We start from the raw sequence: 72089 nt of genomic DNA, 5'->3' as shown, positions 1-72089 counted from the left end.
GAACTATAACAACCTAGGCATGATAAAAACTTAGAAAACCTAAAGGGCTTAAATATGAACATAAACTAAAACTCCAAAACGCTGGGCCATGAGACCCAGGATCGTGACATGTGTACAGCACTGTCGGCCACTGTTTTATAAAAACTTCATTGTATTTAAATGACTTCCAACAAGAAAGCTTAATTTCTGCTAATTATCATAATTGATTAATTTTAATTCAGATTGGAACTAAGCCTGAACCAAGATATGAACCCCAAGTTGTCCTCCAATGCCTTCATCGGAGTTACTGTGTGTGAATGTAGTTTAGTTTGCACTTGTGTTTAGAAGTGGTTGCATGAGTGGGTGTGAATGGGTGAATGAGGCATGTTGCATAGAGCGCTTTGAGGAGAGTAGAAAGCGCTGTATAAGAACCAGTCCATTTACCATCAGGTAAACTTCAGATGTTCATGGTCTTCAGTTTTTAAGGTTATCTGCTATAAAAGGCCAGAACAGGAAAATCTCCTTCATGTTTTTCTGATTTATCCTGAGTTACTTTGACACAAAGGCCTCTGCTGTGATGTCACACCTCTGATGAAGTATCATTCTTCTTTTTATAGATAAATACAGCGCTTCCTCGCTGTTACGTGGTTCACATTTTGCGGCCTCGCTGTTTCGCAGATTTTGTTTGGTGCAATTCTGCATGCTTTTTTGTTTTTACAGTCATTGTGTTCTGCATGTTGATTGGCTGTAGACCATCGTCAATCTATCTCGTGCTGCGTCTCCTGTACTGTATGTTTGTAAGTTTTCTCCCCAACAAACACAATGTCGATGAAACGTCGGCACCTGCAGGTTCCTTTGGCTTCATTCTACAACACTGAACTTATTTTCCTACCAAGGTTTGAACTTTGAGTGTTTAAACAAGAGAAGGAAAGTGAAAATGTTCATGTCTGTCTGAGAAAAGTGCACAAAGTGTGTAGTGAGTGGTTTTAGAGCCTTAAACCATCTATAATAATTTAAAAATAAAAAATAAAGTTTGCTACTTTGCGGATTTCACCCATTGTGGGTTATTTTTAGAACGCAACTCCCTCGATAAACGAGGGACCACTGTATATTAAACATATAAAAATATGGACATGTACTCATAAATGATCAGAATTATAATATTTCTGACTGTCTGAGGCAGAATTTCCTCGATTCAAATGGAATCGAATTGATTCTAGACGATATCCAGCCTTTGGCTACGTCCACACGTACACGGGTATTTTTGAAAACGCAGATTTTTCTATGTGTTTGCACCTTTCGTCCACACGTAAACTGCGTTTTCAGTCACTGAAAACAGAGATTTTCAAAAACGCTTGCAAGGGTGGAGATTTTCAAAAAACGGAGAAAACGCAGCGTCAAAGGTGTGCGCCTATTTTGACGTCACACTGTGCGCCACGTTATTGTTTTGGTGAAATTAATTTCTACGATGGCAGACTTACACAAAATACTGTTACTGTTAACCCTCTGGGGTCTCCGGACGCGCTGGCGCATAAAAATCACATGACCAATTTAAGATGACACAGCTGCAGCGAGTCAGAGTCTCCATTTCAACTTGGGTCGAAAGTGCGGACTTCACACTACATACCAGTTTTTGAATTGTGTCGATGGGCCACGTAAAACCAGAGTTATGATTAAAAAATACACGCAATGTTTTTATTCTGAACAAAACAGCGGCGTTTACAGCGGGAAGAACGGGAAGAACGGCGTTTTCTACAGACAGCGCTAGCAAACACTCTCCGCTTACGAGCGAAAAAAGAAAAAGAAAAAGCACCACTTCCCTATTGGTGTTAGAGTTTACCATGTCAGCCAATCAACAAATTGATAAGGCAACATGTGACACTTGGTTGTTTGGGGAGAAGGGGAAGTTTTTAGGAGTGACACCCGCGATGGAAAGCAGGCGAGCAAAAGAAAGAGAGAGAGCGAGTTTTCATATGTGAGACATTAGTGACGTTCAGCGTGTTTGGAGGCTGTAGTTAGTGTGTTGTGTAGTTCTTGTCTTGTATTGTGTGTCAGTTAGACTGCTCAATTTCACACTTTCTCCAAACAAAGCCGTCACAGGCAGATTCCAGTGTAAACGCTGTTCCCACATGGAAAACTGGACGGATGCACCTCCTGCTGTCAGACCTGCAGGTTTAGGCCTGTGCTGTTCTCCTCCGTCTTATACTGAACACAAACTATTTTTTTGGACCGGCACAAATAATTTGTGTGCCTTCTTATTTGATGCAGCACAGCTGATTGTTCTGTAAATAGATTTAAATGGTTATATAAAAACGCCTGAGGCCTTGGCTGCATTTTTAGGTAAATAGTACCATATAACTTAGTTGTTTGCAAAACTTGTGCATAATTTTTTAGAAATGTACAATTTCTATTTGCATTTCAAGTTGTGAAAATGATTCGTTAAACATGTTTGTGGGTTTTACAGTAAAAAATAACTTTTTTCTACTCTGATTTTGAATTTTTTTGTCTGAATTTAGATCTTCTGTGCTAATATAGTATACCAAAATGAAAAAAATAACTTTTTTAATAAATAACTATTTTAAAAGGTGAAATATAGAGGTAAAAGTAGTCAAAAAACGGCCAAATATACCCTGGACCACAGAGGGTTAATTTTACTCTCGGCAGTGTTTAAAAGTTTACATATTCATTTATTCATTCATTCATTCATTTCAGGCACAACAAATACATATATTGAACGTAAAGTGCACAAAACAAAAAATTACCTGAAAAGGAGTGGGACGAAGAAAACTTATTAAATCCCACCCCTATACTCACTCATCAACAAAAAAACAATAAGCTTCCCACAGCTACGCCCATCGTTACAACCAAACAAACCATCAAACCATCAACAGCCCCGGGCACATGCAAGCATGTCAACGGCAGCTCACAAACAACAATTAGAACCATCATAACTAAATACAGAATATATAATAATTATAAATTGTGTTACCACAGGTAACAGGCAGTAATAATTACATAGTGACAAACACACATACATACATATATATCTACACACACGTACATACATACGCACACTTTTTCTTTTTTTTTGGAATCCATACCAGCAATGGTAAGAGGACAGACATTACAGAGCACACTAAAGCATCATTGAGTATACTGTGACCAGACCAACTGTTTGTAGAGGAATTTAAATCTATGAATATTTTTGCATTGTTTCAATTGTAAACTCAGACTGTTCCAGATTTTCACACCACATACAGACACACAAAAGCCTTTACGGGTTGTTCGAGTTCTGGGTAATTTGAATTCTCCAAAGCCTCTCACATTATAAACCTTTTCTCGAATTTCAAATCTAGTTTGTAAATTTGCCGGTAAAAGTTTAGTAAAAGCTTTATACAAAATTATGGATGTATTGTAATTAACCAGATCCTGGAATTTAAGTAACTTTGCCTGAAGAAAGAGTTTGTGAGTATGATCTAGATAACCAGCCTTGTGAATAATACGCAGTGCTCGTTTCTGTACTGTGACTAATGGATTAGTTGTATTTTTATATGTGTTTCCCCACACTTCCACACAATATGTAAGATATGGAAGAACCAGGGTACAGTACAGAGTACGAAGTGCATCTTTATCAAGGAATTGTTTCACTTTGTTCAAAACTGCGAGGCTTCTGGAAATTTTGGTTTTTATGTGTCTGACGTGGGGTTTCCATGAAATTTTGTTATCAATTATAACTCCCAAAAATTTGTTTTCACTCACATTATCAATTGGTACACCTTCAATGATAATTGGTAATTCTATATTATATTTTAAATTACCAAAAAACATTGCTTTAGTTTTATTTATATTTAATGATAATTTATTTATATCCATCCATTTTTTTTTATTAATTGTAGCTCCCTGTTTACGGTCATTACAAGATCAGTATAATCATCGCTACTGAAAAATATGTTGGTGTCATCTGCGAACAGTATGAGTTTAAGTACTTGAGAAACATCAAAAATATCATTTATGTATACATTGAAAAGTTTTGGTCCCAACACTGACCCTTGGGGAACACCACATGTAATACCAAGTTTCTCTGAGTGGTAATGCCCTATGCTAACATATTGTTCCCGACCCGTTAGGTAACTTTTTAACCAGTTACCAGCTTTCCCTCGAATACCATATCTTTCCAATTTATCCAGTAAAATTGAGTGATTGATTGTGTCGAAGGCCTTTTTGAGATCAACAAAAATACCAACTGCATATTTATTTTTATCCAGTGCATCAGTAATTTCTTCTACTGCCTCAATTATCGCCATTGAAGTGGTTCTTTGCGTTCTGAAACCATACTGACCAACATTTATTATTTGATGTTTTTCAAGGAATTTTTCTAATCTTGAATTAAAAAGTTTTTCTAGAACTTTTGAGAATTGAGGCAGTAGAGAAATAGGCCTATAATTGGTAAAACTGTGTTTGTCATTACTTTTATATAGTGGTATTACTTTCGCAATTTTCATTTTTTTTGGAAAACAACCGGACTGAAATGATAAATTACAGATATATGTTAAGGGACTAGCAATATTCAGAATAACCTGTTTAACTACAGACATATTTATGTCATGATAATCCATTGAAGACTTACTTTTACATTTTAATGTGATATTTATTACTTCTTGCTCATTTGTAGCTGAGAGGAACAGTGAAAAGGGATTTGATTTTATATTACTGATATTTTCATTTTTATGACACGGGATGTCTGCTGCTAGTTCAGGGCCAACATTTATGAAGAATTTATTGAACTCATCTACAACGTTACTCATGTTATTATTTTCACCATTTGTATCAATGAAACATTCAGGATATGATGTTCCAGAAGATCCTTGTTTAATTAAGTTGTTTAACACATCCCAAGTTCCTTTTATATTGTTTTTATTTTCATATAATCTTCTTCTATAATAAAGTTGTTTGCTCGTTCTTATAATATCAGTCAATTTATTTCTATATGCTTTATATCTTTGTTCCACTTCTTTTGTTTTTACTTTGATAAACTGTTTATACAGATTGTTTTTCTTTTTGCAAGCATTAATAATTCCTTTTGTGAGCCAAGGACTTTTTATCTTTTTTTTTCTTTGTCTTGTGTTCGTTTACAGGACAATGTTTATTGTACCACATAGTAAAAATATCTAGAAAATTATCATAAGCCTTGTCCACATCTGACTCTTCATACACCGAACTCCAATCTTGTTGTGCTAAATCGAAATTGAAGGCATGAATTGCTTCTTCATTTATTGTTCGCTTTGCTATCGTAATCTTGGTATCTATTTTTTTTAAATCACAGTCACACAAAGTAAAAACTGGTAAGTGGTCAGTTATGTCACAGACAAGCAGGTCCTGTCCCTCCACACAGGACTGCTTTCTGCTTCTACCATTTCCCACCCAGGCTTTACGTCTGGACGGGATAAAAAAAAAAAACCAAAAACAAAAAACCCACAAAAACAGAAAATCTCAGTTTTCAAAAATACCCGTGTACGTGTGGACGTAGCCTTAGTCAGCTGTGTTTCCATCTCCCTTACTGCCACTCTGTCTATTTAAGTGCTCCGTCTTCCTTCGTTTGGTGTCAGGTCATCTGTCTGCTTCCTGTTTCCTGGAGCTTATTTCACGTTTTCAACTATCAGTTTTTCCAGGCTCATGTTTAGGATTGTTCATGGTTTAGGTAATAAATGGTAAACTTAGTCCCTAAGGACCCCAAAGCTCTTTACACGTTCAGTCACCCACCCATTCAAACCCACAAAGATGTCATGCACATGCAAAAGCAGCCAATATCAAATAAAACTATACAGGTCAAATCTGTCAGCACAACCAGCTCGAGGAAGTTTTCACACTAAAAAACTGTGATAACTGTGAGCTGTGCATTAAAGTTACACAGTGTGGATGAGATACTGGAGCTTGTAGGCACATCGTGCATATTTACATGTTCCTGCTGATACAAGATATTAAAGGTTTTATCTGCTGGAAATACAAACACAAGCAAACATGGTGGAAAGACTATGAGGTGCTTCTGTTGAAGAAAGACACGTTATTTGTACCGTCGTCTTTCTTACAGTGTTTCATGTTTACTGAGTCAGAGCCAGGAGGAGACTCTGAACTGGATGCAGCTCTGGATCGATGCTTAATGGCTTCTAATGTAATATTCATGTCTGCTACATCCTGTTCAGGACTCAGAGTTAGAACATTTATAACCTTCCTCAATTTCAATGGCAAACAGAGGAAGCTGTGTCCTGTAATAACACTGAGTATTAGTCTGGCTGTTGCTTGGTGATAACACAATCAGCTGTCAGTGACCAGCAGGCCAAAGAAATGTTGGTAGTTTCCTGTTAGGCCCAGAGTTTGGTTCTCTTTACAGTCTAGTTAGTATTATTTTACTTAGATTTCTCTGTGTGTGTGTGTGTGTGTGTGTGTGTGTGTGTGTGTGTGTGTGTGTGTGTGTGTGTGTGTATATATATATACTTTCAACATTTTTATTTTTAAACTTTAGATATAAACAAAAAAAGAAAAATAACACTCACACTCTACTTTCACACACCAGACGCCACAACCACCAAGCTGCTGAAAGCCAGCTGGTGAGAGGAAGGATTTAATGTCCGACAATATTTTCACGGACCGGCCTTTAAGATGTCGCGGATAAATACGACAAATTAAAATGATCCGACCGAGACAGAAACTGGTGTTCTGTAAATATAATAATAAACACAAATTCACTGTGTAATTGTGTAACTTTATTAGCAGCGTCCTCCTGAAATGCGCCAACAACACTGAGAGTAACATCCTCCTCTCTGCCCCTTAATGCTCTCTGGTCACTATGGTAACAGGTAATCATTTCTTTCAAAATAAGACACGACTACAACACAGGGAAAGACCCGGGGAAACAGAGTTAACGATAAAAGCCATGAAAACCGTAAATTTCACACCCGAGCCTCAACTCTCCCGGCCCGGTACGGGTCCCTGACCCAGGGGTTGGGGACCGCTCTAATAGACCATAAGTCACTTTTTTTTAAGATGCCAGTTTAACCAGTCTTCACAGGGAGGGGCCGCTTTTCCCGCCAGTGTCTTAGCAAAACATTTTTTTAGAAGTAAGTTCAGTATATCTTTAGTCACATTTTAATGTTTGTTTGATAAGTTAACTTTTATTTTTCTGTTTGAATCGTTCTTATTCCGGACGCTTTATTAAGAATTTGAATAAACAAAGTCCAAACTGAACTAAACTAGAGGTTCTTTTTATTTTAGCTTTGATTCGGACTCCAGTCGAATCATCTGAAGCTTTATGACGAACGACGCTGTGCATGTTTTTGAATCGGTTCTTTCAAACTTCAGCTCATGAAAACTGGTTCCTGCATCTTTGCTGTGACTGATGACCTTCACTGCTTCACCTTTTCTGTCCACATAAATGTTCCAACATGTTTACTGTAAAATATTATGAGTGACAACATCAGATCATCAGGTTACTTCTGCATCTCCATAGTTCAGCTAATGTGGCGTTTGGTTTATTGGTGTAAACACACCAATAAACCAACAAAAGTAATTTGATTATTTACTCTCTGCTTTTTTATTCTACTCACATGTAAGACGGAACAAAACCAAAAAACACAGTTTTGAACCTGAACAGCAAATTTTAAACACCAAAGATCTTCGATATAATTATCTGTGTCCAGTAAAAGTGTATAATTAATGCTTCTGATCATCAGCCGTCCTCAGCACTTAAACTATGAACTTTTGAAAAGAAACGTCTGAACTGAAACTCCGAATATAAAATATTACAAACGGCTCAATTAAAGACAGAGTGTCGCGGTTACAGGTCCTCAAAGATTTTATTAAAACATTTTAAACCTGGACTGTCAGGCAGTTTGATGCTGTTGATCATCGACGTGATCCAACCAAACAGCCGTAAGTTTGTACACAGGCAAAGAAGTCCAACGTCCAAAACTTGAAAGTTTATGGTTCATTTATCCAGTTTGGCGAGCATTAAACAAAGATCCCCGCCCCAGTGCATGCTGGTCCTAAACCAGTCCCTTTATTTATAGAAAATGGTCCTGCGGTTCTTCCTGACTGACCGAACAAGATAAACAACAAACCAAAAACATGAAGAAAATTTTAACACAAATAAACTTTTAAATAACCCAAAAATATAAGTAAACCAACAACAAACTCAAACAAATTTCAAAATAATAAAAATAAAGAACAAAGAGCTCCAACATCCGGTTTAAGCTCCTTGTTATTCTCATTATATATCCTGCCATTAGGCCTTATTATTAGTAGTTTGAAAATCATTTCCTATCATCTGTGTGCAGACGTGAACTGGGTAAACTGGGATGGACGGTCTTAAGGGAATTATAGCTGGGTGGCACAAACGTTTCTGCAGCTGAACGCAGAGTGTTTAACTCTACAGAGAGCATCAAGCACCAAATTAGGCAACATCTGTGATCTTTCTCAGAGTTAAAGTCACGATCTTGGATTGATTTTTGATCAATCTCTGACTTTTGATGCTCACATCGAGTCTGTGATCCGCTTTTGTTTTTTCCATTTAAGAAATATTGTTAAACTCAGGCCTGTTGTCTCACTTATTAATCAAGTTTTTTTTTCCTTCTAAATGTGATGAATGTGTGTTTGTAACGTCCTCACATTCATCTATTTCCTATTCTTACTGAGACCTCTGCTGCGCTTTAATCTGCACGATCACCAGTTAATCTCACTGCTGTGTGTTTATGGACTGTGGCAGGAAGCCGGAGCAGCGGGAGATAAGTCATGTAAGCACAGGACCAAAAAACTATTGCATGTTTTAATATTAGTTTCTATGTTTTTTGTTCTTTGCTGCACCAAACTGCATGAAAGCTGCTGTAAAAATAAAGTTTCACTGATTATAAAGTGGTGTTCCTCAGGGTTCTGTTCTTGGTCCTCTGCTGTTCATTAACAGCCAAATATCCTTCAATAATCCTGCAGCTGACAGATATTTAAAATACCAACAAGTGCACACAGTCCCACACGAGTGTATGAATATGACCTGGATATAAGTGCACCGATGATCAGTCCAAGTATCAGAGCTTACTGTGAGAGAGTAAAGACTACAGGAGGACAATGAGAACTTTTCCTCTTAAAGATGTTAAATGTGTCATGAAATGAATAGAAATGGAAGAACTAAATACATAAATCTGTATGTGAGAAACAGCACGTTGCACTTTTAAATCGGTGTTTTGTTGGTTAATAAAAAATAAACCTGCAGTTTAAACACTTGCAGCTCATCGAGAGTCGCTCTGTGAAGCTGCTTTAATAGAAACCTCTTAGTGACGAGGCCGCTCGTTTCTACTGTTTTTCTACTTTGACCTGTTTCACGGACGCAGCCCGTGTACGTGTTAATCTGTAGATCATCGTCTTCATGTAGAAGAGGATTTCTATATAAATAACACTGAATTGAAAATGATAAAACACTTTAAACGCAAAGTGCTGCACACTGGAAGTAAATAACCAAACTACAGTTAGTCTCTGCGAGCATCACAGCCCGTCTCATCTCTGTCACAGTGAAATGCAGCTGCTGTAAACTCACCAATCAGAAGGACAATAACTCTCATGCTTGACTCCATCGCAGAGTTAAACGGAGACGGTCATGACCAAATATCCCTGCTGCTGTGTCTCCTCACAAGCTGTCCGTCAAAGAAACACTTTTTGAAAACAAGAGGAAAAATATCGTAATTAATTCATTTTAATTCAGACTGGAACGAAGCCTGACCCATAGAAGCACTGGCTTAGTGCAAAACGCACCGAGTCCGCAAACAAGCTTCAGCTGGCAGACTCCTCCTCCTATACACGCCGCGAGGTGAAGAAAACACGAGAGTCATCACGGGGAACTGGTGGATGTTACTGTGCTGAGAGTCTGCTGCACTCTGTGAGTTTGAACCATGACTTCAGACAGAATAGAAACACATGAACAATGACCTCATAATTTAATTTGCTCTTTATTTCATATTTTAATATATTTCACTTTTGTATTTTCCTACATTTACATCACAGCTGATCTCTGACCGCGTTTGTTCCCCTGCTTCACTTTGCACAGTGTGTGTGTGTGTGTGTGTTCTCGCCGGTCATTGTTCAGTTTCCTGTTGGACTCCTGATCTGTTTCACATTAAAGGTCGTATTTCTCAGGCTCCTGCGATTCACTGCTTTTATTCTGGATTTCTGTTTCTCAGATTATTGATAATCGTAAAGATGGAAACACAGCAGTGCTTTAACTGTGAGCAGAGCTGATGCAAACTGAATGATGGAAACAAGGAGCAACTTCATAAAAAAGATTTTATTTCCTCTCCTAAAGGAGATAACAAAGGAAGCACCTTTCCTTTGTTCCTTACTTCCTTACTTTCCTAAGTGATCCAGCTCGTTTACTGCTGTGCTGATGCTTCAGAAACAGCACAGAGAGACTGAGGAGGAGCTTCTTCCCGCAGGCGATACGGTCTCTCAATCACAATCACACCACCACACAGTACTGACCCACACATATAGTTCTTACACACACACTGGACTTTCTGGACATTGTTATCACTTCATCATTTAAATCACTGCTGCTGTTATTATGTATATATTTATTTATACTTCTTGTGTATTTTGTTCATACATTCTTATATAGTTCTATATTGTGTATTTTGTTGTACAGTTATTTTATTTTCAATTTAATTTATATTTTTTATCTTATTCTTTCCCAGTGTGTTGTACAGTTATTTCATTTTTAACCTTAATTTATATTCTATTCCTTCTTAGTTAAATTTACCCTTTTTAATTTTTCATATTTATTTCCTATCTTATTCATAGCCTTTTCCTTTTTTTGTTTTCTTTAGGTCACGAGCAGTTGTCCAAGCGTTTCACTACATATCGTACTGTGTATGACTGTGTACGTGACAAATAAAATTTGAATTTGAAAATTTGAATTTGAAACTCACGTCAGTCTTTGGAAGCTCAGTGAACAGATTCTGTCACCGATCAGGAACTGAGACATTTGTAAGATCAGTTTGTGGGTCAGAGGCAGGACAGAGGACACGAGGAAGCACAAAACAGGATTGAGGAAAGGTCAGAGGGAAGAGAAAAAAGAGCAAATTTCCTCTTCTGTTTTTACACTGTGGAAGCAAACGTGCCATTTTTAACAGCAGCTGTAAACAAAGATGGCAGCTGCTGCTCCAATAGAACCAGCCTGAGAAACTGGTTTAAAGAACAAACAAGGACATCCTGACTGGTTTCCTGCACGTGACAAACAGCTTTGCTGCTGATGTTCAGCCTCAGTAAGATTAATAAACGTCTCCGTGCTGACTGAAAGCTTCATCAGGCCTCAGTGCTCGACTACAAGCACTCGCTGTGGTCTCATCGATACAAATGATCCAAATAAAAGCGTCCACAGAGCTCTGTTTATTTCAAATGATAAATAAATATTGTTCATGATGCCTGTGATTATAAACATGTCTGAGTCGTGTCACCACGTCAGCGTGACGAAGCACAAAATATATTTGAAGTCATTTATTCTGAACAAATGCAGTTTGTGGTGGGGCGTGGTCTGCGGTGCCGTGCAGGGAGGGCGGACGCATCTGCACAGCATCCTTAATCACGCCCGCCTAGTTAAAAACACGGGGTGTGTTGTGGTGAGATGTAAATAAAGATGGCTCTGAATGATACGCCTTATTCTCGCCACACAGTTTAAAAACTGTTTCAATTAATTCAACAAATGTTCCTGTTTAAATATAGAATTCACATTAACAACACACACACACACACACACACACACACAGTAATGCACTGCTCAGGGCTCACTCACAAATGCACAGCTGAAATCAAACCATCCAAATTACAAAAGAAACAAAGAAGAATTCATTTTGAAATAGTTGATAAAATACACACAAATACACACAAATACACACAAATACCAGCAATAACCAGGAAAACCAGTCGACATCCTCTGAGGCCTGCATGGTCCTGCAACCTGCAGCCTGCACACAGACTTCAGTAAATGCGTTGCTGGACGACTCGTCCGTCTGAAACACTTACAAACACATGTTGACCTCACAGATACAAAAGCAGTGGCTTATGTAAAAAGCGTGGCCCTCGTCTTTGGCCTGGCTGATCATTTTTCTCTGGGACAAAGTAGCTGCTGACGATGGAAGAGAGCAGCAAACAGGATGTGACAGGATGTGGCTGCTCGTTATCTGGGAACAATGAATTAGCTGTACATGCAACAGTGGCACTGGCAGAGTACCTGCAGCAGAAGCTGCAGCAGCATGCCTGCAGAGCTAAACCACATCATGTTTCCTGTTCTGTCAAATGTGGAACGAATGTGCCTCTAACAGAAGCTGCTGTGTGGCTACTCGGTCCGGTCTGGTGTGCCACAGCTCTGCAGAGCCACTGAAGACATCATCAGCTCTGCTTTCATTTCTGCAGCCACGACCACAGCGCACAGCGTTTGTCACGCAGTCTCTGGCTTTCGACCTTTCCACCTGTGGGACGCTGCTCACACTAGATGGAACAGTTCGCACACGTGCAGACCACACAGGCTCACGGCTGTGGAAAAAACACACCTCCAGTCTTTTTGGAAAGTTGTTGAATTAAAGACGATGTTTGAGGCAGGAGCATCATTGCTCCTCCAGCACAGAGCAGTTTGATGCATCAGCCCACACAGTGTTATAAATATGGACTGTGCTTATTAGAGAAGCGTGCAGCGGTCAGGGCTAAACTCCCACTCAGACCCACCTGTACAACTTTCTATCTGAGCACACGTCCTCCAGTTTTCTGAGAACAGAAACATGATCTGTTTGTTAGAAATCAGTTATTGAAACAGGATGCAGATCAGAGATCTACAGAAATGTTTCGGCCTTTCCAAAAAGCTTTAAATCTACTTCAGATTCTAACACAGAAACTTGCTTCTTCCGACCACATGAAGACCTGTGACAGTGAGAAACCCTCTGTGAGGCGTCTGGCTCAGTTTCCTCTGTAGTGTTTCAGACTGAGAGCGAGCAGACCTGAGATTATGAAACAGTTCATGCTCCTCATCTTAGTGCACTGACCTTAAGTTCAGTTATTAATGCAGGTTTTTAAAGTGTCTGTTGTGCCTCTGTGCAGACTTCAGCTGGTGTTTGACTTGGACGTGACAGTGAAACTATAAATTATGCAAATTCATTGGAAAAGCAGCAGCTGCTCTTCATAACGGCTGAAACAGTCAATAAAAGAAGAGGAACTGATGGGTCCTTACATCCTGCTGTGAAGCTCAGTGAGCACACTCTTCATCAGCTTTTATTGTTTGGACCAAAACATCGAACATGTGACGCACAAAAAACAAAGGAACGCAAAACAAACAACATGATATCATTTTAGTCACTGTTGCACTGAGTCAGGCCTCCATCAACACTAATGCAATATATTAATGCACTTTTAAATGGAATAAACTGAGCTCAGGCACAGGGAGGCTGTGAGTGTTTGGTGTGAATAAGTCCAGACTTGTAAAACGTTTCTTCACATTTCACTGACACACAGAGGAACTCTGCTTCTCTTCCCTCTGAATTCATCGTCTCATTTTTCTGTTAATCTGCACAGAAGCAGTGAAACAAACAGAGACAAATATTTAAACTTGGTGTTTATAGGAGAGTTTTTGGAAAGATTTGTTTTGCAGAAGCTCGCTGTGGAAAAAACAGGACATGGAAGAAAGATCAGCGTGTCCTGATGTTTTAAACAAGAAAAGGAGGAAACTGAGACTCTGGTTCCTCCCAGTCTCCTGAGAAACAGCAGCAGGGACAGTTTCATACATTTCATACTTTTGTGCATGTTTGAGGATGAAAAGCTTCCAGCTCTCTCTCTCTTTGTGAGAATCAGATTACATTCACTGGCTGAGAAACACATTCAAACATTTAAGTTATAATAATGGATTGGGTTTATATAGCGTTTTTCAAGGCACCCAAAGCGCTTTACAATGCCACTATTCATTCACTCTCACATTCACACACTGGTGGAAGCAGCTACGGTTGTAGCCACAGCTGCCCTGGGGCAGACTGACAGAAGCGAGGCTGCCATATCGCGCCATCGGCCCCTCTGGCCAACACCTATAATCGTATAGGAGTCAGTGTAACTTACAGGTTTGGAGGAAGTTTGGTATATTTTTGTATCTCAGTAGACGTTTAGTGTCTGCTGAAAAAATGCTCTCATTCATCCTCAGGTTACACCCATGCTTACAAAAAATTCCCCAATGCCGTCGTCTCATTGCAGCTGTCTCACGTCACCTGATCTCATCAGAGTTCACTGAGAACAATACCTTTTGTATTTAAGCCCGATGTGTCTGCAGGGTCACAGCGAGCAGACGAAAAGACCAAAACACGAAACCTGTTCATTCATTCATCGTTTCCACCTCCACGTGTGAAGGTTTCAGATAAATGTTTGGAGGATTTTTGAGTTTAAACACTGAAGCTGTCAAAGGGCAGCTGCAGGTAGAAGATGGTGTGGATGTAGTGATGGAGAACAGAGGTAACTGGTGAGGGCGGAGCTGGGTTTGTGAAACAGGGCCTGAAGTTAAAACTGGTCAGAGCTGAATAAACTCCTCAGCTGAAGGTGACCTGAGAACACGATAAAGCGTATTTACACATGTCGTTAGTGAAATACTGCAGAGGGGGAAGCATAAAACACACGCGTGACAGATGGTTAACAAGGTGAAGCCACGCCCCCTACACAGACAAAGGCAGACAGGTGCTTTCATCCTGACACCTTCATGTGAACTGTGTCAAAGAGGAAGAAGGATCCACTGTTAACGTGTTCACATCCAACCCTGCACTCGGTTCCCGTCCTCGTTATCTCAGGGCTCTTGTTTGCACACTTTGTCTGTTTTCATGTTTCACAAAGAAGATAAACGACCTGAAGTCAAGATAATAACACGACTTTAGCTCTGACTGCATCAGACTGAGCGGCGACAGCTGCTGTTGTTCGTGGTGATGAAGTCAAACCATAAAAAGAACAGACTCCCACAGAGAGTGACGACTCCACCTGATGCATGTGGATGAGTCTGTGTTGTCGTGACAACATTAAGCTTGTTGTCAGAGCAGCCTGATCTCACAGAGCTGTGGGGGTTTCACAGCAGGCTGCTGCTCTCTCATTTGCATAAAGTTTGCATAAACCAAATGTGTCCCGCCTGCTTTGGCTGAAAGGTTGAAGTCTGATTACTGAACACAGCTGCTGCCCAGAGCTGAAACATGAAGCCAACAACAAGACCCAAAGACTGCATGCCATCTTTTATATACAGTCTCAGAGTGTCACAGACAAAGGGCCAGACATTTGGAAGCTCATTGGACTGGAAGCTGTAGCTCCTCCTCTTTTACATGGAGATGGAAAAGCACCTGGAGAGGGCGTGGAACCATCTCAGGCCACAAAGATCAAAACTCCCTGCCTGTGGGGGATGGGACTCGCTTCTTTAACAGGTGAGATTCATCCAGGATGAGTCTCCAGCATCGACCGCAGACACACCCACCCCCACATCACACCTCCTCCACACGCCCTGGTCACTGCTCCCCAACCACAGCATCCAGCACACATGTCACGGTCCTGCGTTGGTGACCCAGTGTTTGGATTTTGCATCATTATTATTATTGATCTGATCTGTTTTGTATTCTTGCTCTTCGGTTCTTCAGTCTGTGATTTTTTAGCTCTGAGGTTTAGTTCTGTCTTCATGTTTATTTTCTTGTCCACAGCCGGTCGTGTCTCATGTCGCAGTTTGTTACTCCTGTCTCTGTTCCCTTTGTTCAGTATCAATCGGTGCCTCTGTCGTGTGTTTCCTGTTTTACTTTGACAGTCTGTTTCCTGTGTGCGGTGCGGCTGGTTTTGCTTCCCCTTGTGTCGTTAGCTCTAATTACCACCTGTTCCCCATCCTCTCGTTATGCTGTCTGTGTGTTTAAGTCCTGTGTTTCTCTCTGTCAGCGTTGTGCTGTCATCACTGCTGCGTTATGATCGTTTTCCAGTTCGCTGCTCATTGTTTAGCTTCCCCAGTCCAACTCCAGGCCTCGAGGGCCAGTGTCCTGCAGGTTTTAGATCTCACCCTGGGTCAGCACACCTGAATCACATGACTTCATTACCAGACCTTTGGAGAACTTCAAGACATGCTGAGGAGGTAATTTAGACATTTAAATCAGTTGTGTTGGATCAAGGACACATCTAAACCTGCAGGACACCGGCCCTCGAGGCCTGGAGTTGGAGTTTCTTGTTTTGTTTCCTTGTATTCATGCAGAGTTTCTCCAACAATAAAAGCTGCACTTTAAGTTTAACTTCCTGTTTCTGAGTCCTGCATTTTGGGTCCTTCATCCTGCCTGACCAAGCAGCTTTCCCACTCGTGGGACTGATAGACGTTTATCTTATCTTATAAACTGAGAGCAGCTGTTAGAGCAGGATGCAATGCAGACAGGTGATGCAATGCAGACAGGTGAGTCAGACGGGTGAAGGGAGATTCCAGAGGCTGGGATATATAAAAAAAGAAGTGAGTAAGACACTCTAAACCAAGGCACAATGTACATTTCAATTCCTTTAATTTTAAATATGTTTATATTGTCTATCCTGTAAAATAGTCAGATGTCTATTCATATTAATGTACAGAATTCACCTGCTTGCTGCTACTACTGCACATTCACCCAGTGTATATACTATATGTAGATATATATGATGTTCTTCCTCTAACCCCCCCCCATCATTTTTGCACATGTCGAGGAGCGTGTCAGGCTACATTTCACTGTGTGTTATACTTGTATAACTATGCATGTGACAAATAAAGAACCTTGAATCAGTACATGAGTTGAAAGATCATCATCATCACCAAACTGATTTATTTCAGTGGTTTTAACTCACACCTTTAATTTCACACTTTTGTCCACAGTTCAAACTCCTCATCACTGCCTCTGTGACGCAGTGGGACCTCCAGGCCTCGAGGGCCGGTGTCCTGCAGATCTCACCCTGGGTCAACACACCTGAGTCACATGATTAGCTCATCACCAGGCCTCTGGAGAACTTCACGACATGTTGAGGAGGACATTTGAATAAGCTGTGTTGGATCAAGGACACATCTAAACCTGCAGGACACCGGCCCTCCGACCCTGCTCTATGAACTCACAGTGCGCCCCCTTGTGTTCAGTGAGAGAAGGCCAGCTGATGCAGAAAGTGTTCACAAACTTGGTCTTAATTTACTTTATTATTACATTTTTACTATTTAAAACTTATGATGCTCTTCCCAACTTAGCAGTTGTGTTGTGTGATGACTCTGTGAGGTCTGTTTGGAGGTGATGTGAAGAAATGAGCAGGTGTGTCACAGCTGGATTAAATGTGGTCTGTAAGTGAAGCACAGGCCTGACTCACAGCCTCCAACAGACACAGAAGCCACAGAACACAATGAAGCTGGTTATGATTATGCAACCATGTCAGCAGCTGTGAAACGTGATCATTTACATCAAACCTGCTTTCAACCATTTAACATTTCCTCAAACACATCATCGACTGAGGGTTTGACTGTTTCTTATGAATATTAAAGAGTTCATTAACATTAAATGATGAGATTTATTTTAGTTTTTTATATTTAGAGGTTTGTTCAGCATAATTAATCAAAGCATCAGAGTCTGTTGTTCCTGAGGCCTCACAGAGGAGCACAGAGGCAGCAAACTGCAGTCTTTCTGTGTTTCAGTGTAAAATCAAATGTTCATGTGCTAAAGATAAAAATAATAATAATTAAAAATAACTTTTAGATGCGACAGGTCATTTTTCTCAGAGTGGAGGTCAGAGGTCACTAAAGGAGGACTGAACGTGTCATTTGAACCTCCCTGAGGTCACAGTTTGGCTTCAGTTGATTCTTAGCAAAGTGAAAGTGAGTGTTGGAGCATCTATAACTTCATATATGAAACAGTTCTGTCACTCCAGATAACGTGCAGGTCTCAGAGCTAGCACAGCGCCACCTGCCCACTGACTCCGCCCCTCACAGAGTTCCTCATATTTTTGTTCTTTACGGTTTGGTCCCGTTTCTGTTTGCACATTTACAGTTTTCCTCCTGCTCTCTGTCTGTTAGTGGAGCTGTGGGCTCATTCTTCAGGCCCTTGCGTGCTCGACACGAGTGTAAATATGATGCTAACGATGTTCTGTGAGCTGACACAGGAACAGGAGCTGAGCAGCATCTGCAGACATTTATATCACAAACACCTCCAAGTACAGCAGCTTTCATTCTGAAGGAGTTTGCAGTTATTCCTCCATGAATGTGTCTCTGAGTGCTGCCAGCATGTTACCCTGTTAGTGTGACAGTGATCAGTAAAAGTCTCAGGTGGTGTTTGAAGCCTCTCACAGCTCAGACACACAGAGCTGTGAGAGGCTTCTGTGGTCGTTTCTGTAGAAATGAGAGCTGAGAGCTCACGACGTCTCTGCTGTCACATCTCAGACTGTGGTCGACCCCACTGACCTGAGACTGTGGACGGTGTGCAGCGTTCCTCTGAACCCCACTGTGGAGCTGTCACAGAACAGGAAGCACTCGTGGTTTCCTCAGCAGGAAACAGGTCATCATGCTGCAGCAGCAAGACGGACAATCTACTAGTAGTTACAGCAGTATTCATTGCAGTATTAATGCAGTATTAATGCAGTATTCATTGCAGTATTAATGCAGTATTAATGCAGTATTCATTGCAGTATTAATGCAGTATTAATGCAGTATTCATTGCAGTATTAATGCAGTATTCATTGCAGTATTAATGCAGTATTCATTGCAGTATTAATGCAGTATTAATGCAGTATTCATTGCAGTATTAATGCAGTATTCATTGCAGTATTCATTGCAGTATTAATGCAGTATTCATTGCAGTATTCATTGCAGTATTAATGCAGTATTCATTGCAGTATTAATGCAGTATTAATGCAGTATTCATTGCAGTATTAATGCAGTATTAATGCAGTATTCATTGCAGTATTAATGCAGTATTAATGCAGTATTCATGCAGTATTAATGCAGTATTCATTGCAGTATTAATGCAGTATTAATGCAGTATTCATTGCAGTATTAATGCAGTATTCATTGCAGTATTAATGCAGTATTAATGCAGTATTCATTGCAGTATTAATGCAGTATTCATTGCAGTATTAATGCAGTATTAATGCAGTATTCATTGCAGTATTAATGCAGTATTCATTGCAGTATTCATTGCAGTATTAATGCAGTATTCATTGCAGTATTCATTGCAGTATTAATGCAGTATTCATTGCAGTATTAATGCAGTATTAATGCAGTATTCATTGCAGTATTAATGCAGTATTCATTGCAGTATTCATTGCAGTATTAATGCAGTATTCATTGCAGTATTCATTGCAGTATTAATGCAGTATTCATTGCAGTATTCATTGCAGTATTAATGCAGTATTCATTGCAGTATTCATTGCAGTATTAATGCAGTATTCATTGCAGTATTCATTGCAGTATCCACAGCAGTGCTGCATGTTTGTGGGAGAGAAATGTGATGATCTGTGACGGCAGCATCAGGACCGGACGAGTTCAACATAACTGTGACTGCATCAGACTCTCCCTGCAGTACTTACATGTACTTGTACACGAGTAAAAATAGATGGTGTGGGAGGTTTTGCACTGTGCTTGTGTTGTTCGTAGCTGTGTTGTGGACAGAGACCTCCAACAGAAGCAGGCTCGGGGAGGGGCGGGGCCACCTGCTGAGACCTGATGGGGGGAAGAGAAGGAGAGCAGAGACGAGGCAACGTTAATGACATGCAACACACGGGGAGTGAAAAGAAGGCAACATAACCAAAGGAAGGTCGAAGGTCACCTGGTCCAGCACTAACTATATGCTTTAGCAAAAAGGAAAGTTTGAAGCCTGATCTTGAAAGTAGAGATAGTGTCTGTCTCCTGAATCCAAACTGGAAGCTGGTTCCACAGAAGAGGGGCCTGAAAACTGAAGGCTCTGCCTCCCATTCTACTTTTAAATACTCTAGGAACAACAAGTAGGCCTGCAGAGCGAGAGCGGAGCGCTCTAATAGGGTGATATGGTACCATCCAATCAAGGCTGGCCCGCTCTCCTGAGAAGCAACGAGCAGAAGTCAGCCAGCAGTAACCACAGTCGTACAGCAGCCTCTGTGCAGTCTGTAGGCTAAAGACAAAACGTCCATTAGTCCTTGTTCCCCCTCTGACACAGGAAGATACAGGCCAATGCTGACCAGACCAGACAAACTTCACCAGAAGCTGCTGCACCTCTTCCAGACGACCAGGTGGTGGCACTAAAACAGTAAGTGTGTGCATAAGATGAAGCAGCTACATATCTACTATATCTAGATACCAACGAGACATCCGCTCTCTAAGCTGGCTGACAAACCCCTGCTCTTTCAGAGAATGACAACCGCTCTATTCATCCACCTGCTCTCCTACAGCCAACGGCACCTGCTCGAGGGTGGTGCTCGGCTGCAGCTCCACCCTGACTCCATGCTTCAAAGACGGCGTCCCCCAAAAACACAACAAACTAACAATCACAGACAGCTCTGAAACGATCACACAACAAACACAGTGAGAAAACTGAAAAAGCATTTAATGAAAAACTCACACCCACCAAACTCCCAGCATGCAGTGCAAGCGAGAGAGCTAAACAGAGAGAGAGAGAGGCTATTTTGGCTTCTTCGTGTAAAAACCCTCCACAGTAACAGGAAGTCACGATGCCTCAGATGAGCTTTATTCTCGTGTTTTTAGGTAAGTTCTTCTTCTTCGTTGTTGTTCAGGCTCCTAAAATCATTCTTCTGTGTATCAGTGACAAAAACAGGTGTTTGGCTCATTCTTAGAGCGATGCAGCTTTTACCTGTGAACAAACTGTTCAGTCAGAAACGTGTTTGTTGAACAAACAGCTGACAGACCAACAGAAGCAGCTTCACTGCATCTGTCAGCAGATGTTTGGTCTGCCAGATGTGGAGGATGAAGTTTGTCTTTGGATCCTTCCAGGCTTCATAACAAGAAATCAGCTTCATGACAAAGTTTGAAGAACAGTGTGATCATAATGATCTCACAGACATCACATTATCATGATATGAAGGAAGGTTGGAGATCGGCCTGTAATTAGCTAAGACTGCTGGGTCTAGAGATGCTTTTTGAGTAAAGGTTTAACTACAGCCAGCTTGAAGGCCTGTGGTACATAGATGATTATTAGAGATAGGTTGATCATATTTAAGATCGAAGCATTAATTAATGGCAGGACTTCTTTGAGCAGTTTTGTAGGAATGGGGTCTAAAAGACACGTTGATGGTTTGGAGGAAGTAATTATTGAAGTTAACTCAGAAAGATCAATTGGAGAAAAAGAGTCTAATTTAACATCAATGGTACTGAAAGTAGCTGTAGATAATATTACATCTGTGGGATGATTACTGGTCATTTTTTCTCTAATGATAAAAATTTTATTTGTGAAGAAGTTCATGAAGTCATTACTAGTTAATGTTAAAGGGATGGTTGGCTCAAAAGAGCTCTGACTGTTTGTCAGCCTGGCTACAGAGCTGAAGAGAAACCTGGGGTTGTTCTTATTTTCTTCAATCAGTGACGAATAGTAAGATGTTCTGGCTTTGCGGAGGGCTTTCTTTTAAAGCAGCAAACTATTTCTCCAGGCTAAATGATGATCCTCTAGATTTGTGACACGCCATTTCCTCTCCAGCTTACGAGTCGTCTGCTTTAGGCTACGTGTTTGAGAATTTACAGGGTGGCTGTAGCTCAGGCGGTAGAGCAGGTCCTCTACTGATTGGAAGGTTGGTGGTTCGATTCCTGGCTCCCCTAGTCTGTATGCCAAATATCCTTGGGCAGGACAGTAACCCCTTTATTATTTGCAGATGACACAAATATTTTTTGTTCTAGTGGGAATCTAAAGGAGCTGCTGGATACAATTACTTCAGAAATGTGCAAAATTAAAAAAATGGTTTAACAGGAACAAACTATCGCTAAATCTAAGTAAAACTAAAATAGTCTTATTTAGGAATTCCCTTAGAAATGCAAGTGCAGATTCATATAGATGGTGTGGACATTGAAAGAGTACTTGAACATAAGTTTCTTGGTCTGATTATAGTTGAAAAATTAATCTGGAAGTCACATATAAATCATATAGATAACAAAATTGGAAGAAGTGTTTCAATCTTGAGTAAAGTCAAACACATTCTCTATTGTTCCCTGATTGCACCGTATTTGAATTACTGTGCAGAGGTTTGGGGCAATACTTACAAACGTCTGCTATCATCAATCTTTATATTACAAAAAAGGGCCATAAGGATAATCCATGAAACTGGTTACAGAGATCATACAAATCCACTATTCTTAAAATCAAAAATTCTAAAATTCACAGATCTGGTTCATTTTCTCACAGCACAAATTATATATAAAGCAATAAATAACCTGCTTCCTGACAATATTCTAAAACTGTTTTCTAAAAGAGAACGGGGATACAATTTGAGGGGGGAATTAAATTTAAAACATCCTCGTATCCGTACAACATTAAAAGGTTTTTGCATCTCTGTGTGTGGAGTGAAGCTGTGGAACAGACTAAGTAAAGATATGAAGCAAAGTCCAAGCATGGCGCAGTTTAAACAGCAGTTTAAGGAGACGAGGGACGAGGGAGAGATTTGATAGGGTGTCCTTGTCCAATATTTTCATCTGTGTGTGGGTGCACGTGTATTTTGGGTGTATATATCTGTAGGTTGTGTATCCTTTGAGGTGTAACTGGGGTTTTTGAAAATGAGTATATGTGTGTATGTGTATACATGTATATATGGATAGATAGAAAGATAGATATACATATAATTATTTATTTATTTATTTATTTTAAATACATGTAACATATAATGTAATTGTAAGGAGGATTTCTGTATTCTGTTGATTACTAGATAGTGGAAAAGGGGGTGGGATTAAATAAGCTTATGCTTCTTCCTGCTCCTTTTTGAACATGAACGTTATTTGTAGTTGCTCATTTTCCTTTTGTTTTGCTTTGTTTGTTTGTCTCTTTTAATTCTATGTTGTTATACTTTTTCAATATGTTCAAAATAAAGATTCAATCAATCAATCAATCAATCAATCAACCCCAAATCCTTCCTTTGCTGTTGTTTGTAGTTTAGTTCAGCAGTTAAAGTCTCGCTTGTTGTTCACCACCTGCCTGCATCGTCTGCTGTTGGGTCCACACTCTCTCTTCTCCAAACCGTCGGCTCCACAGACGTGACCACAGCTCACAGTCATCATCGTTTTTTACTGTGAACGTCTCGAGCTGGTTGTTCACAGATGTTAGTTTCATTTGACGTTAGATAACTTCTGTTTTCTTCAAGTCTATTTTTTCTTTCTACTTAAGATTTGTCCATTGTTTTGTTTCACTATTGTAAACCTCAGATATCAAACTTACTGCACATGTTTGGCCGTCGATCCTTTCAAACAGTTTTTTCTTTCTTCGTGCTTTAATTTGAAACTTGGACTAAATGTTGAAGAAACTCTGAGGTTTGTTGAATAAAATCATGTTGAATCTCTGTTGTATTAAACTGAGATATTTCACTGTTTCATGAGATCACTTTGTGTTTGATGGCAGCAGATCTCAGGTCAGTGACATGATCGGGTACAAAGAGTCTTCGAGAGGCCGAGTTTCTCAGAAACAAACAAGTTGATCAGTCTGCACGTCTGCAGAGGAAGCATGACCCCGTCCAGCGTTTACAGACGTGTTGCTGCCATCAGATTAAAAATGAGCTCTCTCAGTTTAAACATGTCAAATGTTTTCTATCTTCTATTGTGAATAAAATATGGCTTCATGACATTTGAACATTATTCGACACCAACGACCTTTTTGCAGCTGTAAATGTTTAGTTTGTCACAACCAGATCAAAAAGTAAGAAGTTGTTGTGATTGGTGTAAAATGTGTGAGGCTGAGTTCCTCCTGTCACTGATGCAGCTCACATGTATCAGCTTCACCCTCCTCGTGCTTCATGTTGCCTGGAGTTAATCCTCACTTACTTTCTGTGGCTCTTTGTAAGATCTCTGATCACTTTCATTAAAGTTCTCACTGACTGTTGGATCTCTTCATATTTTACAGTGATGAGATTTTCTGCTTCTGAGGAAGTGAAGAAGAACCTGACGGGCACTGTGGGAGGAAACATCACTCTACCTGACTCTGTGCTGGAGAAAGGATATCTGTCATATGGAAGAAAGATTATTGCTGATGTGATTAAGGGGGAATTTGACATATCAGAGGACATTTACAAGAACAGACTTCAGTGGGACAGAAACTCTGGACTCTTTACACTCACAGAGCTGCAGAGGGACGACTCAGGGAGTTATGTCATTGACTCTAAAACAAGAAAAGGAAACAGGAAATCATCATATAAGCTCACAGTGTACGGTAAGTCTCACATTTACTCTGGTATGTTTTTGTGCAACATCCCAGCTCCATATGTGACCTCAGTCTGTATGTTCCTCATTAGTTTGGTCATATCATCACTTCAGAATAAAAACAGCTTTTTGTTCTTATAATCCCACAAATGTCTGGTGTGAAAGGAATAATCAGCTTTGACTTCAGTGTTTTCACCAACATTACTGATCTGTACAAAGTGAATGAAAGAACAGGACAAAGCAGAAACTTTAAACACTGTTCTTAGAAAATCCTGCAGAACAACTGAAATTAACACGTTTTTATTTAACAGCTTTTTTAAACCAAAACACAAAACTTCCTGTTTACTTGAACATGTTTCCCATTTCATGGTCACGTGAATCCACAGAGAAGTAACACAAAGCCTCATTGGCCATGTTCCCACTAGTGCCTAACTATCGCCCAATCACAGCTCAGCACAGCACCCTGTGAGTTTCTAAGGTATTGAACTTCTTTATGAAGCATTAACAGTTACTTCTTACTGTGAAACATGTATATGTGAACAGCCCAGCTGCCACCTGTCAGTCTTGTGTGGCCTACAGTGTTACACTGCCTAAAAAGCAGAACAGACACTTTTATTTTGACGGGTTTGTTGTTGATGGTGACTTCCTGTGGCTGCTGCTGTGAGAGGAACACATTACAAAACACGAGCTGTGGTTTCCACTCATGAAGCAACACATTGTGCTGTAATGTTTGTGTCTGACTACAAAGCTGCTGTCTGTGTCGTAGGAAACCAACGACAGTCATGTAGTTACGGGAACCCACACACAGAATCATGTCTCTGTGTTTCCTGCTGTGAGTCTGTGGAACAGGAAACCTTAAACATGTCCAAATAAATGGATCAGACTGATGGAGCTCAGCACTGAAGCTGAAGATGCTGCTGCTCAATGACCTGCCTGAGCTGAAGGAAACCACGCTGGCATCTTTAGATCCTCACAAACTCCCAACATCCTGTTTCATAAACCTGTGAAAACTATCAACCTCCTTAAGTCTGACTCAGGCTGTTTGTCCTCAGCAGCTCCTGAAGTTTCATATCAGTGATGGTGTCGTTCAGCTTCATCGTACAGCTGAGACTTCTTCATGAAAGTGATTTGTCAGAAACATCAAAGTCACCTTTACAGCTCCATCACTTTGAGATGAGCTCAAACAAACATGCTGAGCTGTAGCTGCATGTTTGTTTGCAGTTCAGTCACTTCCTGAGAAAAATGCACGACTTCATATCTGTGCAGAGACGTGAAGGTTGAATTAAACATTTATAGCCTGGATTTTAAATCCTGATTTATAATAAAATTATAAATAATTATTACTTCTTTGGTGATGCTCTGATGGCTCCTCCAGTTCAATAGATTCCCTGTCCTGTGTCTTCTTCACATGAAATTTGGATTTTTAACATCTTTTCACATCAGAATCAAAGTGAAACTAGACGAATGTGGACAAAGCATCATGGATGAGCTGTGGTGCACAGCAGGAGCCTCAGGAGTTTAACCTGTTTAGAGCTTTTTGTTGTTGTTAATGGGCTTTTTTCTTCCTTTCATGAGGATTTGAATCAGAGCGTTGGTTTCTTCTGTGTCCTCTTCAGCACCTTCTGCTGATAGTGATGCTAGTTTGACAGGAAACCTGAGAAATCCCTCATAAACCTTTATAATGAGATTCAAATGGATATAATGGAGGTTTGGCAGTCTGCTGTCTCTGCTGTGTTTGAGATGAGCAGTTTCAAATTAATGTTCACTGACTGCATTAAAGCAGCAATAACCAGAGCTCTGCTGTCCTGATGATGTTCACTAACAAAAAGCTGAAAGTTAAAAAAATTTTCTGATGTTTATTTTTATTCTCCATCACTTTTCTCCTCCAGATCCTGTACCAACACCTAATGTGACTAAGCTGAACTCCAGCTCTGAGAGCTGCTCCTTACTGTGTCGGGTGGACAGAGAGACCACACTGCTGTGGTTTAAAGACGAGCAGATGCTGAACCAGAGCAGCTCTGCGCTCTCTCTGCCTCTCACTGTGCACAAACAGGACTTCAGCTCCTCTTACAGATGTGTGGCTGCAAACCCTGCAGAGGAGAAAACTCTTCCTGTCCGTGTGAGATCCACCTGTGGAGACACAGACGACAACGACACCAACAGCTCGAATAAACCAAGAACCTGTGAGATTATTTCCAACTGTGATTTTAAACATGTTGTTCACTGTGTTTGCTGACATCTGATTTCCTGTTTGACAGATAACATCCTCATTATAATCTTCTGTGTCCTGAGTGCTACCCTCATCATCATCGTCATCATCATCATCATGAAGAGGAAGCATCCTGTCCAAGACAAGTTTAAACTCCTACAAGCTGCAGGCAGAGGTTTGTGTTCTTGAATATTTCTTTTCATATTTGTAATCTTGTTCTGAGACGTGAAGATCAAAGTGTAAAACATGTTTATGGAGGAAGTGCAGCAACAACCCCCCCATGACCAAACCACCAAACCAAAGCGGTCCTCCAGCACAGAAACAGCTGTGAGCAGACACATGACAGATTATTAGTTACTACAAATGTAAGAAGTAATCCGAGTATTTTCACTGGACCGACTCAGGTCCACCTGGTTCTGACAGACGCAACAACTGAGCCAAAAATCCTTTGAAGCTGAAAGTGTGAAAGTGCTGCAGGTGAGAGTCACCTGTCTGCTGCTTGGAGGTCATTTCCTGTCACATGTGTTCCAGCTGATCCAGCTGTGATGAGCCGGCTGTCTTTAAACAAGCTGCAACAAGAGACACACACAGCTGTTTTCTACATTTACTCAGCTCCAACATTCACCAACTGTAACTGATTACAGCAGTAACTAGTTACTCCTGACGCTGCAGAGTATCATGCAGACGTGGACAGAGTAGGTGGCACATGTCTAACCTGACGCTTCCATGAACTTTGTGTTTTCACAGCTCCTGTGGATGAAGTGCTCCTTTACACTGGCACAGCTGACAGCAGACAGGTGGGTACCTGCTCACACCGTCAGCTCAGAGTCCATGCAGCTCAGTGGAAGCTGACTACATGCAGACACACAACAAACACACGAAACACTAAAGTCAGGAGTGTGTTGGAGTCACAGTTCTTCTGCTGGAACATGAACTTCCACACAGATCACATTCTCCCTCTGGCTGCTCTCCACCAGCAGAAGCAGCCGTCTCCATGTTTCACTGCGTTGCTTATTCCTGTGTTTCTCCTTCTCCAGGGTGGGATTTTAGCGGCTGTATCGGGAACCAGTGATGGCTCCAGTCTGACAGCAGTGTCTTATAAACTGGTGCTCGTCACATGAGAGGTGTGACTGGCTGGAACGTCCGAGGAAAGCTGGACTCTGGAAAGAAGTTTTCCTTTGGTGCTGATGATTTGGATTGATTATGAATAAAGTGTATTTTTACAGTGTGAATGTGCCACAGAAGAGTTTCCATCTACGTCATCATGACCTCTGACCTGCTCCTCTGACACTGATCATAAAAGACTGTATCCAGACAATGGACAGAGGACGCAGCTGTACGTCATGTTTACCTGTCAAATCATTCAAATGATGCAACAAAGCAAAGACTTCCCTCTCTGTCACCTACCTGCTGCCTTGACTCCTCTCTCCTCGCGTCTCTTCCTCGCCTCCTCTCTTTGCATCCTCAGAGGGAGGGTCTAGGACAAGGGGAGAGGAGGTGAGGGAAGGAAACTTTGGAAGGTCTGTGTGTGAGGAGGAGCAGCTGGGCTTGGAAGAAAGGAGCAGAGACTGAATCACATTTGATTCTGATCAATATTCCTTCAAAGGTTTATTTGTGATGTGAGTGCATGTAGATCTCCAGGACGAGCCTTACTGCTGCTCTGAGGACTGAAAGCTTCACTGAGCTCTGATTTATTTCTCTGCTTTTAATTCACTCCTTTAACTTCACACTTTTGTCCACAGTTCAAACTCCAGCAGCTCACAGAGCTCATCACTGCCTCCGTCAGCTCACAGGGCGCCCCCTTGTGGTCACTGACAAGCTGTTCACAAATTAGATTTGATGTCATTTATTCTCATCTTCCCGACTGTTGCTGCAAATACATGAAATAAATAACAGAAGCTTTGTGAGTGTTTCTCTTCCTACTCTTTGACTTCCAAACCACAAACAGGAAACATCCACACACATCCTCAGCTCCACGTGGATAAAATGACCATAGCAAAGAGCTAACGGTTCACACACTGCAGAGCTGCTTAGTGACGTTTGGAGCACAGCTGCTGTCAATGTTAATGAACATGCCCACTCATCTTACTGATCTCAGTCAATGAAGCTCTGTGATGTTTTATTTTTTAAATACATTTTTAAATTAAATTCACTAAATCATAACAACAGTTTATTATGAAGTAAATGTAAAGAGAGAGCACATCAATGCAATGACCACACAGCACCACCAGGGGGCAGAAGCGTCTCATTTTGGTGACATTTTTTTACATCAGAAAATGAATAAAAGCAAAGAAAAGACTGTTTAACAGATTTTATGTGAGCACGTTTTAGTAAGAGATGCACAGGAACATGATTCAAAAGGCTGTGGGTTTGAATCCCAGTACAAGAAAACAGTGACTAGAACAAAACGTGCTCACGTTTGTTTAGATGATAGGGTGCCCACACAGGGGCGGTCCTAGCCTGTTTGGTGGGTTTAAATGTTTTTGCAGATGCCATGACTCCGCCCCCAGCACGATGTCGCCCTGGGCAACCGCCCATGTTGCCCTTATCAAAAACCGCTACGCACACCACTCACCACACACAACAGTTGCTGTTGTTGCCATATAAGGGAACCCCCACGGTCTGTATGTCTGCATGTTTTAAAGCTCAGGCGGGCCCTCCCCCGAAGGGTGAGGCTGAATGTGTATCTGTGTAGGACTGAGGGAGGGGCTGCCCCTCAGATCTGCTGGTTACAATTGCAGGATCTCCCTCTGCGCGGAGGTTCGGTTAAATAAAAGCATTACAAGTGTTTGTGATGTCAGTTTCTTTTCAGCTGCGTGACAAACAGATGTGATTTATAACAGTTGGAATGTGAGTGTGCAGGTCTGTGAAGCCCCCTCCACACCATAATGAGGGTCTGTGGGTCTGTGGGTGGGTTGCAGAGGGAATTGTGTAGGGTGTTGTACATTCTTGAAAGTTAATAACCCTGCAAGAGACAAAGAAAGAGCCGGGGAGGTGGAGGTCTGGTGCTTATTCTGGCCGCCTCGCTGTGTTTCCATGTTCTCTCTCTATGAAGCTGTCGCACAAAGTGTTTCTCTCCTGTTTCTTATTGAATATTCAAAGGCTGATTATTACTTTGTTTACTGTTTACATTCTCACCTTCCTGTTTTCTTTCAGTTCTATTATAACTGTTATTTTGGTGGTTACTTGTCTCCATCTTCTCTGATTGCCTTGCTGTATATTTGTAGCGCTGTCACGTGTGCTCCCTGTAAACACACATTTCACAGTGTTTAACCTGCACAAACGTCGCTGCCTCTCATATCTTTGGTTTGTAAACTGTGACATTAATCTGGAGGAAATGTTCTCTGACCTTCATGTTTTCACTCAGACTCAGTTTTACACTTTTTTATACGTGATTCCAAAAACCAAACATACGTCACTGAGACAGATCAGCTATTAGAGTCATAAATAGTAACACATGAACAGTTACAGCCCGACCTTCACATAGTCATTAACTGACTCTCACATCTGAAGCCAGACATCACGTCTGCATGTGTGCTGAAATGGTGAAAAACATTAGAACAAAGAAAATTGTTCAAAACATTCCCCATGAACCGGGAGAGCCTGTGCATCACATCCTGTCCTCGTCGGTGATCATATCCCATCGACTGTGCCTCCTGCCATCAGCTCATGACCTGTAACACTGACGGCGGCTGAGAGGAGTTTGGATTTAATAAAGTAGCTGAAAACAAACTCCACACTTCCTGTTCTCAGTTTTCCAGGTGAAACATGATCTGACAGGACAGGTAAAGTCTGCAGAGCAGCATGTTAGAATATCCAGTAGAAATAAGGACATTTACAGCCTGATATCTGCAGCCTTACAGAATAAACTCGGCCTCTCCCCGTCTGTGCTCAGCTGTTCATAAATAATTCAGAGTTGTTGTTTCTGTGCATTCCTCATTAGTGTGTCACTCGTGATCCGATCACACCCACAGCAACTCACTCACACACTTTTTATTCTTGACTCATTCTCAGACTGTTAAACAGCAACATCATGAATCCATCAGATTCTCCTGTGTTTTCATGATCAAGGCTTCTTTCCTGGTTTCAGATATAAGAAACTTTATAAAAATAATAGTAGAGCCTGAAATATGAGGCTGATATGTTTGCTGGTATTAACGGTTTGCTGATAAAGCTGCAGACGGTATCTGTATCAGCATTATAACAGCAAATGAACTAAAAAGTGAAAAAATAAAATAAAGAAGAGACGGAGAAACAACCTTTGTCCACCAGATGTTACCAGCTGGGCAAACAGATAATCCACAACTTGTGATATAAAACTTTTCATTTTTAAACTGCATTGTCCTTTTATGTCTGAAGGTTCTCAGTCATCCAGGTCATCGTAGTCTAAGGAGCTTGCAAAGAAAAGCGTCTGGACTTCTTTAAGTTGCTTGAAGACGTTTCACCTCTCATCTGAGAAGCTTCTTCAGTTCTAAGGTCAAATGGTGGAGAGTCCCAGATATAAACCTAGTGGGAGTTTCCCCCCACAGAGGGACAAAAGGACCCCCTGATGATCCTCTAATCGCCTGAGCCAAGGTGGGAAACTGGGCGTGGGTCCCAATCAGCCAGAGTTTCGGGTGAGTTCATTGTGAAACCTGGCCCCACCTTATCATGCGAATTCCTGAGGTCAGATGGCCCAGGATGTGAGTGGGCGTTAAGGCGTCTGGGAAGGATCTCAAAACTGGATTATAGATGGCAGAGAGTTGGTGTCGTAAACCCCGCCTCTGTTCAAAGATGGTCGCTCACAGTGGACATAGATGCTTCTTTCACTCCTCTTTATACACATGTATATGTCACAACCCGGCTCATAGGAAGTGACAAACAAATGGGAGACCACACACAGGCTTTTAAAGACTGTAAGACATATTTAATGAAAATAAGGTAAAGCAACTTAAAGACAATTTAAAGGACATAACAGCCATAACTGAAACTTCCAAATAAACATAACACGTCAGAAGGAGCCAAAAGCCAGCCACCCTGGTTCAGTCAAGGTGTCTTTATATACACTGGGACTGGCCCTCTCAGGTGTGCTGCATCAATAATTGGGTCAGCTCCACCTACCTGCAAGAAACAGGTAAAAGCAAAAGCAAAACACAAGGCCAGCCCACTGGCCGTCACACAAACCATCTGTCCTCTCTGTCCAAAATGTGAACGTTGGCATCCTCAAAAGAGTGACCTTTGACCTTTAGATGCAGATGGACTGCTGAGTCTTGTCCTGTGGAGGTGGCTCTTCTGTGTTGTGCCATGCGCTTGTGAAGTGGCTGTTTGGTCTCTCCAATGTAGAGGTCTGAGCATTCCTCGCTGCACTGTACAGCAAACACCACATTGTTAAGTTTGTGTTTTGGCGTTTTATCTTTCGGGTGAACCAGTCTCTGTCTGAGCGTGTTGCTGGGTCTGAAATACACCGGGATGTCATGCTTGGAGGAAACTCTCCTGAGTTTCTCTGATACACCGGCTACATAGGGGATGACAATGTTGTTGCGTCTGTCCTTCTTATCCTCCCTCGCTGGTGTCTGGTCTTCTTTTCTGTGCCTCTTTGCTGACTGTACGAACGCCCATTTAGGATAGCCGCAGGTTTTGAGTGCTTCCTTTACATGTGTGTGTTCCTTCTTTTTTCCTTCAGGCTTAGAGGGAACATGTTCTGCCCGGTGGTGTAGGGTCCTAATTACTCCAAGTTTGTGTTCCAGAGGGTGATGGGAGTCAAAGAGGAGGTACTGGTCCGTGTGTGTGGGCTTCCGGTTAACTTCGATGTTGAGGTTGCCGTTCTCTTCAATGTGCACAGCGCAGTCCAGGAAAGGCAAACAGTTGTCCTTTGTGTCTTCCCTGGTGAACTTGATGTTTTTATCCACAGCGTTAATGTGCGCAGTGAAGGATTCCACTTCTTGTGTCTTGATTTTGACCCAGGTGTCGTCCACATATCTGTACCAGTGGCTGGGTACTCTTCCTTTGAAAGAGCCAAGAGCCTTTCTCTCCACTTCCTCCATGTAAAGGTTGGCTACAATAGGTGACACGGAGGAGCCCATGGCACAGCCATGTTTTTGTCTGTAGAAGCCTTCGTTGTATTTAAATATGTGTGGTGAGGCAGAGGTCTAACAGTGTGCAGATCTGATCGGGTGTGAAGTTGGTCCTGTCCTCCAAGGAGCTGTCTTCTTGTAGTCGTTTTCTGACAGTCTCCACGGCCTCCGTGGTGGGTATGCAAGTGAAGAGAGAGACTACATCAAACTGATCTTCAAGTAACTTAAAGAAGTCCAGACGCCTTTCTTTGCAAGCTCCTTTGACCACACCTGAGAGGTTAAAGGTCAACCTCCAGCCTTTTATGTTTGAAATGATGAAGAGTACTATACCAGAGTTTATCTACATGTGCTTTTGCTAAAAATAAATCCTCTTTATTATTAATCAAAGAAGAGTTTCTGTTGTACTGTTGCTAAGCTGCTTTAATAAAATATCCTGTGACGTCTAAGTTGGGGATTTTCCCTTTTTAACGCTTTGTGAAACAAAAAAGGTAAAAACCTGAGTATGAATCTACATGAGTATAAACGGCTCTTACAGGTTACTCCGGCCTTCTGGGGGTAACAGATCGCCAGGGCCTAATTTTCCAGGCCACCAATTCCAGTAGTTTTCAAAGAGCAGTGATGTAGAGGGAAGCTGCTGTTAGTGGGTGTGGCTGATGGATGCTGAGCCTGCAAAGGTACGAGTCGTGTGAGGTGTTCATCATCATCAGTGCTTCAAATTAAAAGCATTTCCTGTCACCTGGATCCACATCTGGACCGTAGAAAAAACCACTGAAGCCATGTTTGACCAGAATATGAATAAATATCCCACAAACTAGTGGATCAGAAGGTTTTCATTAGCTAATCTTCTAGTGATTTGAGCTACATTATGTTTTGAAGCTGATGAGAGAACAAATAAAAATAAAAGTCATATTAACACCAAAAACATGGGCAGGAGGAAGGATGGCTGAGCCAGATGTTCAGGCTGTCCTGAGTGAGCGCACAGCTGCAGTGGAAAGCAACTGACTTCAGACCAGCTGACCTGACTGCTGAGCTCCACCTGAGCTGCTCATGGTTTGGAAACCAGTTCAAATTTAAAGGAGACGAAAAAGCAAACATTCAGATTTAACTGCATGTTCTTCCTCAGTAACTGTAATCAGTTACATGTAACTGATTAGCGTTACATATCATGTTGTAAGTGTTTGTTCATTAGAACGATGGTTTCAGAGCAACGACTCCTCTGTCTCCTACCTGCTGCCTTGACTCCTCTCTCCTCCGGTCTCTTCCTCGCCTCCTCTGTTTGCATCTTAAGAGGGAGGGTCTAAGATGAGGGGAGAGGAGGTGAGGGAAGGAAACTCACCTGTCCTGAAGCTTAGCAATAAGTAAAAAACAAGCCTTTAAAAAACAGACACAAGCTGCAGCGGGTGATAAACACGTGGCTTCTTCTGCTTCATAAAGCTGAAGTTTTTGCCATGACATCGAGAACAGAACATCCCGGCGTCGAACATCAATTCAATTCAATTTTATTTATATAGCGCCAAATCACAACATAAGTCGCCTCAAGGCGCTTCATAGATACAGAGAAAAACCCAACAATCATATGACCCCCTATGAGCAAGCATCAACGTGCAGGAAATAAACGCTTAAACCACAGAAAGCAAACAAACACAAAGCATTTTTATTGGAACTCGTGTGTTTAAGTGTTCATATGAAAGGTCTGGATCCTGGTATTGCGTCAGTTTACAGAGCACAGCTCACAGGTACAGAAACATTTGCATATATAGTGTTACGAGTCTTAATACTTCAATGATAAACACGATGAAAAACACACTTCCTGCATCGTCCTGTTCATTCAGACCGAAAGTCCCAAAAACTCAGCTGATGGTTTTTTCTTTTCATCCAGCTGCTGCACAAAGAACTGAACCTTTATAACACAAGTAATAACACGTTACACTCAACACTGCAGGCATTCGCTGCATTTTATTAACCTTTGTGTTGTATTTCCACATAAACATGGTTCACGACCACAGGAGGAACGCTCTGCTGGCTTCACTGATCTGAGTCCAGCTCGCATCATTCACCAGTGCAGCTGTGTCTCACTCTTTCTACTTTCTCTGTCCTCCTGTCTGACAAACACTAACATTTCTAAAATACATTTCAGACATTCTTTGCAGAAAAAACTGTAAATTTTTCTTTTATGGATATTTACTGGACGTCTCCCCTCACGTCTAAGCTCATCTGCTTTCTAAGAAGTGTGATCAGTGGAAACATAATCGTGACTTTAAGAAGAAAGAAAGGAAATTTTAGTTCAACGAGTCTCTTTGTTCGTGTCACAGATTTGTGCTTCACAGTAAGCCGAGCTCTTTGCACAGATACGGATCGTTGGCGTAAAAGACGGCGATCATTTTTGAACTTGCTTCAGCTCCTTTCTTTCGCACCATGTCGATCAGGTCTCGAGCTTTCTCGCCTCTCGGTTTGGCTCTGGCCGCTTCGCCCTCAGCATCAGTTAGCACGGTGACGTGCTGCAGCTCGTCCAGCAGCTTGTTCAGAACCGGATCCGACACTTTATCGATGAAGTTTGTGCGAGCGAGTCGCAGCTTCTCTGCTGAGGCGCTGTTCCCCATCTGAAGAGGACTTCCACCTGGAGAGTCAGCCGAGGATGAAGCTGAAAAAATATGTTCAGCAGCACAGTGAGCACATTTCAGAGCAACATTTCTACTAATCAGATCAGTGAATCGGACCAGGACAGCAGGTTGGATCTCTGTCAGGTTTCAGTTTGTGCTGAGTTAAGGCTCACCGGGCAGATGAAGGTCGTGCTCCCACACTCGTGTCTCCTCGGGATCTTGCACCATCAGCATCACTTCCTCTGCGTTCGTTGTCAGGATGATCTCAAAGGTCGGGTGGTAATTTGGTCCGTAATTTTCAAAAAACTCTGCACGCTGAAGCGAAATGGAAACGCACAATTTAAAACAGCTTTGTGGACAAAGTGTCTGCTGACACTCAGCGACTGATACTCACTGCAGGCTGTATTTTAAAGTGGTGCGGGGCGCTGCTCAGACTGTACTTTTGACCTTTGTGGAAATAACAGAAGGACGGCGCTTCGATGTACTCTGAAGCAGCGTGCTGCGCTTTCACCTTCAGAGACATCACAACATTTTCTTAGTGCATGAGTAGTTTCAGAGCTTCAAAGCAAACAGATACAATCAGAGGATTTATTCATGCAGAAGCCATTTAATGATTTCATGATAAAGTCATACGTCGTGCAGAGGGACGTTTCCTGGGAGCAGCATCACACTGAGGATGGGGCGTGGCCTGTTTCTCAGGAAGAGCAGGACTTGGCCACGAATGGGTTTCGTCATGTAATTGAAAAAGCGCTCAACGAGATCCCAGACGAGGCCAAAGGCGGAGAGGTGAGGGACGTCCACGACCACGTGAGTCTCAGTGATCTCCAGAGGCTGTATGATGCTCATACCATCATCCGTGATGTGGACCACAGAGATGCTGTCAGAGACCAGTGCTGGGAAAACACACAGCTTCGTTCACTGCAACAGCCTCCAGAAACTTTCCATGGAAAGCAAATCAGAGCATTTTCTGCAGGTTTAATTCTCCTTCAGGTGGTTCAGTGGCGTCCTTACCCGGCTCAGGCTCACAGTGTGGGAGGTGCAGCTGACGTATAGAGTCCCGAGGACACTCGATGCCGAACAGCGGGCCTCCGGCCACTTTGTGCGCTGGTTGGAGGACCAGAGGATCCCAGATCAGAGTCTTGTAGGTGACCTCACTCTCACGAGTCACATCAAAGACCAGACCAGTCAAAGAACACTGGAACAACCCTGGACCGGGAAACAGGAACCTGAACGACACAGAACAGTTCAACATGGAGCTCATTTATGTAGCTGTTAAATTCAGTCTAATTTAATTTATATGGTGCAAGACTGTCATCACAATAGAATTCATACTGTAAAGTAAAACAGAAGGCTTTATGTTATTATACTAGTGAGAGAATCCTAAAAGAGGAAGAAGCATCTATGGCCTTCTTCAACGTTTCCATCAGATGACAGTTAGATGATCACATCCGTCTCTTTTAATAAAACTTTACTTACTCGTGTGTAGGAGTTGATGGTCTGCCACTGCCTCTATTGACCATGACTTTGGTATTTTAACCAGTTAAGGTATAACTAACCAAGGCCATGTTAAAGTTAACAAATGTGTGTGTTGGGAAGTTGCAAAAATATAACACATAAAACAAAGACTCAAACTGACATTCGACCTTGTAAACAGCAGTATATTAATTGGCTCCCAATACTCCATCAATTGGTGACCACCATCTACTGTCAGACACAATCTGACATTCAGACTCAACCAATCAAACATTTGTTAAAAGCATTTTTAATTTTCCCCACATTCTTCTTTGCATATGTAAAGCACTCTGAGCACCTGTGTGTTTACAGAGGACATAATCTCACAGTGGGCACATCGAGGCTTGCGTGTCGTACCTGTATGAAACGCCTGCGCTTTCTTTTCTCATCTCAGGTGTGAAGCTTGAACGAGCCTAAAAATCCAGAGAGGGCAAATTAAATATTTTTTTTAGTCACACAAACTTGTGATGTTGGTGCTACTGAAGAACCAGAAATACTCACAGTCTCCATTTGCAGCTTCACCACCCTGCACAGGGTCAAAGTTCCACCATGAACAGTGAATGCTGGGTAGAGAGGCTCGGTGAACGTGGTGTGGAAGGTATGAATGAGAGTTTTTTTGTCACCAGAAAGTGAATAAAAGGACAGAGTGCCAGCTGGCCAGTCCAGAAACAGTCCCAGTCTCCTGCGTCTGGTCAGGAATGCTTGGACGTCGATGTGTGGGACCGGTATAAAAGTTTCCCTCAACCCGTGTCGGAAGGAGTAACCATTTGAACAGGTGATGGTGAAACACCAGCTCTTGTCAGTACGGTCAATTTCTGTGTCCCAGTGTCCCTTCCTCGGCAGGCTCTTATATGCAACACCAATATTCACCAACGCTTCCCAGTCCACCTCCCAGTAGCAGCGCCCAGTCAGAGCCTCTCGACACAGCACCTGACTGGTTTGGTCAAATCTCTCTGGATGATCAGGATACGACTGCTTTTCCTCAGTGCTGCTTACTTTCCTGTCACATTCAGACAGGACGAGGTTTTCATTCACAGTGTTGGGGTCGAATGTGAGATCACAGGCATCTGTGAAAGAGATGCAGTGAGTTAAGCTTCAGCTCAGTCGATGTTACAGAGAAACTCAGTGACACTTACACTTGTTCAGAAGCTGTGGGTCGACCCAGTGCTCTTCATTGTGGTCCACACTGAGGCAGAAGAGGTCAGGCTGTTATTATTAGTAAATAAACATGAAATAATCTAATATGATAAACATGTTTTGTCAAGGCACCGTGACAGGAAATTATTGCCTTGAGTTGGTAAAATTAGTTCACAGATGGAGAGAAAACAACCTTATCAGAGACACGAAACTCAATAAAAAAAAATGGTCAGAGGACAAGTAACGAGCACCTGATATGAAACAACAAAGGTGAAGCAGCACTCAGAGACATGCTCCACCCTGTGGCTTTGATCTGGGTGTAGAAGGATTCACTTCAATTCAAATGTATTTTTATAGTGTCAAATCAAAATGTACTCATCGCTCAAAACAGTGAATCTGGCTTTAGTTAATTTTGCAACATTAACTGATAAAGTAATTTACCAATGATGTGCTGAGTTAACCAGAGACTTAGCCCCATCAGTTTAATTAACTAGCTGACCTTGATAGCTGTAGAAAGTAGTTTGGGACCTTAAATAGGCTGCAGTTATGTGAGTGAAGTTGCCCCCTCCCCTTCAAATCCAACAAAAGTGGTGTCAAACGTTTGTGATATATTAATAAGAAAACAGCGATGTTATGTTGTCAGAGGGGTAGTTTTAAATATGGGTCCCGAGTTATTTAAGTGACAGGAGGCAGTTTGTGAAATTAAATGGTTGTTGCTCCTTATTTATGGAGGCTGCATGTGGTGTACCACAAAATGACAAGATTGTGAATGATTAAATTATTCCAAGAGCTCAACTTACTTCATCTAAACATGTTTCAATCGTGCTTCATCAACACGAAATGCAAAAGTTTATTGAATATGAATAAGTTGTGTTGATTTACATTTCTGCCAAAACAATTGTGTGCAAGCAAAGTCCACTATTGAATTAAGTAAATCCAACATGCTCTTTTTCACTGGATGCCCACTGTGACGGCCAGTGGCAATGGTAAGATGTTCAGATCTCCAAAGGTTGATTCTGTTCATCTGGACGTTTCAGTGGGAGAAACGTTTCGTCATCATCAGGTGACTTCTTCAGTCTCAGCTGACTGCAGGTTTCAATGGTATAAACAGTACATTTGCATAATGAAACCAGCCCACTGAAGGAACAATGGGCTGGGAGCTCAGTTCCTTCATCATAATTATGCAAATTCTCATACGCATACGGGATCACTACAGGTTTTCTCTTAGGCAGCGGTGTTGTTGATCAATGGTCATGGCTAAGACCAATCCAAAGTCCTGATCTATGTCCAACAGCATTTGAAATAGATTCATCAGGAAAGCTACTCTGCACAGGGACTCCTTCAGAGAACTTGTCTGGAGTAACACAGACCTTGGGAAATGCTCTACAGAAACTCTGGAGTACAGTTTTCCCAATCCAAAACAGTTTTCACTTAGTGAATTCCCATTCATTATGCTAGTCCAAAGAGAGAAATTCATGCTGAAAGCAGTCACTGCATTTCAGGAGGGCCCAACACCAGAAACACTTGGGCATTATATGGCATTCTGTAAAAGGACCCCGTGCATATGATGACCTGAGAAAGGATGTAACCATAGCGTCTGAAAACCAGCGCATGTCCTCACACTGTGCTCTGCACAAAGGAATGATGGCAACAATTCATGAAAGAAAGTCCTTTTTTATTTTGTGAATTAGATGATGGAAATGGCTATTATTTCTCAGTTATTGAATTAGACTTGAGATGCTCAGACAGTTCCAAGTATTTACCTTTTCTAACAGGAAACACGCCCACATTCTTCTGATAGTTTGTATTTTGTTACCAGCAAACAAAGTTTTTTCTCCGACAGCATGCACAGTTTGTTCTAACTGCTATATTATAACCTAGTTTAAAAATATCTAATACTATTTTATGTTTCACAAATTTTTCACAGTACAGAAAAGGGCAGGGTGACCTCGGATGACCTCTAGAAACATTTATTCATATCTTTAAAATGTTTGCAGCACAAACGTTTGACATCAACTTTGTTTGATTTTGGTAATGTGGGGGGACTGGTTGACCTCTTGACTTTTACATTTTCATTAATATCTTTAAACAAAGGTTTGATACCACTTTTGTTGGATTTTAAGAAGGTCGACATTTGAGTGGTGTTAGAGCAACATCGTAGGCATTTTTGACAAAAAGTCATCTTGACTCTGTAGAAATGAGTCCTGTTAAAGGCAATGGCACCATTACAGACAACCAAGAAAGCCGAGAGTGTCTTTACATTTACACTACAAAACCAATTCAGACACTGCCAATTTAATTCCATTCAGTTTTATTAACGCAACGCCAAATCACAACGCTTTATATTGTAAGCTAGGCCCAATTTAAATTTACAAGCCAAAAAGGCTAAAATGACCAAAGAAAAAGTGGAAAACAGTTAAACATGAGAGGTTTTTGGACAAAGTTTGTGTTCTCTATTCTTTAAGCACCGGTTTGAGCACCTGCACCGTTTCAAAAGTACCGGTTACTACAATTTAATACATAGAGTTCCTATTTAGTTCATGTTGAGAAGGTTTAAGCAGTTCTAGCTCTGTAGTTCATTATTTTGTTTTTGATGGTCAAGATTAAAATCCTGTGTAGAAAAGGTATAAAATCAGTTAGTGTGGAATCTACACAGTGTACCGACTTGAGCGTTTCCAGTCTACATTCTGGGTCTTCCAGTCGCTCCAACAGCAGTTTCACTCCTGACACGCCTGGATGGTTGTAGCTCAGGTCCAGCTCTCTCAGGTGGGAGGGGTTGGACTTCAGAGCTGAGGCCAGAGAGACACAACCTTCCTCTGTGATCCCACAACATGACAGCCTGGAGAGAAAGCATTACTGAAGCTAAAGCAACTTTTAACTTGGTTTGCACATGCAAAATACAGTAATGATAAAAATAAAGTACACCCTCTTTCATACTGTATCTATGGTTTAAACATCGATATATAATAAAAAAATTATCTGATTCTTACAATTTGGTAAAAATGCAACTTATCATACAGAGCTATTATTTAACAGTAACAACACCAAAATACAGACGAACTGTGTGAAAAGCACAGCCTTACTGCTTTAAGGAATTAAGAGGGTCAGCCAGGTGCTGCTAATCAACTTAATTAACTGATCATCACTAAGTGTAAACATCTCTATAAGAGCAGAGGTTTGGTCAGTTTGCTGGTCTGGAACATCCAGGTGTGTGTTCATGCAATGCCAAGAAGGAAAGACATCAGCAATGATCTTAGAGAAGAATTTTTTGCTGCTCATCAGTCTGGGAAGTGTTAAAGGGAAAATTAAGAAAGTGAAAAAGATTATTGCTTTTAACAAATGTGCGGAGGGCTTTCGCTTTGGTGGCCTCAGAATCTCATCTCTGATTTTTGCGGATGATGTGGTTCTGTTGGCTTCATCGGGTGAGGGCCTCCAGCTCGCACTGGAACGGTTCGCAGCCGAGTGTGAAGCAGCGGGAATGAGGATCAGCACCTCCAAATCTGAGGCCATGGTTCTCAGCCGGAAAAGGGTGGAGTGCCCACTCCGGGTCGGGGATGAGTTCCTGCCCCAAGTGGAGGAGTTCAAGTATCTCGGGGTCTTGTTCGCGAGTGATGGGAGAAGGGAGCCGGAGATCGACAGACGGATTGGGGCTGCAGCTGCAGTAATGCGGACGCTGCACCGGTCCGTCGTGGTGAAGAGGGAGCTGAGTGTAAAAGCGAAGCTCTCAATTTACCGGTCGATCTACGTCCCTACCCTCACCTATGGCCACGAGCTGTGGGTAGTGACCGAAAGAACGAGATCATGGATACAAGCGGCAGAAATGAGCTTCCTCCGAAGGGTGGCTGGCCTCTCCCTTAGAGATAGGGTGAGAAGTTCGGCCATCCGGGAGGGGCTCAGAGTAGAGCCGCTGCTGCTCCACATCGAAAGGAGCCAGCTGAGGTGGTTCGGGCATCTGACAAGGATGCCCCCTGGGCGCCTCCTGGGTGAGGTGTTCCAGGCATGTCCCACCGGGAGGAGGCCCCGGGGCAGACCCAGGACACGCTGGAGAGATTATATCTCTCAGCTGGCCTGGGAACGCCTTGGTATTCCCCCGGATAAGCTGGAGGAGGTGGCTGGGGAGAGGGAGGTCTGGGCCTCTTTGCTTAGGCTGCTGCCCCCGCGACCCGGCCTCGGATAAAGCGGATGAAGATGGATGGATGGATGGATGGATGGATGGACAAAGATTATTCAAAACTGGAAAACTTTCAGGATCTAAATGCGAACTAAATGCTGATTTAATTGGTGGTTTTAATGCTGTGGCATGACCTTCAGAGAGCAATGCATGAACAAGTTGCAGCAAACCCCAATGACCTGGAGCAATATTGTAACAAAGTAGTGGGTGACAATCTCCTCACAGTGATGTGAGAGGCTGATAAAAGCCACAGAAAAATACTTGAAGTTATTATGCTGAAAGAGGCTCTCCAAGCTATTGAATCAAAGAGTTTACTCTGCGTTTCACCTACTGTTTCTGCATTTTGGCTCAGTGCTCATTAAATAAAAAATGACACAGTGTAACCTGTTATGTGTTGTTCATCTGAGCTTCTATTTACAGGACATGAAACCTAGTAGGAACCTGATGATTTTTATTTATTTATTTATTTATTTTTTCATATAAAACTTTTGCGAGATCTCGCAAAACAAAACTCGGGATCTCGCAAAAGTTTTAGCCGCATTCTTCGGACGCCGGCTCGAAGCCGACCGGGAGGTCGACGCACAATGTGCCGGGAAAGCGGTGTTCCTCGCGGCTGTAGTAGGTCTCGACCTCCCGTTAGCTTTGAGCTAACGGGAGGTCGAAGGCTGAAGAATGTCGCAAAAGTTTTGCGAGATCTCGCAAAAGTCCGTCTTAATTTTTTTTTCTCCCATGTCCCCTGCGGGGCTCCGTAGAATTGAAACAGGGTATGCTTTCTTTTAACTGTGACTATGTGAACTACATTATGAGACCAGAGGGTGTATCAGTACCTCAGTGTTTCCAGCCTACATCTTGAACTCCCAAGTCCAGCAGAGAGCAGTTGCACACCTGAATCCTGTAAGTCATTGCAACTGAGGTCAAGCTGCCTCAACTGGGAGTCGGAGCTGAGAACTGAAGCAAACACCTGACAGCACTTATTTTTCAGGTAACAACCAGGCATGCTGCAGAGAGAACAAAATCATCTGAACATCATATATGCAAGAGAGCAAAATGTGCAGATGGTCCCATCACTAATTGCCTTTACCTGAACTGCTCCAGTTTGCAGACTGGACCGATCAAAGCAGAAGGAATCATAGTCAACAGAGTTAATTCATCAGTGAAATCTTCATAGTTTTCATTCATCTTCAACCCTCTTGTATCATATCCACTGTAATCCTTTGGATGATGGTACAGGCAGTTAGTCAAGTCCAGGACCTTCAGAGGTGATTGTTTTGATTGAAGGATTGAGGTCAGAATGTGACAATTCCTAAAGTCTAGCGAAAACCCAGATAACCTGTGCAAAACATATATTAGTTATAAACCTTAAATGCTAATATATGCCAGTAATTCAGTAGCTGGAAAAACTATAGCTAGGACAGTTAAATTTATTTAAATTATTTAACTAAAAGAAGTATAACTTGCAGAAACAGTTTTTTAAACTAACCTCAGTGTCTCCAGCTTACAGTCCGGACTTTCCACTACAGCCAAAAGATCATAAGGAATATCATCACTGAAGTTAGAAAAGCACACCAGATGTAACTCTTTTAAGAAAGAGTCTGCTGACTCAAGAATGGAGAGTACCACACTTAATCGATCACTGCTTATATGCTCACTCTTGAGTCTGTAGAATCAGAAGAAAAGTGGAAACAGCACATCAGTGAGTTTTGGTATTTTTGTGGGTAATGAGAAACTAAACAGCAGAGGACACTGCGGTTGTTATAATTATGGTATGTTAGTTCATAACATGTATGTAGCAACCAGTACCACTGTTTTAGTTTAAAGGACGCAAGTATCTCATCAGGACTTATTTATATGGTCCCATAGTTGACAGTGCATGTCAGAGCACACACTAAACCATGAAGCTCAAGAAATTGTCTGCAGACTTCTGAGACAGGAGTTTATCAAGCCCAAGATTTAGGGAAGGGTAAAGAAAAATATCTGCACCATTGAATGACCCCATAAGCATGTGACATCTGCTTATGGGGACATCTGTGAATGGAAAACATCTGAAACCACTAGGTTGGCTGCCCAGCCTATCTGAGCGATTGGAGTAGAAGGGTCTTAATCAGGGAGGTGACCAAGAACCCGATGGTCACTCTAACAGAGCTCCGGCATTGCTCTATGGAGAGAGAAGAAACTACCAGAAGGACAACCATTTCTGCAGTACACCACCAAGGCGTTTACAGTAGAGACCGAAGGAAAACCCATGGTGACCACTGTAAAGTCTCTTTATGCTGGCTTTAATCTTTGCTTTGTGCTTTCTTCACACTTGAACCCGATTGAACATTTCTCAAAAGATCTGAAAATGGCTATGGAGCGATGTTCCCTGATGGAGCTTAAAATGTTCTGCAAAGAAGAATTGGAGAAACTGCCCAAAAATAGGTTTGCCAAGCCTGTAGCACCATACTCAAGAAGTTGCCAAAAGCTGTGAATACTTATGTACATCTTATACTTTTAATTTGGATTTTTAATAAACTTGCAGAACCTCAAGCAATCTTTGCTCACTTTTATGCCATTATGGGATATTATGTGTACCATTTTGAGATGTAAAATAAATTTAGACCATTTTGGAATAAGGCTGTAATGTGATAAAAATCCATCCATCCACCCATCTTCTTCTGCTTGTCCAGGGCTGGGGTGTGGGTGCAGCAGCCTAAACACAAAACCGAGACCACCCTCTAACCAACCACCTCCTCCAGCTTATACGGGGAACTCTCCTGTACTCTCCTTTCCAGCACCCTGGCATAGACTTTCTTGGGGAGGCTGAGGAGTGTGATCCACCTATAGTTGGAACACACCCTCTGGTCCCCTTTCTTAAAGATGGGAACCAGCACTCTGGTCTGCCACACCAGAGGTACCACCCCTGATTTCCACGCAACATTGTAGATGCATGTCAACAAAGACAGTTTACCAACCTCCAGAGGCTTCAGGAACTGAGGGTGAACCTCATCAACTCAAGGGGCCCTGCCACTGAGTTTGACAGAATCTCTTCGGCACACCACACTCTAGAGCGTCCTGATGCCACATGCACTTATGGACACTCTTATGTTCGAACGTGGTTTTCGTTATGGCCAAACTGTGGTTTGCACAGAAGTCCAATAACAAAGCTTACTCAGGTTCAGATCTGGGAGGCTGTTCTTCCCAATCAAGCCCCTCCAGGTCTCGCTGTCATTGCCTACGTGAGCATTGAAGTCTCCAAGTAAGACAACAGAGTCCCCAGGTGGAGTACCCCACTCAGGGGACTCCAAGAAGGCTGGGTACTCTGAATCGCCACTCGGCACATAAGCGCAGACGACGGTCAGGACCCATTCACTGACCTGGAGGTGCAGGGAACAAGCCCTCTCGTCCACTGGGAGAAACCCCAACATACACGCAGCAAGCCAAGGGGATACCAAGATACCCACCCCAGCTCACCACCTCTCACCAGGGCCAACTCCAGACTGAGACAGAGTCCAGCCTCACTCCAGGAGACTGGCTCCAGGATTGAAAATCTGGAACAAATTAGGTGCAGTGAATAATTTCGATATGCACTGTATATGTCATTTCCACTATATTAAAATGGCAGACTTTAAATGAGATTATGTTTTTATTCCTTACCTTTACAAGTATTCACCATCTATCCTCCATCTAAGGGGCGATCATGGCTCAAGAGTTGGCAGTTTGCCTTGTAATCAGAAGGTTGCCGGTTCGAGCCCCGGCTCCAACAGTCTCGGTCGTTGTGTCCTTGGGCAAGACACTTCACCCGTTGCCTACTGGTGGTGGTCAGAGGGCCCGGTGGCGTGAGTGATCGGCAGCCTCGCCTCTGTCAGTGCGCCCCAGGGTGGCTGTGGCTACAATGTAGCTGCCATCACCAGTGTGTGAATGTGTGTGTGAATGGGTGGATGACTGGATATGTAAAGCGCTTTGGGGTCCTTAGGGACTAGTAAAGCGCTATATAAATACAGGCCATTTACTATTTACCATCCATATCCTAAGCAATGTTAGTAAAGCCTCAAAAACAGCCTCAGCAAATTACTGAATTGAAACTCTTGTTTCAATCTCAAACTACTTACACAGCCTTCTTGCAGTTCTTCATTTGCTGGATAAGTTTCTCAGTCCCAATAAATGGTGTATAAGACTTTGTCAGATCAAGTTCCTCGAGCACTTCCCCTGATATCTGCATCATGGTCGACAGTACTGCACAGTCGATGGTCGAGAGTCTCGCTCCTGAATCCAGATACATTCTGATGTCATCCTGAAATCTCTCTTCCTTCAGCTCAAACTTGCAGAGGAAAAGGTTCATGTACTTCTCTCGTGGGATGTCTTTGACATGGAAATTCTTCAGGTATCCCTTCATCTCTTCGGTGGTGTCCGAGCTGCTCTTTACCTGTGGCAGTAAACCCTGCAGCACTGTTTGATTGGACTCCAGAGAAAATCCAAGGAAGAAACACAGAAACAGATCTAACTGACCTTTCTCACTTTGCAAGGCTTTATCCACAACCTTTTTCTGCAAATCCAGAAAGCTCAGATCTGTTGGGTCGACATCCAGGAAAGACTTCAAAGTACTGAAGTTGTCCGTCAGGATGCAGTGGTGCATGTAGAGAGCTGCAAGAAACTCCTGAAAGCTTAAATGCACAAAGCTGAACATCTTTGTCTTGTACAGGCCTCGTTCTTCCTTAAGAATCTCTGAGCAAAATCCACAAAACACTGATGCTTCACCAACATCGATGCCACTTTCTGTGAGGTCCTCTTCATAGAATATGATGTTTCCTTTCTGCAGCTGTTCAAATGCCAACTTGGACAAGTTTAAAAGCATGGCAGAGTTCTGGGCTTGAGACTTCTTCTGTTTGGACCTCTTCTTGGAGCTTTTCCCTGCATATTTCTGTCTCGTTCTTTGTGTTTGAATTAGTAAGTAATAAATGTACAGCTCTGTCATCGTTGTGATGCCGCGGCTCCTCTCATCACTCCATCCTTTCCTAAACACCTCAGCGATGATCCAGCAAAACACTGGGATATGGCCCATGAAATAGAAGCTGATCATTCCTCTAAGACGAGACAGGATTTCTTCTGCCTGATTAGCAGTGCTGAATCTCTTCCTAAAGTATGACTCTTTTTGTTGCTCAGTGAAACCTTGGACTTCTGTCATCTGGTCAATGTATTTAGAAGGTATCTGACTGGCAGCTGCAGGTCTGGATGTTACCCAGAGCAGAGCGCGAGGCAGCACGTTGCCTTGGATGAGGTTGGTCAGCAGCACATTGACTGTTGATCTTTGATCTATTTCACTTATTCTCACAGCTCCATCAAAGTCCAGTGGAAATCTGCTTTCATCCAAACCATCAAAGATGAACAGCACTTGCTTGTGAACAAGCTGCTGTGTAGCTTCTAGGGGTTTTATTTCAGGGTAGAAGTGAAGGAGAAGCTGCAGCAGACTGTAGTCGGCATCTCTGAGCATGTTCAGCTCTCTAAAGGGGAGCACAAAGATGAAATCAATGTGCTGGTTAGATTTTCCTTCTGCCCAGCTTAGAGCAAAGTTTTGGACAGCAAATGTCTTTCCAATGCCAGCGATGCCTTTCGTCATCACTCTTTGGACTGTCTTTTCTTTTGCTGGTTGTTGCTGAACATGAATTCTTCCTGGTTTAAAGATATTTAAGAACTCGATCTGTTGATAAAACACCTGTGAAATTGATGACTGCTGATCTGGGACATTAAAGTGATCTAGAATCTCATGTGATATGGAATCAGAATCCTGAGCCTGCTGAGTGACGTAGAGTTTTGTGTAGATGCTGTCAAGTCGAGACCGATTATCCGATGTGCCCTCATTTATCCAGGTAAACTTTTCCTGGAGATGGTCTTTAAGCTTTTGTTTAACACTCTCCACGACTTTATCCTGCTCCATGTTTGCAGCTCTGTCTCCTCCACACTGAACCTAGTTCTCCTGTCACTTGTTCTCCTTATAGGTGGAATCCTTCTGAAGGGATTAAAAACCTGAAAGCAAGAAAATAAATAAAATGTCCCTTTTCTTGTAGTATGACAGTGCAGTGATATTCATAAGCATTTGCTTTTGTTAATCTTTTTGTCTAAATTGATTTTCCATTTTTACATCCACACTCAACACTTTCGCACTACAAGTGAAGAAAATGATTTCAGACTAGGGCTGGGCGATATATCAAGTTTCTTAAAAATATCGATAAATTTTTATACGAGATATGAGATGTGACAATATCTTTTAGGCAAGGCAAGGCAAGGCAAATTTATTTGTATAGCACAATTCAACAACAAGGTGATTCAAAGTGCTTTACAGAGACATTAGAAACAAAAACAAATAAAAAGCATGATTTAAAATTGATTAAAACAAGCAAACAAACAAACTAACTAAACACACACATTTCACACCTGTTCGCGCGATCTGAACCCTTATCGTAAGGGGAGCTACCAGTCCTTCTGTGGACGAGCTACTTTCTATTTTAAATTCCCTGAATTTAAAATACTCTCTAGACCCAGTCTAGACCCAGCTGGGGAGCTACCCAGAGCTCTAAACCCACTTAACAAACAAACAAACAAACAAACAAACAAACAAACAAACAAACAAACAAACAAACAAACAAACAAAACAGTATATAAAATCAAAACAGATAAAATCAGAACAGTAGATAAAATCAGTGGTTAATATAAGTTTTGAAATTTAAGCTTAAAAGTGTGGATTTGGTGCTTTATTCAAATGCAGCTGAGAATAGGTGAGTCTTCAACCTGGATTTAAATAAACTGAGTGTTTCAGCTGATCTGAGGCTTTCTGGGAGTTTGTTCCAGATATTAGGAGCATAAAAGCTGAATGCGGCTTCTCCGTGTCTGGTTCTGACTCTGGGAACTGATAAAAGACCGGATCCAGATGACCTGAGGGATCTGGATGGTTCATACTGGGTCAGGAGGTCATTGATGTATTTTGGTCCTAAACCATTCAGAGCTTTATAGGCCAGCATCAGAACTTTAAAGTCTATCCTCTGACGGACAGGCAGCCAGTGTAAAGACCTCAGAGCTGGACTGATGTGGTCCACTTTTTTGGTCTTAGTGAGGACTCGAGCAGCAGAGTTCTGAATGAGCTGTAGTTGTCTGACTGATTTTTTAGGTAGACCTGTAAAGATGCTGTTACAGTAATCAAGCCTACTAAAGATGAATGCATGGACTAGTTTTTCCAGGTCCTGTTGAGACATCAGATCTTTTATCCTTGAAATATTCTTGAGGTGATAGTAAGCTGATTTTGTTATTTTCTTAATGTGTTTTTCTAAGTTTAGGTCTGCATCCATCACTACACCCAAATTTCTCGCCTGGTTTGTGGTTTTTAGATGTATAGATTGAAGTTCTCTGGTGACCTGTAATCGTTTTTCTTTGGCGCCAAAGACTATTACTTCAGTTTTGTTTTTGTTTAGCTGGAGAAAATTGTGGCACAACCAGTCATTGATTTCCTCAATGCATTTACCAAGAGCCTGTACAGGGCCTCGGTCTCCTGGTGACATTGTGATATATATTTGTGTGTCATCTGCATAGCTGTGATAGTTTATTTTGTTGTTGTTTATAATCTGTGCCAGTGGGAGCATGTAAATGTTAAACAGAAGGGGTCCCAAGATGGAACCTTGGGGAACTCCACATGTGATACTTGTCTGCTCGGATGTGAAGTTACCTATTGATACAAAGTATTTCCTGTTTTCCAAGTATGTCTTGAACCAGTTTAGTACAGTTCCTGAAAGACCTGTCCAGTTCTCCAGTCGTTTGAGTAATATGTTGTGGTCAACTGTATCAAATGCTGCACTGAGATCCAGTAAAACTAAGACTGACATTTTTCCACTGTCTGTATTCAGGCATATGTCATTAAACACTTTGGTCAGAGCGGTTTCAGTGCTGTGGTTCTGTCTAAAACCTGACTGGAAGGCATCGTAGCAATTATTCTGTTTTAAGAAGTAACTGAGCTGTTGAGAAACTGCTTTTTCAATGATCCTTCTTAAAAATGGGAGATTTGAGATTGGCCTGTAGTTGTTCATTTGTGTCTTGTCAAGATTGTCCTTTTTCAGTATAGGTTTTATTACAGCAGTTTTTAGTGATTCTGGAAACACACCTGATAATAAAGAAAAGTTGACGATCTGTAACAGGTCTGACTCTAAAGTCTTTGAGACCTTGTTGCTTGTCTAATTTTTTGGATTTTTTCTGTGAAGAATTTGGCAAAGTCATTGCAGGCCATGGTCGAATGAAGTTCAGCTGCCACTGACACAGGAGGGTTTGTTAGCCTGTCAACTGTAGAAAATAAGACCCGAGCATTATGGCTGTTTTTAGTGATGATGTCAGAGAAGTAGGACCTCCTTGCATTCCTCAGTTGTAAATTATAATTGTGAAGTTTCTCTTTATAAATGTCATAATGAACCTGGAGGTTTGTTTTTCTCCATCTGCGCTCAGCTTTCCTACACTCTCTTTTTTCATTTTTCACCAGTGTGGAGTTTCTCCATGGAGACTTTTTCCTTCCAGAGATAACCTTCACCTTAATGGGAGCAATAGTGTCCATTACATTTAACATGTTAGCATTGAAGCTATTGACGAGCTCATTGACTGACCCTCTGGACAGGTCAGGTGTTAATGGGAAGACCTGGTTAAAAATTGCACTACTGTGTTCAGTTATACACCGTTTTGTGATCACTGTTGTTGATATATTTATGTGGGCTGAGATTTTACTTTCAAAGAAAACACAGTAATGATCAGACAGGCCCACATCAGACACAGTAACCTTTGAAATGCTCAGGCCTTTGGAGATCAGTAGGTCAAGAGTGTGTCCTCTATTATGTGTGGCCTCTGTTACATGCTGAGTCAGCCCAAAGTTGCCCAGAGTGTTACTCAGGTCTTTAGTCCCTTTGTCCTGAGGGTTGTCCACATGAATGTTAAAATCCCCAACAATAATTACACAGTCAAAATCAACACAGATCACAGACAGCAGTTCACTGAGGTCATTAAAAAAGTCTGTGCAGTATTTGGGAGGCCTGTAAACATTAAGAAACACAACTTTGGATGGGGCCTTCAGCTGTAAAGCCACATATTCAAAAGACTGAAAACTTCCAGGAGATAGCTGCTTACATTGAAATGATTCATTAAATAAGACAGCAACCCCTCCTCCTCTCCTGCTCACCCTGGCCTCACTGATAAAACTGTAGTTAGGAGGGGTCGTCTCGATGAGAACAGCTCCACTGTTACTTTGGTCCAACCAAGTTTCAGTTAAAAACATAAAATCAAGGCTGTGCTCAGTGATTAAATCATTCATTAAAAATGTTTTCCCAGCTAGAGATCTAATGTTTAATAAAGCCAACTTAAGTGTTTTAGAGGTATTACTTGTCCCCTCGTGTTTGGGAGCAGTCTGTGGCACACAAGGTATGTTTACTATGTTTAAAGATCTTTTAGAGTGCAGCTCTCTGTGTTTTGACCAGGCCACATGTCTCCTGTCACCTAAAAGTACAGAGATTTTAAAACCTTCTAGTAAACAGGGTCCCAGCTTCTCCTGGGAAAAGTCACCACTGCCATAATCCTCACAGCCCGGACCCTCCACACATCACACATCAGACTGTGGAGACAGAGCATGAAGGTGGTAAGGAGGAACTAAGGGGGGCGAGGCTGGGCAATGTGACTTCGATTGCTCTGTTGAGGGTGGGGCTCGATGGCGAACCTTTGGCCGCTCTGGTGGGGGGTTTATGGGGGACAAAAAGGGATTGGGCCGGGGGGTAGATCTGAGCCCAGCATTGACCCGCTCCATCTCCTCAGTGAATTTCAGGTGTGGGGAGGAGGGAGAAAGGGAGGGGGAGGAGGGTGATGGCCTGTCAGGGGTTTGGGGGACTGGGGAAGATTTTATATCGATATAGTATATGTTACATCATAATTATACTTGTGGACCCACAAGTTTGCCTGTCTTTCGTCCACTTTTGTCTCTACGCAACGTTACTCGGCCTCGCCTCTCCTTCACTGAACACAACTCCCCCTCCTCCCCCATCGCTTCACCTGCAGGCAACGACAGGATGGACACGGCAAATCTCCGTTAACGAGTTACCGCGCATCGCCCCGTGCGTGGGGCTGGACAGCGTCAACGTGTTAGCGAGCTAACTGCGCTAACGAGCTAACCGCGCTAACGACATGCAGCCCACAGGGGCTGTACAGCCTAAAATCCTTTAATTTTCTCAAAAGTTGACAGCGCGCCTTTCTGTATGAATTCTGGTTGTGCTTGATGACCGCGAAGCGATTTTATGTGGTACATAGCGCTCAGCAATCTGTCAAAAAATGTTTTAGTACGACTTTGGTAAGCTACGGAGCTGCACCGCTTGATGGATTGTCGGAGCTAGTGATGTGCGGATCGATCCTGAAATATCGATTCCTCCGATACCAATCATTTATGTTCTAGAATCGATTCTCACATTAAAATATCGATATTTTAGTAATTTAGAGTAAATTTGTAGTTTATCATTAACAGGAACACAGTGGAAAGAAACTATAACATTCGGATCGTCTACATTCAAAGGAACTACTTCCTCTTCCGCCTTTCATAGTCATGTGCGAAATACAGCTGTATAAATGTCTCGCAGCCCCTTGGCGTGCGCACTCACAACAATGGCTGAGCGTAATTGAAGTCATGTGCGGACGTATTTTACCTCCACACACAGCTGAGACGTGGTTTGCAATACATGTGGCAAAAAAAGTGCTCCAAGAGTGAGGTGTTGTGGCCATATTAGGGAGACATTCAAAAGGGCTGTTGGGGGGTAAATACATTTTACAGGGTTTATTTATCGGATAAAATACGTTAAATGTCACCGTTATTATTGGCCGGCCCGGAAACAGCGGGGGTGTCCAATTTCAGAGGCTGCTTCCACCTGAGGACCTTCGCGGTCTAAAGAAAGCCGGGTAGTACATCACGAGCTCCCTCGGTGGAGTGAAACTCTGCTGTCTGCTCCTTGCTATCTAAAATATAACCGGGCACTGACGTAAACTCTCGACCGTCTCACACTTCTGTTTAACCATTTTCTGTTTGACGTTTATTCAGCTGTGTGAAGGATTAATAAAGTCAAATTTAATTTAATCAAATCTAATAACTTTAATCTCAGCCAAACCGATTTACTCACGAACAAATAAAACACTGAAAAAGCCAAACAATAACATTTTTAAGTTATCAAAGTGACTTATATATCATGTTTAACCCGAATAGGGACAGACCGGGGGGGGTTTGAAGACGATGTGTCGGCTCAGATATTTGAAGTTTACACAGCTACATTCTCACCTGAAAATATGTTAAAAGTTTTTTTGCGACCCAAAAAGAGAAATAAGAGTAATATTAAAACTAAGTTGCTGCTGCCATTGTTGGAAACTGGAATTGGCTGGGCCACGCTATGAATTCTGCAATATGATTTTTCAATTTTGTTGTCCTAGAAAATCGGGCGAAATTTGGGAGATTGGTGGCTCCGGGAGATTTTCGGGAGGGCACTGAAATTCGGTATTCTCTCGGAAAAATCGGGAGGGTTGGCATGTATGGTTGTGGCAACATCACTAACCTTGTCAAACACCTCAGAGTAAATCATATCACAGAACATGACGAGCGTATGTTGAGGTGAACTGAAGAGGAGGAGAGAGTCAGGTGCTGCTAGGGCGAGACAGACGTCTCTCATGGAGTCCTTTAGTGCTGCAGGCAGGCAACGTGTTCAAATAGCACAACTTCATTTTTTTTATTTCTATATGATGAACTCTGCGTTATTAAGTGATAAGAACAAATAATCTGATGTCCTGTAATCATTATGATGCTATAATTTGAGATACAATAAATAAAATAAGTTTTTGTACAAAGTATCGGTATCGGATCAGTATCGCCGATACCACCCTGAATATTACTTGGTATCGGATCGGAAAGAAAATCAGTGGTATCGCACATCACTAGTCAGAGCATTACGGCTGCCGTAGTCTGGAGCCTCGTGGAGTGATACGTAAAACTCCAGGCTGTCAGTCACGCAGTAGAACTTGGGAGCAGAGCAGCTGTGAAATCTGTCTTTGATATTATGCTCAGCATCTGTTAGTTTACATTTTGACTGCACAATTGTGAGCTTTTTGTTATGCACAAAAACAACATTGTTTTATTTATGGAGCATTATTATTTAATAAATGCTCATAATTTATTTTTGAGTTTATTTTTGAGTTTTCATGTACATCTGTGCTGTATGTTAATAAAAGTGCCTGTGTGACATCTGGGAAACAGCTTTGACTAAGAACTCTCATTTTGTTCTTACTTTATGGCTTTAAAAAAATATCGAGATATATATTGTATATCGCCATCCAGCTAAAAAATATCAAGATATGAATTTTGGGTCATATCGCCCAGCCCTATTTCAGACAATGTTATAAATGCATAAAAATGACACAAGCCTTAGAATAGAATAGAATAGAATAGAATAGAATTCAACTTTATTGTCATTGCACATGCACAGGTACAGGGCAACGAAATGCAGTTTGCATCCATCCAGAAGTGCTTTAGTGATATAGATATATTACAATATATATTAGCAATAATATAGATATGTGAGTATATTACAGAAATGGGTCTATTATGGTATGTTATAATGTACACGGTATGAAGTATGTTGTGAATACCCTTTGATAAGACAGTTGAAATTTAGCTAAGGTGCCTTATAAAGTTTCTCTGAACTTAAAGACATTTCTACATAATGTGTTAGTCCAGTTGTGGCAAACTCAGCTGACTGGACATGGTTTAAAAAGCAATATGACAGTCTATGTAACATCTCCCAGATGACTGCACAGAACAGCGTAAAGAACCACACCCAAACTTTGTGAAAGACACATGAAAGCTAGTTTAGTTTCATTGTCTTATGCACCATAAAGATACCTCAAGCACTCTGTTCTCTATCAAAAAAACTATTTCTGCTTGTGGCTGGAAGGAGGCATGACGCGACCACGATTTTGGTAACATTTGACTTTATTTTGGTTGCTGCACCCTAGCTGCCAGCGACACAAATCCATAACAACAACCCAGTTCAGTCTTTTAACCCGGAGAGGTGTCATTGTGGATGCCCTGCAGGTATGTTTGCCAACCCTGCAGTGGCGCCACTGACCATGCCCTGCCACATACCCCCATCACCCAACTGATGCTGGGGAGCCATCTGGTTAAACCTACTCCCCTACAGCAAACGGGAGAGGGAATCAGACCGAACAGTCGGCACCCCCGGCCCCTGGCCCAGAGACGGTGAGTTCAGCTAGCTAGCCGCTCCCACCCGAGGAGTGGGGTTGAGTGCAACGGCAGGCTGCGTCTTGGCTGATTGCACCCTGCGGCCGGTGCGGGTGCCTGAGCAGTTTGGACCTCTGCCACCACCATTTGGGCCACCAAGGCTCAGCCAGAGCTACAGCAGGGAGATGGAGCACCCCCAGAACCCCAAGCCCACCCTGGACCCACCCAGGGGCAGCCAGGCCACCAGGGCAGTAACCTACATCTGCCAGCACAGACCCTCCACCAACCCTCCTGTACACAGCCACTAGGAAAACACCACCCAAGATCCACCACAGCCCCAACCAGGTCATGACCACAGCCCCCGGGTTGAGCCCCCCAGGAAAACCCCAGACACTCCAACCTCTAACCCCAAACCAACCACAATATCAAAGGAAGGAAAAAAACACAATTGTTGAATTGTATTAATTGCAGACTGGGATTTCTAATCACTGTCACATGCAGGGCAAATATGTGCGATGTCTGAGACCAGAAGTTTTGGTCTAAGCTGACTGAGCTGAACAATTTTCATCAAAAACACACAAATCGTGGAGGACTGTGTCTAACAAGAGATCAGATCATTAGTCACTGTAACCTGTGAATAAATAAGGCTGTTGAAATAAAACCTCTACAGGGCAAAGGTGCGTTAGATAGCAGGCGCACTTATGAGTTTATGAATCTGGGTGTGGCTTCTTTTTAGCAGCAGTTCAACATTAAGGCTGTTTAGAAGCAGCTTTTTTCATATAAAACTACATATAGAAATATCACAAGCTTACCTTTGCTTTCACAGACTCTTCAAACTCTCAAATTCGCCATTATGAACTGCACACTACTGGGTGGATGTTTGGATTGGGCTGATGCAATACAGTCCACTTCCTTGTTTCTGTACCTCTGTATGCGCCTGCGGAAGTAAAAAAGAAAAAGAAAAAAGAAAAAGGAAGTTCATGCTAGAAAAAGATCCCAAGCAGCAGATGTAACAATATAAAAGAACTGCTGTCAGCATAACAGGTAAATTACAGTAAGGTAACTTTGAAGGAGACAGTTTGTGCAGGAGCTGTGTGGATTGTAGCGTCAGGGTCAAACGACACTGTAGACATGGCTGTCTGCACAGAAGAATAATCCGACATGAGAGAAAGATCCAAAAAGCACTTCCTGTCTGAGCCAGCTCCTCACTGTGGACCAATGAGCTAACCTTTCAATCTAATGCATTATTTCTATGTGCGCAGCGATGTTCCCGTTGAAGGGAAGGAAGGCTGGATTCAGAAAAAATGATCTCCTCTGTATCCGGTTGTTCCCGTTAATGTTTAACCAGGTTGCCTCTGACAGGTGACAGTTCACCGACCCATAAAGCTGCACAGCGGGCCTCAGATCCATCTGTAGGACGTGTGCAGATCCACAAAAACTGAACCAAACTACAGTGACTGACTCAATAACCTGCAGCGTCTACAACCTTCATCCCTCCAGCTCAGTGTACTGACAGGTCTGCCGGCAGCACAGCGCCCTCTTGTGTCTCCTGTCTGTATTACAGTATAATACTGTGTATGTGGAAACTGACAAGTTAAATGCAGGGTGTTGGAGCTATTTGTTCTTATTGTTTATTATTTTGAAATTAGTTAACGTTTGTTGTTAGTTTACTTATATTTTGGAATTTATTTACAAGTTTATTTGTAGGTTAATATTTTGTTTCATTGTTTGTTTGATGTTACTTTGTTAAATTAGTCAGTAAGAGCTGTAGGGCCATTTTTGTTTCTATAAATAAAGAGACTGGTATAGGACCAGCATGCACTGGGGTGGGCCTATGGTTTTTTACCAGAGCAGGAGAAGCAGCAGGAAGTAACAAAAAAAATGGATCTTGTTATTGCCAAACTGGATAAAATAAACCATAAAAACGCAACTTTCAAGTTTGGACAGTGGACTTCTTTTGCCTGCGTACGAAATAGTATCTCAGTGCAGCAGTGGCTTGTGGACTTTTAATTGTGGGATGTTTGGTTGGTCAAACAAAAGGAATTGCCACTACACAGGGAATAAATGATTGAGCCAAAAACATCCAGGAGCTCTGTTTATTGGAAGTTTGTGTATTAGTTTCAACTTCAATAAAAATAATCAAACGGACAATATGTAAATAATTACAAATTTAAATAAGTAAAAACATGATGGAATCGAGTTTATTGCAAAAAGTGCACACTTGATCACAGGCCATGCTCTGAAGCCGCATCAGTGCCAGTTTCTATCCTTATGTGGAGTCGGTGCTGTTCTCGGAGCCGGTTCTTTGGTGACGTCAGTGAGCAGCTGACTTTATTTCTCAGCCACAGTTAGGTGATGATGCTCAGTGTTGATGCTGCGAGCTGAAGACAAGCGTCGTGTCCAATAAAGACTCAAACTCCCCAAAATAAGTGTTAGAAACAGAGAAGACAAACTTTTAGCTACTTTTACATGGAAGCTAAATTTTTTTTGCCTCCAACCTCATGTCTACGTGCATGTGATCATCACAGATTTGTGCTTCACAGTAAGCCGAGCTCTTTGCACAGATACGGATCGTTGGCGTAAAAGACGGCGATCATTTTTGAACTTGCTTCAGCTCCTTTCTTTCGCACCATGTCGATCAGGTCTCGAGCTTTCTCGCCTCTCGGTTTGGCTCTGGCCGCTTCGCCCTCAGCATCAGTTAGCACGGTGACGTGCTGCAGCTCGTCCAGCAGCTTGTTCAGAACCGGATTCGACACTTTATCGATGAAGTTTGTGCGAGCGAGTCGCAGCTTCTCTGCTGAGGCGCTGTTCCCCATCTGAAGAGGCCTTCCACCTGGAGAGTCAGCCGAGGATGAAGCTGAAAAAATATGTTCAGCAGCACAGTGAGCACGTTTCAGAGCAACATTTCTACAAATCAGATCAGTGAATCGGACCAGGACAGCAGGTTGGATCTCTGTCAGGTTTCAGTTTGTGCTGAGTTAAGGCTCACCGGGCAGATGAAGGTCGTGCTCCCACACTCGTGTCTCCTCGGGATCTTGCACCATCAGCATCACTTCCTCTGCGTTCGTTGTCAGGATGATCTCAAAGGTCGGGTGGTAATTTGGTCCGTAATTTTCAAAAAACTCTGCACGCTGAAGCGAAATGGAAACGCACAATTTAAAACAGCTTTGTGGACAAAGTGTCTGCTGACACTCAGCGACTGATACTCACTGCAGGCTGTATTTTAAAGTGGTGCGGGGCGCTGCTCAGACTGTACTTTTGACCTTTGTGGAAATAACAGAAGGACGGCGCTTCGATGTACTCTGAAGCAGCGTGCTGCGCTTTCACCTTCAGAGACATCACAACATTTTCTTAGTGCATGAGTAGTTTCAGAGCTTCAAAGCAAACAGATACAATCAGAGGATTTATTCATGCAGAAGCCATTTAATGATTTCATGATAAAGTCATACGTCGTGCAGAGGGACGTTTCCTGGGAGCAGCATCACACTGAGGATGGGGCGTGGCCTGTTTCTCAGGAAGAGCAGGACTTGGCCACGAATGGGTTTCGTCATGTAATTGAAAAAGCGCTCAACGAGATCCCAGACGAGGCCAAAGGCGGAGAGGTGAGGGACGTCCACGACCACGTGAGTCTCAGTGATCTCCAGAGGCTGTATGATGCTCATACCATCATCCGTGATGTGGACCACAGAGATGCTGTCAGAGACCAGTGCTGGGAAAACACACAGCTTCGTTCACTGCAACAGCCTCCAGAAACTTTCCATGGAAAGCAAATCAGAGCATTTTCTGCAGGTTTAATTCTCCTTCAGGTGTTTCAGTGGCGTCCTTACCCGGCTCAGGCTCACAGTGTGGGAGGTGCAGCTGACGTATAGAGTCCCGAGGACACTCGATGCCGAACAGCGGGCCTCCGGCCACTTTGTGCGCTGGTTGGAGGACCAGAGGATCCCAGATCAGAGTCTTGTAGGTGACCTCACTCTCACGAGTCACATCAAAGACCAGACCAGTCAAAGAACACTGGAACAACCCTGGACCGGGAAACAGGAACCTGAACGACACAGAACAGTTCAACATGGAGCTCATTTATGTAGCTGTTAAATTCAGTCTAATTTCTGTTTGTATAGCTATTCGTCTCTAATGTGCTTTCAATTACGAAGTAAAAACCCTATAATCTTAGTGACAGAACTGAAATTATAAAATGATGCTCTTGGTGATCATGAGAAGAAATAACTTTTAACAGGAAAGGCTGCTGACAGAAGCAGCTCAGGGAGGTGCAGCTACCCATGTGACTGGGTGGAGATCAGACAAGGTTGGGTGTGGTCATGGCGGTGACTAAATGTCTTCCTATTCGTTATTATTAACCTGGGAATAAGAGGACATTTCCAGATAACAGGGATTGAAAACTGCCAGCGTTAAACAACAAACACAGAAGAACGCAGGAGGAACTTTCAGCTGTGTGACCAGAACAGCATGTAAGTGTGTGGTCAGGACAAACATGAGAGTGAATGCTATACCAGTTCACTTAATGCATACAACAAGCAAACCTGCGTCTTTACTATGAGTAGATACACCTGCCACCACATGGATGAGATGATAAACTTCTACTGTGCAGCAACATTAACTAGTGTTGCTCCAACTGATCTCCAAAGGCCTGAGCATTTCAAACATTACTGTGTCTGATGTGGGCCTGTCTGATCATTACTGTGTTTTCTTTGAAAGTAAAATCTCAGCCCACACAAATATATCAACAACAGTGATCACAAAACGGTGTATAACTGAACACAGTAGTGCAATTTTTAACCAGGTCTTCCCATTAACACCTGACCTGTCCAGAGGGTCAGTCAATGAGCTCGTCAATAGCTTCAATGCTAACATGTTAAATGTAATGGACACTATTGCTCCCATTAAGGTGAAGGTTATCTCTGGAAGGAAAAAGTCTCCATGGAGAAACTCCACACTGGTGAAAAATGAAAAAAGAGAGTGTAGGAAAGCTGAGCGCAGATGGAGAAAAACAAACCTCCAGGTTCATTATGACATCTATAAAGAGAAACTTCACAATTATAATTTACAACTGAGGAATGCAAGGAGGTCCTACTTCTCTGACATCATCACTAAAAACAGCCATAATGCTCGGGTCTTATTTTCTACAGTTGACAGGCTAACAAACCCTCCTGTGTCAGTGGCAGCTGAACTTCATTCGACCATGGCCTGCAATGACTTTGCCAAATTCTTCACAGACAAAATCCAAAAGATTAGACAAGCAGTTGGTACATCAACAGCAGATCCAGGATATGTACTGTGTCCACCAAAAAACTGTTTAAACACCATGAAACAGTTTCAACCTATTAACAGCAAAGACCTGGAGGACATCTTAGGTCAACTGAACTCCTCCTCCTGCTGTTTAGATGTCCTGCCAACAAGTTTTTTCAAAAAGGTCTCAAAGACTTTAGAGTCAGACCTGTTACAGATCGTCAACTTTTCTTTATTATCAGGTGTGTTTCCAGAACCACTAAAAACTGCTGTAATCAAACCTATACTGAAAAAGGACAATCTTGACAAGACACAAATGAACAACTACAGGCCGATCTCAAATCTCCCGTTTTTAAGTAAGATCATTGAAAAAGCAGTTTCTCAACAGCTCAGTTACTTCTTAAAACAGAATAATTGCTACGATGCCTTCCAGTCAGGTTTTAGACAGAACCACAGCACTGAAACCGCTCTGACCAAAGTGTTTAATGACATATGTCTGAATACAGACAGTGGAAAAATGTCAGTCCTAGTTTTACTGGATCTCAGTGCAGCATTTGATACAGTTGACCACAACATATTACTCAAACAACTGGAGAACTGGACAGGTCTTTCAGGAACTGTACTAAACTGGTTCAAAACATACGTAGAAAACAGGAAATACTTTGTATCAATAGGTAACTTCACATCTGAGCAGACAAGTATCACATGTGGAGTTCCCCAAGGTTCCATCTTGGGACCCCTTCTGTTTAACATTTACATGCTCCCACTGGCACAGATTATAAACAACAACAAAATAAACTATCACAGCTATGCAGATGACACACAAATATATATCACAATGTCACCAGGAGACCGAGGCCCTGTACAGGCTCTTGGTAAATGCATTGAGGAAATCAATGACTGGTTGTGCCACAATTTTCTCCAACTAAACAAAAACAAAACTGAAGTAATAGTCTTTGGCGCCAAAGAAAAACGATTACAGGTCACCAGAGAACTTCAATCTATACATCTAAAAACCACAAACCAGGCGAGAAATTTGGGTGTAGTGACGGATGCAGACCTAAACTTAGAAAAACACATTAAGACAATAACAAAGTCAGCTTACTATCACCTCAAGAATATTTCAAGGATAAAAGATCTGATGTCTCAACAGGACCTGGAAAAACTAGTCCATGCATTCATCTTTAGTAGGCTTGATTACTGTAACAGCATCTTTACAGGTCTACCTAAAAAATCAGTCAGACAACTACAGCTCATTCAGAACTCTGCTGCTCGAGTCCTCACTAAGACCAAAAAAGTGGACCACATCAGTCCAGCTCTGAGGTTCTTACACTGGCTGCCTGTCCGTCAGAGGATAGACTTTAAAGTTCTGATGCTGGCCTATAAAGCTCTGAATGGTTTAGGACCAAAATACATCAATGACCTGCTGACCCAGTATGAACCATCCAGATCCCTCAGGTCATCTGGATCCGGTCTTTTATCAGTTCCCAGAGTCAGAACCAGACACGGAGAAGCTGCATTCAGCTTTTATGCTCCTTATATCTGGAACAAACTCCCAGAAAGCCTCAGATCAGCTGAAACACTCAGTTTATTTAAATCCAGGTTGAAGACTCACCTGTTCTCAGCTGCATTTGAATAAAGCACCAAATCCACACTTTAAGCTTAAATTTCAAAACTTACATTTAACTACTGATTTTATCTACTGTTCTGATTTTATCTGTTTTGACTTTATATACTGTTGTTTGTTTGTTTGTTTGTTAATTAGTTAGTTAGTTTATTTGCTTGTTTTAATCAATTTTAAATCATGCTTTTTATTTGTTCTTGTTTCTAATGTCTCTGTAAAGCACTTTGAATCACCTTGTTGTTGAATTGTGCTATACAAATAAACTTGCCTTGCCTTGCCTTGCCTAGTGTTTCCTGTTTCAGCTGTTCATCAGCTCTTTGAGGGCGGGGTCAGGATACTGTTAGTAAGACATTGGTAAACCATGAAGCATAAATAAATATAAAATCATACATTTTCAGTACAGGTCTGGTGGGAAGGTAAAGCTCTGAAAATATTTAATAAGCACTGAAAGCAAGACTGAACCTTTTGCAACTGAGGGCACGTTGACAGGGTCTACAGTGAGTCTGAACACACTTTAAGACCAGCACAATCTGACGATCACACATTTTGTTAATGCTTTTCTTTGACTGCGCTCTGTATCCAAGTTTAAAGTGTAGAGTGGGCACATCGAGGCTTGCGTGTCGTACCTGTATGAAATGCCTGTTCTTCCTTTGCTCATCTCAGGTGTGAAGCTTGAACGAGTCTAAAAATCCAGAGAAGGCAAGTAAAATATTTTCTCCAGTCACACAAACTTGTGACACCATGAGAGCACCGAGAATACTCACAGTTTCCATCTTCACCACCCTGCACAGGGTCAAAGAGGATCCTAAACGAACTGTGAATGCTGGCTAGAGAGGCTCGCTGAACGTGGTGTGGAAGGTATGAATGAGAGTTTTTGTGTCGTCAGACACCAAGTAGAAGGACAGAGTGCCGGCTGGCCAGTCCAGAAACAGTCCCAGTCTCTTTGGAGTGACCAGGAAGGCTTGGATGTCAACGTGAGGGACCCGTATAAAGGTTTCCTTAAGGTTGTGTCGGAAGGAGTAACCCTTCACCGAGGTGATGCTGAAACACCAGCTTCTGTCACTACGGTCAATTTCTGTGTCCCTTCCTCGGCAGGCTCTTATATGCAACACCAATATTCACAAACACTTCCCAGTCCACCTCCCAGTAGCAGCGCCCAGTCAGAGCCTCTCGACACAGCACCTGACTGGTTTGGTCAAATCTCTCTGGATGATCAGGATACGACTGCTGTTCATGAGTGTAGCTCACGCTCTTGTTGCACTGAGACAGAAGCAGCTGTTTATTCACACAACACTGTGAATAAACAGCTGCTTCTGTCGAATGTGAGACCACAGGCATCTGTGAAAGAGATGCAGTGAGTTAAGCTTCAGCTCAGTCGATGTTACAGAGAAACTCAGTGACACTTACACTTGTTCAGAAGCTGTGGGTCGACCCAGTGCTCTTCATTGTGGTCCACACTGAGGCAGAAGAGCAGAAAGGTCTCAGCTTTGGAGCAAATAAAGAGACGTGAACTTTAAAGCATGAATGTGTGATGTGAATGTAAACAGAAAATCTTTGGAACATGATCACATGTTTTAAAATGTTTCACATAAAGTAAATCTCAGCCTGGTCTGCTGACGGGGACACCAGGACCTGCTACAATCTCCTCGCTCCAGTTTAACTGAGTGTAACATCACTTAACTTCATAGCTGCAGAGGTAACAGCGACTGAAGTCAGGTCACACTGGACTGTTGTTCAACATGTTCACCTTAGCTTTGAACTTATCAGAGAAGCACTGAGACAAGCTGCTGGACCAAAGAGGACCCCCATATGGTGCTATGTTGGGGTCAAACTAGTCTCGAGTCCCTGACACAGAAATCAGTCCACAGACTGTTGAACACAACCAAGAGAGTCGATGAAGGTCTGCAATCAGCTGGTTAAGCAGTTCTAGTTATACAGCAACATTTTCTGGATAACCACCCACATATTAGAAAAAACGTAGTTTAAGGAGCTATATATAACCTGTATATACTACACAGTGTACCGACTTGAGCGTTTCCAGTCTACATTCTGGGTCTTCCAGTCGCTCCAACAGCAGTTTCACTCCTGACACGCCTGGATGGTTGTAGCTCAGGTCCAGCTCTCTCAGGTGGGAGGGGTTGGACTTCAGAGCTGAGGCCAGAGAGACACAACCTTCCTCTGTGATCCCACAACATGACAGCCTGGAGAGAAAATGGCTCTTACTAAAGCAAAAGGCTTTGCTACTCTTCACCGTTACCACACATGTTGCAGAGTATTTGGACTCCATGGAGCTCGAGCTGCCATCAGTACCTCAGTGTTTCCAGGCTACAGTTTAAACTCCCAAGTCCAACAGACAGCAGCTGCACACCTAAATCCTTCAGGTCGTTGCGGCTGAGGTCAAGCTCTCTCAGCTGGGAGTTAGAGCTGAGAACGGAGGCAAACACCTGCCAGCAGTTATTTTTCAGGAAACAACCAGGCATGCTGCAAACAAAGCAAAACATCTGCACATCATAACCTGCAGAGAGAAAATGAAAGATGATCCTTGCACTAACTGCAGGTACCTGAACCGCTCCAGTTTACAGACTGGACCAATCAAAGCAGAAGGAATCACAGTCAGCAGGTGTGACTCATCACTGAAATCTCCACGGTTTCCAGTGGTCTTCACGTCATTTGTACAATATCCACTGTAATCCTCTGAATAACTGCATAAGCAGTTGATCAAATGAAGTGCCGTCAGAGGTGACGGGTCTGATCGAAGGACAGAAACCAGTCTGTGACAGTCGCTACAGTCTAGAGAGAACCCAGATAACCTGTGCGAAACACACACCAGTTAGAAATAATGTAGAGACGACTGTTTAGATGTACTGAGGTCATTTACCGTAGTTTAGTCCTCGTATGATACATGACTGTAGTTACATAAAGATTTCAGATTTTGAAAGAATTTCACTAAAGAAGTTTTAACCTGCAGAAACAGTTTAAACTGACCTCAGTGTCTCCAGTTTACAGTCAGGACCTTCCAGTCCAGCAAAGAGATCAGAAGGAAAACCATCACTGACGTTAGAAACATACACCAGGCTGAGCTCTGTTAAACAAGAGTCCGCTGACTGAAGAACAGACAGGAGCACGTCAAAGCAGCCTTTGCTTAACTGATTGTTCATGAGTCTGCAGAATCAGAAGAAAAGCAAAAATATTTATTCACCTACAGTTATTGGTTTATTTGCAAATAAATAAATAAATATAAAAATCCCAGATAATCATAGAAAGTACTACAATGTGGTTTTATGTGTATCACACCTGATGTATTTCTACTTTAAATCTAACAGAGCTTCCATCAGCATCATTTCTGTTTCACTCTTTGTGGTGTCACAAGTTTGCTTGAAAATTCCACAAATATTTGAAATAATTTTTCCGATGTTTTTGGTCTGGATGTTACCCAGAGCAGAGCGCGAGGCAGCAGGTTGCCTTGGATGAGGTTGGTCAGCAGCACATCGACTGTTGATCTTTGATCTATTTCACTTATTCTCACAGCTCCATCAAAGTCCAGTGGAAATCTGCTTTCATCCAAACCATCAAAGATGAACAGCACTTGCTTGTGAACAAGCTGCTGTGTAGCTTCTAGGGGTTTTATTTCAGGGTAGAAGTGAAGGAGAAGCTGCAGCAGACTGTAGTCGGCATCTCTGAGCATGTTCAGCTCTCTAAAGGGGAGCACAAAGATGAAATCAATGTGCTGGTTAGATTTTCCTTCTGCCCAGCTTAGAGCAAAGTTTTGGACAGCAATCGTCTTTCCAATGCCAGCGATGCCTTTCGTCATCACTCTTTGGACTGTCTTGTCTCTTGTTGGTTGTTGTTGAATTCTTCCTGGTTTAAAGATATTTAAGAAATCGATCTGTTTATTGTTCACCTGTGAAAACGATGACTGCTGATGTGGGACATTAAAGTGATCAAGAATCTCATGTGGTCTGGAACCAAAATCCTGAACCTGCTGAGTGACGTAGAGTTTTGTGTAGACGCTGTCAAGTCGAGACCGATTATCCGATGTGCCCTCATTTATCCAGGTAAACTTTTCCTGGAGATGGTCTTTAAGCTTTTGTTTAACACTCTCCACGACTTTATCCTGCTCCATGTTTGCAGCTCTGTCTCCTCCACACTTCTTTCTGCTCCTGTCTCCTCTTGTCCTTTTGTCTCTGGGATCCTAAAATGAATATAAAACCTGAAAGCAAGGAAAAAATAAAATGTACTTCCTGGAGCACCACAGTGTAATCGTATCAGTCAGCCTTTACTTCTTTAAACTTCTTTTCCCTCCATAGTTAGTTAAATGGTAAATGGCACACACTGGTGATGGCAGCTACATTGTAGCCACAGCCTCCCTGCGGCGCACTGACAGAGTTCTACATTCAACACATGCATGAGTGTCTCTGACACAATCCTGAGACTCACAGCGGTGCTACAAGGAACCATTTAGGTGACAAATACATCCTAGAATATTTCAGGAGGATGTAACAGTTGGCTTAATCATTAGACAAGAGGAGGAGTACAGAGGAGCAATTCAGGACTTTGTGGATTGGAGTGAATGCAGTCATCTCCATCATCACACTGCAACACAAAAGTGATGTTTGTGGGCAGAGATGGGCAGTAAAGAGTTACAAGTAATGAGTAACATTAGAGATTACTATTGCAAAAAGTAATTAGATTACTGTTACTCTCCTATAAGCACGCTGCGCTACTAAACTGTGATTTTGATTGTGAGAGTGTCTCATGACAATAATGTACAAGTGTGCGACGCCACTGGCAGCAACAGACGTGTGCAGATCAACAATGGATAATATGGTGAGAGAGTACAACCATGCAGCGTTTAAAGCCTGGAAGTAATCACATTACTTTAAGTTTTAGTCCATAAAAAGTGACAAAAACATCAGTGTCCGCTCTACACTCTGTGTGGGAAGAAAACTTCTTTCTACAGCGAAAATTAAACTTCCAATCTGAGCGAGCAGCGAGCACGCTGCCATGGGAATGTGACATTCACAGAGAAACCCCCGGATCCCCCCACTGACACGACCGCTGTGGACAAACCTCCACCCGCCCCACTCCTGATAAACAGGTGAAACTCTTCAAATAAGCCTTTCCTCATCTGCAGAGGAATGGCTTATTTGAAGAGTTTCAGTCAGGTTTCAGAGCTCAGCACAGCACAGAAACAGCTTTAGTGAAGGTTACAAATGATCTTCTTATGGCCTCTGACAGTGGACTCATCTCTGGTCTGGTGGCAGCAGATGGCCCCGCCCCTCCCTGAGCCTGGTTCTGCTGGAGGTTTCTTCCTGTTAAAAGGGAGTTTTTCCTTCCCACTGTCGCCAAAGTGCTGCTCACAGGGGGTCATATGATTGTTGGGTTTTTCTCTGTATGTATTATTGTAGGCTCTACTGTACAATATAAAGCACCTTGAGCCGACTGTTGTTGTGATTTGGCGCTGTATAAAAAAAACTGAAGTGAATTGAAATGAAAAATAGATTTAAAAGCGACAGGACTCAGTGCTGCTGAATCTTTGATTTTATTTATTTATTGCTGTACAGAGTGAGTGTAAACACAAAACATTTTATTTTATATGCAGGAAATAGGTTTAAATGTTCAACAATTTTTTCAAGTCAAAGACTGTTGCATGTCATTTATTTATTTGCATAAAATTTTGCATAAAATTAAAAGATTTAAACTAATGAAACAGTTTTAAAAAGAGGATTTCCATTTGATAAGATTTTATTTGATAGATTATGCATACAAATAGAATTGGGCTAAAAGGTCTGTTGCTTTACATATTCAGGTTGTGTATCATGCTTTTGAAAACGAAGTAACTAAGTAACTAATTACTTTAAAAAAAAAAAGTAAAATAAGTAATCAGTAAAGTAACAGGATTTTTTTGGGAGAAGTAATCAGTAATTAGTAAGTAATTGCTTTTTTCAAGTAACTCTGCCAACACTGGTCGTGGGCTTCAGAGGTGCAGGAGGAACCAAAGCAACACCAACAACTATCAGGTCAAAGTGTCATAAAAAAACCATCCATGGCTTCTGTTGTGACACTTGACATTTAGCTCACAGGCCTAATACAGTTTATCTGAATCATCTTAAAGACATTTCTACATGTGTTGGTCCACTTGTGGTGAATTCAATCAACTGAACGTGATTTAAGAAGCAATACGTCCGTTTATATAACGTCCCACAGCAGAGAACCACAACTGACCAACAGCTGAAAGGACAAAAGAACAAAGATCCTGTAAAGAGAACTTTTCCCGCAGCTCTCAGACCTCCGACCGGGCTGAAGCTTCGGCCCCAAAGGAGCTTCAGCACTAAACAAAGTGAAGCTTCCTGAGCGCATAGTGAATACAGATGAATCCATGTTTACATAAGTTAAACTGTTCTACTCGTGCTGCGTCATGAAAACTAATCACATCAGATTCTCTCGACACAAACAGACATTTAGAAATGGAGGACAAACTTATTGATGCAGCTGGAGGTGTTGAAGGTGTAAACTTCACTTTTAGGCTAGAGCGAAGGAAAAGAAGCAAAGGGATGAAATCATCACTCATTATTCATTCTAACCACTGGTTGTAATTCTTCACTCTATCATTGAAATGATAGAGTGCTGCGGAGCTCAGAGACCCTGACTTAAACCCAGTCGAACATCCGAAACTAAACTTGGGTGCCTGTCAAAGGTCGCCATCAACCCTTCCAGAATCTACACAGCAGACACCTGCCTGCAGGCACACCTGCTTCATTTATATAGTACTGCTTTTATGTTGTCATTATGAGCTACTCACTTTGCACGCCTCCACAATGCACGCTCAAATGCATTTCACAGGGACCACAGCAGTGACCACTGATTGATTGATTTACTTATATATAAGGAAGCCCATTAGCTTCCACAATAGCGGCTGCTAGTCTTCTTGGGGCCCAAACCATCGAGTATAATCTAATAAAACACAATAAAGTAGATGCAAAAATGTCCACATAATTTGGCTCTTTCATCCTCAGTGAGGTTTTACACGTCACATCATTGGCCTCGTATAATATTTACAATATTTAATTCAAATTTGTGTAAAAAGGCTTTAAAATGTTCTTTAAATTGAGAATAGTAGCTAGTTCTCCAGCTACATAAGTTTATTATACATTTTGATACATGCAGATAATCCAGCCTGTGGCTCATTGCAGCAGGACCGAGAGGAGGAATTTAAACACTGTTACAATCACAGAGCTGCTGCTTTGTTATATGAGGACTTCTGTAATGTGGAACATACTTAGATTTGAGAGATACTGAGAAAACATGCTGAGTGACCGGATTGTGTCTGACCACACGCAGGAAATTACAAACTTCCTCTTGTGATAAAACTGATTTAAAAACAAAGCGTAAATCTTTAAAAAGCTCCTGGCTGACCTGAAATGACTTCCTGCCAGATTCAGTCTGTGACAGATCCACGTCACAACTTCAGGCCTTTTTAGATGCAAATGGTATCAATGAAAGGTTTCAGTCTGGTTTTAAACCTCGCCACAGCACAGAGACAGCCTTACTTAGAGTTTCATGCTTTTACTGACTGTGAAGCACTATGGTCAACATTGTTGTTTTAATCTGTGCTATATAAATACATTTTGATTTGATTTGATTTTGATTTGAGAGGCCACGAACATAAAAAGATTGTGTCCCCGTCACCAAACCAGAGGAAATGAAAAACCTTTTACTTCCCCAAACAGAGACTATGTTCACTCGTTTTTATCACAGACATGTTTGCAGGTTGTGTCCAATAACAGCTGAAACAGCAAAGATGACACAGCAGACCCACGCATGAGTCTGTGTGCTGATTTCTCTTTAATACACTTAAAGCAGCTGTTTCCATATACAAATATAACAAGCTCACCTTTGCACTCAGCTGCTGTCACTCCACACCTCTCTCCCACACAGCACTCTCTGCTGTGTGGGAGAGACTGCACAGCTGACCCAATCTATCCTACTTCCTTGTTTTTGCACCTCTGTAAGCGAGTGTGTGAAAAATAAAGTTTACATTTTTAAAAAAGCTGTAGAGCACAGACGTGACGTCAAAGTTTGATTCTTATTGTTGGAATAAAACGAGGAATGAGAATAGATATTACAACACACTCCTCAATGTAAACGTACAAAGACTAAAGGTCTCCTGTAAATTCATAATAAAGTTTAATCTCTTTTTAACTTTTATCTTTATCTTTCTTTTTAACTTCAGTTTATTCAAATGTGGTTTTACATCTAGATTTATCTTTTTAAATTCTTTAAGCTCACTGAAATAACTTTGAACCGGATTATTTTGAGTACTTATGATGATAAAACATGAAAAACGAAATAAAATATATGTAGTACAAAGTACAACAGTTGCATCACGTATATAATGAAACAGAAGCAGAAAGAAACATAAGACATATTTAGAGTAAAACACATTAAAACTGGGCAGTAGAAGAACTTTACTGTGCTCTGCTGGTTGGGCACAAGGTGGCGCTGTTGTCACTGTAGTTGAGAATGAAATGAATGAACACACACACACACACACACACACACACACGCACACACACACACAGAGTCAGGAACTTATGTAGTTACGTCTGCACTCTCACACTCTCTTGAAAAGAAAAAGAGGTTACAAACTAAAGCAAGAGCAATAATAACAATAATAATAATAATAATAATATTAATGGATTGCATTTATATAGCGCTTTTCAAGACCCTCAAAGCGCTTTACAATGCCACTATTCATCCACTCTCACATTCACACACTGGTGGAGGCAGACAGCTGCCCTGGGGCAGACTGACAGAGGCGAGGCTGCCATATCGCGAGCAGACAAACACTTTAATGTTTTATGATGTTTTTATAACAATACACTAATGTCTGACCTTTGACAGCATTTTATACTAAAACGATGAATGTGTTATCTTTACACATGTGACTGGAGCAGAACTGGCTGAAATCTTTGGCTTCTATAAGCTGTAAAAACCTGATATTTTATATTCATGAATTTCACAGAATGCTCATGATGTCACTGAGACATTTCCAGGGGGAATTTTCAGCGTTCACTTTGCTGTTACATTGTTACACTGAAGCTGTTTTTAAATGCAGCCTCGGTGCAGACTGATTCATAAAAAGACTTTATAAAGAATTAGTCACTGATCATTGATTATAATGGAAGTTTATTGAAGGCGTATCGATCCCATAATACAACAGAATTCAAAAATACATGTTAAAAAAGAGGATTAAAAAAAACACATAATTTCCAAAATATATTTAAAGATTTGTAAGACATGAAGGCATCAAAAGCACCAGAGAAGCTAACACAGCTGTGTTTGCAGCAGCAGACAGGGTCAGTGGTACAGAATAGAAAATGTGTGAGTTACTCAGTTTGCCCTGAAAAGTTTTTATATTTATGTATTAGCACCAGAAACATAGTTTATAAAGATCAGCTAACTAAACGTCTCTTTATCCTGGTACAGCCTCTCAGTCTTACAGTAACGGTCACTGTTTACTTTATTATAGAGAACTTTACTAATAACACATTTTTAAACAATATTCCAAAAAGACTTTACAAATACAAACATCATCCAGATAAAGCAATAAAAATGTAGCCGAATAAAAATAGTATGACACAAAGAGACGCTCGTACACGTTATATACTGTTAGGTGACGGCTGTGTGTGGACAGGGATAGGACCCAAGATGCAGACTCCAGAGACAAACTTAAACCAAAACAGCTTTAATGCTGAACGCAAACATAACATAACTGGAAAAAACTCAAAATAAACTAACACCGGTGGACTGACAGAACACACAGCAAAATAAACGGTAGATCACGACACGGACACAGAGAAACACAGGGCTTAAATACACAGAGGGAGCAATCAGGGAATGGGTAACAGGAGGGAAACACAGCT

General features: G+C 41.9%; 2 protein-coding genes and 1 pseudogene across 5 annotated transcripts; 1 reads left to right on the top strand and 2 right to left on the bottom strand.

The window, feature by feature from the left end:
* Window positions 1–20682: 20682 nt before the first annotated feature.
* LOC146631297 (CD48 antigen-like) lies at window positions 20683–27688 on the top strand. The gene is made up of 6 exons (XM_085356496.1): window positions 20683–20716; window positions 24063–24368; window positions 26248–26541; window positions 26617–26742; window positions 27315–27364; window positions 27605–27688. The coding sequence occupies exons 1-6, from the start codon at window positions 20683–20685 to the stop codon at window positions 27686–27688; spliced, it is 894 nt and encodes a 297-aa protein (XP_085212622.1).
* Window positions 27689–34207: 6519 nt separating this feature from the next.
* LOC146631296 (NACHT, LRR and PYD domains-containing protein 12-like) lies at window positions 34208–56716 on the bottom strand. Of its 3 annotated transcripts, XM_085355239.1 has the most exons (15): window positions 56349–56716; window positions 56108–56232; window positions 46129–48040; window positions 43521–43697; window positions 43122–43370; window positions 42868–43038; window positions 40535–40708; window positions 37869–37918; window positions 37234–37799; window positions 37090–37145; window positions 36232–36446; window positions 35854–36113; window positions 35615–35731; window positions 35394–35535; window positions 34208–35261 (listed from the first exon to the last, which is right to left on the bottom strand). In XM_085355239.1, exons 3-15 carry the CDS (start codon window positions 47949–47951, stop codon window positions 34942–34944), a joined length of 4320 nt encoding a protein of 1439 aa, XP_085211365.1. In that variant the 5' UTR covers window positions 47952–48040; window positions 56108–56232; window positions 56349–56716; the 3' UTR covers window positions 34208–34941. The 3 variants fall into 3 exon arrangements, with proteins under 3 accessions (XP_085211365.1, XP_085211367.1, XP_085211366.1); XM_085355240.1 differs by lacking the exon at window positions 34208–35261 and having other exon boundaries at window positions 35474–35526; window positions 35605–35731; window positions 56108–56716; XM_085355241.1 differs by lacking the exons at window positions 42868–43038; window positions 43122–43370; window positions 43521–43697 and having other exon boundaries at window positions 56108–56716.
* Window positions 56717–57832: 1116 nt separating this feature from the next.
* On the bottom strand, window positions 57833–66333 carry LOC146631295 (NACHT, LRR and PYD domains-containing protein 1-like; annotated as a pseudogene). Its single transcript, XR_014906271.1, has 13 exons — window positions 65516–66333; window positions 65149–65309; window positions 64725–64973; window positions 64474–64644; window positions 64191–64364; window positions 63571–63620; window positions 62928–63501; window positions 62790–62845; window positions 59123–59337; window positions 58745–59004; window positions 58506–58622; window positions 58285–58426; window positions 57833–58152 (listed from the first exon to the last, which is right to left on the bottom strand). The product of XR_014906271.1 is annotated as an NACHT, LRR and PYD domains-containing protein 1-like (transcript).
* Window positions 66334–72089: the final 5756 nt, after the last annotated feature.

The sequence above is a fragment of the Diplotaxodon limnothrissa genome, linkage group LG6, assembly GCF_057381915.1.
Source record: "Diplotaxodon limnothrissa isolate DT_005_m linkage group LG6, D_limnothrissa_male_GT1.1, whole genome shotgun sequence".
NCBI classification, from domain to species: domain Eukaryota; kingdom Metazoa; phylum Chordata; class Actinopteri; order Cichliformes; family Cichlidae; genus Diplotaxodon; species Diplotaxodon limnothrissa.
Note: the sequence above shows the minus strand (reverse complement) of the source record. Positions and strands in the feature narration are given on the sequence as shown.

Bases quoted from the DNA above. Each gene is read 5' to 3' on its own strand.
- LOC146631297 (XM_085356496.1), top strand. From the start codon at position 20,683: ATGCCTCAGATGAGCTTTATTCTCGTGTTTTTAG. The intron at 24,369-26,247 runs GTAAGTCTCACA...TTTCTCCTCCAG, and splicing joins ATATAAGCTCACAGTGTACG to ATCCTGTACCAACACCTAAT. The intron at 26,542-26,616 runs GTGAGATTATTT...CCTGTTTGACAG, and splicing joins CTCGAATAAACCAAGAACCT to ATAACATCCTCATTATAATC.
- LOC146631296 (XM_085355239.1), bottom strand. From the start codon at position 47,951: ATGGAGCAGGATAAAGTCGTGGAGAGTGTTAAACAAAAGCTTAAAGAC. The intron at 43,039-43,121 runs GTAAAGGCAATT...TTCTCTCTGCAG, and splicing joins TGCAAACTGGAGCAGTTCAG to CATGCCTGGTTGTTACCTGA. The intron at 35,732-35,853 runs GTATGACTTTAT...ATGTCTCTGAAG, and splicing joins GAAACGTCCCTCTGCACGAC to GTGAAAGCGCAGCACGCTGC.